The sequence below is a fragment of the Apus apus genome, chromosome 1 (assembly GCF_020740795.1).
Source record: "Apus apus isolate bApuApu2 chromosome 1, bApuApu2.pri.cur, whole genome shotgun sequence".
In the NCBI taxonomy this organism is placed as follows: Eukaryota; Metazoa; Chordata; class Aves; order Apodiformes; family Apodidae; genus Apus; species Apus apus.
This window is the reverse complement of record NC_067282.1, coordinates 28408830-28480918: the sequence shown is the minus strand read 5'-3', so window position 1 is coordinate 28480918 and position 72089 is coordinate 28408830. Positions and strand designations below refer to the sequence as shown.

Here is a 72089-nt window from a genome sequence, read left to right as displayed (position 1 = left end):
TTCAATATTTCACTAACAAGTTTAAAGTAAAACCATTCTGAATTAACTAGAAGTTAATATATTAAGAAAAAGACTTATAATCCAACACCTAAAGCATACTAGTAGTAAAAAAAAATAATTGTACTCAAGCCCTATCAAACTGTCCAGTAAATATCCACAAACCAAAAGACATTAATCTCTGAACAATTAGCATTTGTCTTTTTTTTTAATAAAAAGGCTAGTTGACAGTACATTCTTTCAACAAATATCAGTATTGCAAGAAGTCTCCCTCCATCATAACCCAATCCTATATGAATCAGAATTATCACTAAGTTGTGCATTATCTTTTATAGCAGGTCTAAAGCATAGCATTTTGAAAATGAGATCTTCCTTCAGTTATATCCTCCTTCAAAACAGACGGCTTCTGTACTCAAAGTTAGTATATATACTTTTTTTTTAGTCCTACTTACTTAAAAGCTGAAATTAGAGATTCAGATATGTGGCATTAGGTTAAAAAATATAAAAAAACCCCTTACCTTTCAACTGTGGAGATCTACGATTACTGAGATTCAGTGCCAGCAAAACAGAAGTTTTATGTTTTCAAAAGGAAGCAGATTCTGCTGTTTTTATTCTGCATTAAGCTATAATGTGACTGATTCTTATTTTACACATTAGATTTAGCATTTAAGAACATAATTTGTTTTTTTTTCTTTTTAAAAATGTAATACAATCAAAAAATGTCTTATTATAGGAAAAGCCTAGTGTAATATCTGAAAGGCCTACTTGAATCATCCTACACTTTCTGAAGTAAATGATTGCTCCTCATCTCTCTAGAAGCACTGGTGTGAGCATACCGATTTTCCTTGTGGTGAGTAGCAGCCCACAAGTTAAGGAACTGATGCAAACTGGCAGATTTCCCCTTCTAATTCTGAGTCATATGCGTCATCTTTTTGTCAAAAGCTGGGAAGAAAAAGAGTCTCTCTTCCAGCCTGCCACATGAAACCACCTGCTTAAAGATAGAACAGACCAATATTGCAATATTGGTCCGCACATTGCTGGTACTTACACATTGGTTCTTGCTTTGTTCAAATAAACAAAATCCTGAAGACAGCCTGATTGTTAACAAGAGAACTTATCCCTTTGATTTAGGTCCAAAAATCAAACTGGTAAAAGAAAAAAAAAAAAAAAATCAAACAAAAAAAAGGAGACGAGAGTCATGTTGGCATTAAAATGCTTATTCTTAAAGTAGTAGTGTCTTACCTGCAAGAATAAAGATTCAGTTCCTTAAGAGCTTACAAGTATGCTTGGTTTAAGCACCTGAGTATTAAGATAGATTTGGTATAAATATTCACATTCTCACAATCAGGAGCTCATGTGTGTGATTAAGACCTCTTTATCACTGTATATTATTATCATCGAGTTCCTCAACACCCACACCCCCTCCCAACAAAATCTAAAACCTCCCCCTAAAACCCAGAGAAACTTAACTTCAGTGGGTTAAATGCCACATGTTCAATTTTTTTTTCCTCTTGTGCATTTTTCAAATTAAGAAGCAAGAAAAGTATTTTCTTCTTTCACAGATTCATCAAGGTCAGTCATTGCTGGACATCACTGTGTGATGACACAATCTCTCTTCAAAAGGCTCCAGCACTGATTAAGGTTGGGCACATCATTGCCAGCAGATTACATATTTTCAAATTGCATTGGAGTTGCTGATAAGACCTGCAGAAAACAGGTGTAAATGTTTACTGTAATAATGCATTGCAGCATTTCTGTTGATTTGTGGCACTGCCAGAGTGACTGTAAGTATTCTTTATAAAAATAAACTTGTGAGCAGTTAAAACAAGAATAATTTTAGACATTTATATTAAGTTGTTGAAAAGAATGCAAGGATATTACTTGAAAAACTGGTACAGAGTGCTGGAATGATCATGCCATTTTAATCTTAGGGTTTTTTATATCTAAGTAGAAGTAAAAGAAAATACAGGGTTTATATAAAGTATATAAAGTAAGATAGAAAGATAGGTATAAACACACACACTTATGAAATGCCCTTCTATTAAAATTTTTACTGTGGCACAAGTTTACATGGCTGGGTGCATACATTTCAAAATAATGAGAGAATCTGCATTGCTAAAGTAAAAATTCTTGAGTGCTTCTCAAGATTCATGACATCACCATTTTGCATTACAGGTTATCATTTATAAGCATTCAGGACATTCTGTAAATCTATATTGAACATTGCTACTGTGAAAACTAATTTATTATGTAATGCACTGTTACATAAATTGTTTAAATTGTGCTGAATAGACAGAGATGATCTCTCATCCTCAGTTAAATATTATAGTTAAATATTAAATACAGCACCTGATTGCTTATCTTACTTCAACTTTTTTTTTTTTTTTTAGATATTATATTTTCTTTATAAAATTATGGACATAAAGTCCCTGCCTGATGCCTTGGCCTGTTTGGTGGTGTGGTTTGTTGGGTTGGATTTTTTTTAGGAAATTAATTATTTATACTGTCTTATCAATTCACATAACTTTGCAGTACTTTGTAAGAAATTTTTAAGAATATATTTTACAGATCATATATCCCATTTTCCTTGGTACTTAACAAAAAGCATTTAAGTTTCAGTTTACCTTACCTCCCAAACCCCAGTATCTTTCAGAGGGCTCAATGTAGTACATGAGAGCAAATTAAAAAACAAACAAAAACCACCAGTAAATTATGCTTTTTTGACAGTGGCAAGACACTGCGCAAGATGTTTCTTAACTTCTAACTCAGCAAAGCATAAGAACTAGCTTAACTCCCTCTTTATTCAGTGCAGCACTGAGTGATATAAAAAGTGAGTTAAATAAATTATTTAGGAGGGTAATCACAAAGATCAGCTTTTTGCCTGCGGGAAAACCTGGGAAAGGCTCCATAGGCTCCCTCTTTTTCCACACTGGGCCACAAGCACCCATAACTGTTTTAGGGTAAGCTGCTGCTTTGAATTGCCCTCTAGTGTTAGTCTTCATGAATTCCTACCTCAATGACAAATTATGTTCAGGTTTTTATATAATGGAAAGTGGGTCAGCAACATAAGTTATATTAATCTAAAAATAAAACAAACAAAAAAATGTAAACAGCATTTCCAACGATCATTTTCATGTCAGAAGACTGCAAGGTTAAAAAAGTAAGTATTACACACAAAAATGCAGGAAGAAATCCATATATATAAACAGCCAAATAAAGAAATCAAGAACAATAAATCTGAGAGATAACTTGTGAATATTCTTGTATTTTACATTTATGTTAGTTTCTTATGCAGTTTCACAAAAATACCAATTCTGAAACAAACAGTATTCACAGTCAAATTCACTGTAAATACAGTGACATAGCTAGGAAAATTAATGAAAAAAACCCAACAACCTTAATGAAAATTGAAGACTTGCTGGTATAAAAACAGAACACAGTCTAGCAGCACTAATACCCTGGAAGGAATTATTCTCTCACTGCTAATTCAAAAGTCTCCTAGTTACACTCTAAACCTGGATGAAAAGCAGGCACCATACAAATGAAGATCCAGATTTTGAACCTGGCAATTCCAGAAAGAAAAGTGCAACCATTTTCCTGTGAGTTCATTTCAAACCATGTTATCAGCTCTCAAATTGATTAGAAAGGCCATGAATTTATGACTTAAAGAAGCATGGAGAACATATTAGTAACATTTGCATATTGTACAGGCTACAGATTTCCATGTAAATAGAGTTAAAGATGAGAATATGATCTTTTGTTTAAAAAAAGAAATACTCTGGTCATACAGAACTACAATCCCCAACTAATACTCACACTGCCTGAGAACTGAAACATATTGTTAGAGCTAGGTGATATAACAGATGAAGAAAAATATACATCTTAGTGCTGCCTGTATAACTTCTGCGCTTGGCATAAAAAGCATCATTCTTCCTTCTCCTGAAAACTTGGGACAAAATCTTCTGGTTTTGAGAAGCATGGGGATGGGTTAACCAGTACTTTTTGATGAGTTAACCATTTTTTTGATAAGAAGGATTTTTTGCCTGCACAAGATACTGACAGAAGTGTGATAGCATCAACAGAAAACTCTGCTCTGCAATAGACTTTTGAATATCTATTTTGATGTAGAGATAGACGTTCTCATATGAGCCAGTACAACGTTTCATAACAGATGGAGCACCCTCTTTTTCTAATTCTTGATCTTGACTAAAATATGGACTGGCTTGTAACAGGAGGAAGCAAAGTGTTTTCAGAATGACTGAAGTGATAACGCACTTAAGACCACAGTATCTACCCGTTCCACAAGGATAAAATTTTGCTCCAAATAAAATACAGACATTCTAAAGCAAACATTCTGATTTATCAAATCCACTGGATCAAATGGAAGTACTGTTCAAATCTGAAAGTTACTTACATTCTGCTACATCCATTTTGAAGTAGGAAATTATAAAGTTGGGATGATCATAATAATGTTCATAAATACAATACTTTCAAAATATTTATCTCAACTTCCATATTAACAGTTAAATCCATTTCCTTCTGTGGGGAGAGGAGACATTTAAATTATTTTTTTAATATCACTCTTCATATCAACTAAGAAGTGGATGGATAAAACAATTAAAATCTTTGGCCTGGAGGCTTAAAAAAACCCCAATAAAAGCTACAAACTGAAAAAAATCCCACTCACAGGAAATAAAAAGCAAGCTCCTAAAATTTAGTGGGCTAACGAAAAGGTGTATATAATTATGAGATATTTGCACACCACTAAGATTTTTAAGTACTGTGCAAATTAAAAAATATATTGCTTATTTCTGGCTTTGAATAGATTGTTTTAGTAGTATACTTTGCTAAAAAGCACTAATTTTCTCTAAAATATTGCTGTAAAAAAATTAGAGTAATGTGCAGAAAAAAATTGTTCTCTAAAATAAAGAAAATTGCCCCCCAAAAACTTAAAAATATTTACTGTGAATTTCCATATATTAATTATTAATCCAAAATTTAAAAAGCTAGAAACAGTGGTTTATTCAAGCACACTACTCAATTAGAAATTGCATCTTCATACATGCCCTTTTCATGTTAGTGTGTGAACAGCAGCCTAACCCAAGGTGGATTAATGAGCCATCAATACAGTAGATGAACATTTAAGAACCCCAATTACACTTCACATTCTCCCACCCACAGCTTAAACATACGGGTTTACATACGTTTCTAGTTAGGTTTCTGTTGAAAGAATTATATAAAAGTAAAAATAATAAAAATGTGCAACACCTTACTTTCAGGCATTTGTGTTTGAGTCAGAGGAATAAACCCTGAGAAGAACATCCTGCTTAGCATGTTTTAACTATTTTTTCTTCAGAATTTGTGTGTTCTTTTTCTTTTCCTATTGCCTTGCAAGACTGTTTTACCAACAGAAAAGGAAAAATGAGGTGTAAGCATACCAGTCATAAATCCTTCCTGTATACACGTTTCATTAAAGGCCTAATCTAATAATAAGTTAATGTCTATTTAAATCTAATGGTATACAAAACTCCATTTAAAAATAATGTTAGGGTTGGATCTAGTTTAACAAAATCCAGAAAATTCAGTTGCTTCAGATTTCAAAACTTAACAACAGCCATGCCTGAGATATCATAAGGTTTCAAACAATGGCTGATTTTACATGTGTTGTAATAACTAGGCATGGGTTGTATTATTAGCTACACATCTCCTTCAGGAAAAATACTTAACTTGCCTCTGAAAAAGCAAGAGAAGCCTGTAAAGAAAGCAGAGATGAGCTGACAAAGTAATCTGCAACAGCTCTTTAGATGAGCAGTAAGCATGCATTGTCAGCTTTCAAATTATGATTCAGTCAATAAGGTCTGTAGAGCCTCAAGTGTACACCTATAGTATGAACAGAAAAAGTGGCCATGAAAAGTTACACGAGAAGCACTTCAGCAAAGCAGCCTGTACATTTTTATCTTTTCAGCCTCATTACAATTAGATATTGCAAAACAGTTACGAAGTGTACAGTTTGCAATAGCCACACCAACTATTTTTAAGGGGCCAGCTCTGCAGCCCTGATTTCTGGCTCAACTTCCAACAAAATAAAAGGTAATTTTGCTAACTAAGAACTGCAATAGCAGAGGAACAAAGTAAGAAAATAAAACAAACACCCCCCACATCTGTCTTGAAAGTTTCAGCTCCTCTTTGGGTCATGAAACAGACATACTGACTATCAAATACATAAGTTACAGAAAAAAAAATTAATATGGGCCAAATTTCAGCATAAAAGTGTTCTACAGTATATCAACACTTAGAAAGTGGATCCTAATGATAAGTGACAACTGCAGCAGTCTTGAAAGATATTTGGGCTTGTAAACAAGTAAGACTCAATTACTGCATTACTGCGAAGCTCTTCTCTTTGGACTTGATAAAAATTATTTAGACTTGCCTGAAAGTTTAAAATTATTTAGTATCTTTTATTCCTTAAAGGAAATAAAGTTTGCATTAAATGAGAACATGATTCTGCAAATCCTTATTCATGGTAGAGAGTCATTAGGACTACTTGTGTATTTAAAAGTTTGCAGGCTTAGGCCCTAAATTTTAAAACCCTTTGATTTACAGTTTGGAAACAGAACCATATTTTTTTGCTGAATAAGAATCTATAAGAAATACTCTGAACTTGTGTCAGACCCAAGGAACACTCCATCAAACTTTCACCTTTTAAATATGTCACAAGGGAGCCTTAGATACCTTTGCCTTGCAATATAATCCTGATTTTCATTAACAAGAATGTAATTGCTTTTGTACAGAAAAAAAAAAGAAAATAAAAAGAATGAACAAATTCAAAGAAGTGTTCTATGAAATCCTTGTATTCCTAAGAGAACCAGAAGAAAAAAAAAAGGGGGGGGGGGGGGGGAACTAGAAATGCAGTACATTCAGAGCAGTTTCTGCATAGTCTGTGAAATATTTATTTATTTGGGAGCATGTTAGGCACGTTACCCAAACACTGTTATAGCATTTATAAAAAGACTTTTACTGTGACTTTTAATCACAGAAAGAAAGAAGAGATTGAAAAATAAATAATTACCTACTCACTAATCATAAATTGCAAGCTTACACGAAGTTATGTTTCACTTCCTACACCTTCTGTATTCAAAGACTTGTTTCTCAACTGATAATTTTCCATAGAAGTCTTAACCACCCAAAAATCATGGTATTATATGAAAAATATAGTCAGAACATGTCTGCCTCAAATACTTCTGTAAGAGGAGGTACAGTACTGGTAGTCAGCAATTCTTCAGTTACACTAGCCAGCAGTTACAACAATGAGGAAATATGAAATTTACACCTCACTGGATTTACTTGGTATAAATGAGCAGTTACTGGGATAATGTAAAATTTTGGTTTTTAAAACTTTTCTTATATTATGGCACAATTATTTCCTACCAAAAAAAAGTGCTCTTGAAGACAGACAGATTTGATTAAGGATAAAAACTGGATTCCAGCTGAAAGCTGGAATTGCTAAAGTCACACTATGTTCATAAAATTGGTTGTACTGTAATATATTTTGCTGAAGATAAAGTCTTACAGCTTTTACTACTCCTTTTAGTATTTAAACAAATTTACTCAATCCAAGAGCAGTTACTATTTTAATTTCAATTGTTTATGTAAATGGTTAGTTAAGATTATTCATATACAAGTAGATAGGTTATGATGACTCTGAATTGATTTCTCAGTTTCAGCCAAATTAGTACTTTTAGTGCAAAGCAGAACTTGCAATATGAGTGTAGCACAGTCCATATTAATTATTCTTAAATGTTCACTTGTTTACTATGTAACATCTATTTATCAACAAATTGATAAAATAAGTAACATTTCTGACTGTTATGGTACAGGTGGAAAGCTCTGAAAACCGTTTTTTCCTTTTTTCTGCTTCTTAGGTAGCTAGCTTATTAATGCCTTTAAAAACAAATTTTGAACAGTACATCAAAATGAACTCAACTAGCTCTCTATTCTATTATTTAACATACATTCCAAACAAAGAAATTAAATTACTTAAAAACAAACACTATATTATCCATACACTGGTTTTGGATTAGCGACACTTCAGTTGTAATTCCCAAGACAAGAATAAGACCAATAATATATGGAAATCTATGTAACTCCAATGACCAAGGCTGTTGCAAACTCAGCTTTTTATACATCTTTGGCCACTTCATTTTTTTCTGAGCACAGCTTGTACAAATACTTTTTATTTAGCCTTGCAGAATAGGTGTAAAGAAGAATTATGTTAACAAAAAAAATCCTGAACAAAGCCAGCAGAACTGGCCTATTTTGAAAAATCTGGGTAAGTTATATTACTGTACACATTTTTAAAACAAAGAACATATGTAATAAGAGAAATTCTAATATAATATATACCATGCTCATGCTCCATCAGCCTTCAGAGAGTTTTTCAATCACAGGAGTAAGCCATTCTCCAAAATCAGCTCTCTATTGAAAGGTCGAAACCTGCAATAAAAATGTCATGTATTATAACATATTTCCAACACCCACAGTTTCATGGTTGATCCCCAAACATAGATGTAGGTCATCGGCTTGACCCTCACATTGTCTATGTTACAGGAAATCCTAATTTTAATTTTTTTATTTTTTTTTTAGCCAAACTCTCTTGATTAAGAACACCTGTGATATGCCTCTTTATTATCAGAAGCCTCCTGAAACAAATCAGATTAGCATGTTTCTTGCTTTCATTCTTCCCGCAGCATTTTAAGATGAAAGAGGAAGAAAAAAAAAAGGGGGGGGGAGGGGCTGCTCTCCCTACCATCACTCCCAATCTCTCCCTCCACCCTCAAACAAGTAAAGAGGTAGTAAGTATAAACTACTTAATGGATGTGTGACTACTAATGTAATATTTCCTAAAATATACTATTGACTGCTAAGGATTTAGCTTCTAGTGGTTTTCTTTAAAAAAAACTGAACTTTTTTTTCTCTTCAAGATTGTTATTGTTATATTGTTATATTTTTTTTTATATAAGATTGTATTGTTATAGTTTTTATTAAAATGTACCCTACAAATATAACCTACTTTAAAACATATACTGGAAATGTAATACACACTGAGATATTAAACAAAACTTTAAAAAAGAAAAAAAAGTCATGAGAATAACTAGCCATGATCAAATAAGAACAAAAATATAACTTGATAGAGGTAGTAAATATAGTCAAATACCTATTGGAGGAAACACTGTGTTCACACAGCCAAATTCTTAAGTTTATTTTGATTTCTTCACTGTAGATACCATGACAAGACACATCCTATGCCTAGTGAATGAGTAGCAGATACCTAGATCAGGTCACCTGTTTACAAATATTTCCATAAATTTGTTCTTTATTCTTTAAGTGTATTCCAGAAAATACTAAAAAAACCCTTCACAGCTATGGGACTGTAATAAACATCCTGCTTTAACAAGAAAAAGAAATTTGTCTTTATTTTCATGTATCCCACACATCTTCTATTTCACATTTTAATAAAGCTGCTGTTCTTAAACCAGGAACACCAAAGTTTTTTCTGAAAATCTCTCCCTTACCAGGCTTAAATTGAGATTTAACATACTGAAAGATTATATTGAAATTGGACTTACATAAAACCATTAAAAATGAAAATACAAGCTTAAGCCCTATTTGAAGTGTAATTATTTTTTTCTCAGATCAAATCTTCAAGAGAATTTTAGCTCATGCTAAATAAAATAATTAGTTGCAACTAGATTAAATTTTGAAAAGTTTATTAATCATCTATTTACTGTGGATACACTCATTGTAGGTTCTGAAAACAAACTAAATAGTCACGGGGTGGGGGGGGTCCTATTTCTATCAGTGGTTTCCTTTAGACATTAATAACGATCACTGAAAGTCACTGCTATTTTTTAGTTTTGAACAATACAGGAATGTTATCTTCAGTTTTAGAAGACATATTGAGAATCTTTAAACAAAATAAAAGCTAAATGTACATAACTTACACCTTCTACTGTTCTGTATATGTGGCAATAGATGTGTGTGTGAGGTCATCCTTACACACCAGCAACTATTACCAAGATATGGAAAAGTTTTTTGAATTATATTAAGTTATAAAACTTAGTAATCTCTGTTAAGAGAGCCTATTCTAAGGATACACTAAAATATTATTAGATGCAAATATTACAGTAAGAAATTGCCAAACTTTAAGCGGTAGCTGCACTAGAGCTGAAGTTCTGCCACCCTGCTCTAATATTCATGCAAGCCTGCTGGAGTTCACACACAACATACGAAGCTAAAATAAAAACTATTCCTCAGTTGTGGCACTGTCAACTGTCTAGTGAATAAAAATAGCCCAGAATTTCTTTATTAGAACTGGAGTGTTTTAAAAACTTACAATAAAGGGTTAAAAAAAAAATAATCAGTACAGACATTGCTTTATACCCTATTAAACATGGACAAAAATTTTATACCTAGTTTATTCTAACCATTTCTGAAATTGTCCAGTATTCAAAATCAAACTATTTTTCAATAGAGAGGCTTCTTTTGAAGCCTAACTTATCTAGCTTGTTATGTATTAACACATCAGTTATCTAAAAATTCTATGTAACTCCTGCCAATAATGCACCAAAAAAAAAAAAATATTGCAAACCAACATTTTCACCAAGTAAAAAGTTCCCAAAAATCTGTGGCTACATATCCCCACTCTGTCTGATGTCCCCTTCGTATCTGTGGGCCATGTAAATTTTTTTCCTATCTTTAAAATACATTACTAGTTTGATTAAAGAAAAAAATGGCTGTGAGAAAGTCACAGAGGACTATGTACAAGAGTAATTTGGGCAGTCTGTTCAAAATTTTCCAAGTTTTAGTGATAATAGATAATTTTTGAGATCAGCTTCCAGTGTTAAGAAGTTAAGTGAACTTGAAATAATGTGTTAAAAAATTAGTAATAAAAAAATCTGTGGAGAACACTTAGTGGTGCATGGAAGGTTTTTAAAACTACAAATAACTTAATCATTAAAATACCTTTTGTTTGTACACAAAAGCCTACAATTCTGTTCCCTAACTCTTTCACAGACAGTCAAAACTAGTCCAAGATGTGCTCTACCTTTGACAGTTTGTAATGAATGTAAATTACTAGAATGACTTGCAATGGGCCTTTGGGTGTGGGTGGATGACTATCTACAAAGCAGAATACCTGCAGCATATCTGTAGAATATAGTTATAAGCCTCTCAGCTCTCCCTTATGTATTCAGCAGTTAACTGCTTTCCAATGCAAATAACAAAAAACAATAAGGTCCTATAAAAAATGCTGTTACGTGGCTACTTTTTATGTAAAGAAAGGTCGTGTGCTTGTACATATGTAGAAGTGTTACAGAAAGGCGTTGATACACCTGTTAGGATGACTTTTGACATTCAAGATGGATGAGAGGTGCACCTTCCCAAGTGTTCACAGGCAGGGTGTACACAGACAGGTGGTGTGTATGTAGTTCCCGTTGTACTTCACTACGGAATCTGACTTATTAGTCATAAGTTTAATTATGGAAATAAAGACTACAATTTAGCAGCAAAATTCCTTCCATGACATTAGCTTTTGGGTAGAATAGCAACTAGTTCAGAATTCTAGAAGCTAAGCAAAAAAACCCAACAAAACAACAAACAGAAGAACCACCCCAGGATACCTTGTTATCGTGTATATATAGTCTGCCTTTAAAATGTTACTACAGAAAGCTTCCTATGTAATACTAACCTAACGTATGAAAGAATCACAAAGATATATAGTCACACTTTCAAATTGTTGTTATTTTTGAAAATTAAAAAAAAAATCTCAGAATTACTCCAGCCTTTGATAGATTTATATCTATAAAATTAAAGGATACCTCTTGGAAACTTTCAGTACAACTTAGTGGGCTTAAAAAAAACACCCAAAAATAATAAAAAACACACCAAAAAACCCCATCAAAAAAAGAGACAACCAAAGTTTATTTGAATGTTTTCCTAAGAAACAAGAAAAAGGATTAGACTGAAAAAAAAAAAACAAAACACAAAAAAATTTACACACACTATGCCACATGGTATACCTAAGCAATATTCTATTATGCATAGAACTTGAATTTGCACTTATTGATATAATACATACATTCAGACCTTTAAGTTAATTTGATATTTCCTCCGAATGTAACTTTTCCAGGGCCAAGTAATCACAGTTAATGTTTGACATTTTAACTAAGGTGAAAAATGCAAGCACTTCTACAAGGGTCTATTTAAGCTACATGATTTTTTTTTTACTCCCAAATATCTCAAAATAAGGAGTACATAAAATATATGAAAGGAAAACCTACTTAATATACACTATATATTGGTATTAGATTGCTTGCTGCTTTCATTTTAGCCACACCCACCTTTATGTAACTGTAAAATATGGGAATGGTGCAGCTGAGAAATAAAAAAGCTGAAAAGAACAGTAGTTCTATGTAGTCAAGTATGTGCTAAGCACAGACTGTCAATAAAATGAAAAATAGGTATAAATGTCATGTTATTGAACCTGACTGCTGAATAGTGTGAAAAAATGCAAACGCACCTGCACAATACTGAATTATACTTCTTTTTTGTAAATTAGCTTTGAGCCAGGACAGTTATTTCTTTGAAAGTGAAAGTCAGTGTCTGTGAGTGCACTTCCACTGTTGAATAGTGTAAATCTCTTAAAGAAATCCTGGTATTTTGAAGCATACACATCTACAATGAAACAGCTTTGTGCACATTCCCATACTAACTGTTCAAACGTTTCTGAAAACACTCTGAAAGTAATGATGCAAATCTAAAGAAACAACTGCTAAATTTCAGTAGGCTCTTACTACCATCAGAATTTCAGAGCTTAAACTGAATTTCCTAGCTCTTGGGGCATAAAGGTATAAATTGCAGAGACAAACGAAGCAGCTATTCCCAGGAAAAAAGGACTGAAGAAGTGTTATTTGTGTACTGGATTGAAAGAATCCAAGGAAACTAAGGATTCGAAGCAGAAAAACCTCCTTCAACTATTGTATTTCTGCACTACACAGAAAATACCTTGAATCTCAATCCAGTTGCCATGCTGGAAATGCTAAGTTTTGCATTTCACTTTAAGACTACACGCTCTCAGCCATGTACACAGAAATCTTTTGTACAGCACTTCTGCACCCCAACTCTTCTCTATGTCCCTCCTACGTTCTTCGGTTAACTCGTTATTTTCGGTGGTGAGGGTGCTAAGCGCAAGGCGGCCGGTTCTGAAGGCTTTGAACGCGGCGGAGGGATGCGCGGGGGGGGTGGGTGGGGTGGAGAAGAAGGGGGGGTGGGGGCTGGGGGGAGAGGAGCGGGGTAAGGCTGTGACCCGGTCCAACCTCCCAGCCCCAGCACCGCGTCCCCACAGACAACCAGGGGGGGCAGCAGCCGGTCCAATCTCTGCGGAACGGGCGCCTTCACGGGGGCCCGATGCCGCACTTCGCTGCGCATCCTGCGCGCCCGCCAGCTCGACGGCAGCCCCGAGCGCCCGCCGATCACACGGCATCGGGGAAAACATCCATACGCCTTCCTGCCTCCGGGAAAAAATAATAATAAAAACCAAAAAGACCAACCCTCCCCCCACATAAAAAAAAACACCCTACCAAAGCAAAAAACAGCCGGGCGGCCGAAAGTGAAGAGGGAAGTAGGAAGAGGAATAAAAAGTAACGCTAGAAATTGTAGCTGGGAAGGAGCCCGCTGGCCTGCCAGCGCCTGAGCTTACCGCGCTGCTCTGGAGCTCCCTACCCCGCTGCAGGGTGTTATCCCTGCCCGCGCTCTCACCCAGGAGCTGCCGCAACAAAAAGATGTCTTGTGCGTTTGTGCGTGCGCCACTCCGGAACGCGAGCGCCCACGCCAAGCCCAGCCCCGAGAGGGTTAAACGGCGTCGTGGAGGAAAAGGCACCGTGTCACATATTATTCCGTGTGCGCGGCCGGGGAACCGCTCGGCGGATCGACTGCGAGAGAGCGATTTCGGCGCCTATCACAATAAGCACGATCGCGCTCCTACAGCTACGAGAGACCGAGAGCTGCCGGCCACCGAGAAATGACATAGAAACAGCCACCAAAAAATAGCTAAGCCAATGACAAATAGCGACCCGGGTGACAGAGACAGAGAATTTTGTAGGCGGAGAAGAGGAGGTGAATGGCCAGCTCTGATCACAGTATTAGGCTGGGCTGTCTATGGGGAGGGTATTTACTCGGTTTTGGGGTGGGTGGGAGGAGAGGAAAAACACCTACAAATAGCTGGCACGATTCAAATGGCCTCGGATTATGTTCTCTCCACTCCCCCCCCCCCCCCAGTTCAGGAAGGAAACTAGCGTTTTAACGCTGAGAGGGGGAAAAAATAGCCCCGTGCAATGCACGATGAACAGCACTTGGGTCCTTCGTTAATACCCAAAGGGACAGAGATGATAGATGTGATAGCATGTGGCAGCATAACCGTCGCCCAGGTTTCTGCTACAGGCGGCTCCGATATCGTGACATGGGAAATTAAGCGCTTAAGTGGGAGGTGGAGAAAGCGCTTAAACGGAGAAGTTAATCTGCTAACATGGAAAGGAAACAAGCGGAGAAAAAAAGAGAAGGTTGTCTTCTTATTTTTTTTTGGGGAGGGGAGAGGAGGGCGGGGAGGGGGGGGGAGAAAGCGCGAGGGGGCATTAATCCGGGTTACGAAAACACGGGGAGAGAGGAAGGAGGAGGCGGGGGGGCGGCGGGGGGGGAGGGCAGGGCGAGAAAGGGAGATGTGCATGTAAGTGGGGAAGTCATCCTGGCTGCAGCTGCAGGGCCGGGAAGCAGGAGCAGCCGTGTCCCGAGCGTTGCCCCGAAATTTCCACGGCGGAGAGGCGGGGGAGAAGGCGGGAGGGAGGGATCCGCGGGGGGGGTGGGGGTGGTGAGGAACAGGGGGGAGATCAGAGGAAAGCCTGTCATGTCACGGGGGAGCGGAGCGCACACCGGGGCCGCGGCGCGCCCCTCCGCTCCGGCTGTCCCGCGCCTCCCGCCCGCCCCTCGCCGCGCTCCCCCGGGGCGGGCCGCCGCGGGTGGGAAGGGGGGCTCCCGGAACCCCCGCCGGGGCGAGATGCTGCCCGTCGCCTCCCCGGAGAAGCGGGGTTACCCGTCGGGAGAAGGCAGCCGCTCCCGCCCGCTCCCACCCTCCGAGGCTGAGGAAAGCGAGTGACAGATCCGCCCGGGAGCCAGCGGCGAGACCTGCCGTCGCCTCCGGGAGCCTCCTGCCCGCTGCCCGCCGGGCTTCTGAGGCGACTTGCTCGTGTAGCGACTTGCTCCTGAGGCGACTTTTCCCGGCAGCGAGCGGCGACGAGGTACAGGTTGCCCCCGTTTTCCGAACACGGGCTTCCCCCGCCCGCCCGCCCGCTCAGTTTTCTCTGCCCCAGCCGCGCCCGGTCCCTCCGGCTCTTACCGCCTCTATGCCGGTGGCGGCCCCCGCTCCGAAGCACGGCGGTGGTGGCGGCGGCGACGAGGGGGAGGCGGTGGGAAGCAGAAGGGGAAGGAGGCGAGTTTTGGCGGCGGGGCGGCCGGCGGCCCCGCGAGCGGCGGCTCCCCCGCAGCAGCGATGCGATCGGGCATCACTCGAAAATGGCGCCGAAAGAGCAGGGCTCTTCATTCAAATTCGTTAGAGCCAGCCCCGCTGCCCTGGGGCATGCCGGGAAGGGAAGGGGGGGCGCGCGGGGGGGCGCGCGGCTCGCGCCGAGGCAGCGCTGCGGACACGGCGCTCGCTGTCAGTGCCGCCCCTCCCCCCCCGCCCCCCCCGCCCGCGCGCGCTCCACGCCCTCCCCGCCAGCGCGCGCTCCCGCGCTCCCGACCCAACCGCCACTAATGGGGAGGGGGGAGGAGGAGGAGGAGGAGGAAGGGGGGGGGGGGGGGGAAGCAGAGAAATGTCACCCGGGGTGCCGGCCCGGGGGGAGCGGAGGCGCGTTAGGGATGTGTGTGTGGGAGAGGGGCAGCCAGACCTCCGCCGGCCCCGCCGACTTGTCAAGGTAAAGACGCTCGGGGGGGTGCAGGGCGTTTTGGGAAGGCAGGGAAGGAAGCCAGCGGGGGGAGGGGGATGCGCGCAGAGGACCTGAGGAGAAGCTGGAGAGCGCCTTCCCCCCCCCCCGCGCCTCGCAGGACCCCCGCGGCTCCCGCAGCGCTCAGGTTGCAGCCCCCCCAGCCGCACACCCCGCCGAGGCTGGAGGGTTTGAAGGGCTCGGCGCTTGCCCACATCGCGCCCAGGCAGCCCCCCCCACGCCGGGCCCGATCCCGCCCTGGCAGCCGCCGCTCCCCATCCCCCTCCCGCGCTCAGCCGCACCGGCTCCGCGGCGGCGGCCCCGGGACCCCCGGCCCGCCGCCTGCCCCCGCCCGGGCTCCGCCGGCGGAGCGGAGCCGTGCGGGCGCATCGCGGGGCCAGATCGGGCCCGGAGTGCCGTACGCTGGTCATTTGAAAAAAAATAGCTCCCCGAGGAACTTGACGGAGCGAGGCTGAGCTCGGAGAGCGCTCCCGCCTCGGCTGCTCAGCGCTCCGGGGGGAAGGGTGGGGGGGGGGAACGTGAACTTTCATTTTCACGCCGCACCCCCCCCCCTCCGCACCGCCCCGAGTTGTGACTGATCATAAGGTACCTGAGAGCTGCGCTAGGGCCCCTCTCCCCATTTCGCAGATGGGGAGAGCGAGCTGGAGGGTGCGGGCAGCGGCGGCGGGCGGGAAGGCGGGCGGGAAGGCAGGCGGGCTGCGTGCCGCCCGGGCCGCCCGCCTGCACTTGACTTCTGGCCGCCGAGGGGCTTGCGGCGAGCGCTGCGGAGACCCCTCGCATCCCGCCAGCGCCGGGCTCCTCGGGGTGCTTTACTGCGGGGGCTCGTGTTTCGGGGTGGTTTTTTCATTCCTGTTTTCTTTCCTTTTTTTTTTTTTTTTTTTTTAATCTGATATTCTTTGAAAAAGGGAAAGGAAAGCAGTCAAAAAGCAGAGGCCTCGGACCTGCAAAGCTGTTTGCTGTTCCCGTGAGTTTGGGGAAGATTTTTTTTCGAAAGCACAGAAGGAGAGTTAGGGAGCCCTGTTCCCACCGACTTTCAGTATCTTCCCGTCTGTGAGCTAGTCCTCATAAACTCAGTTGGACTACTTGCAGACGGACGTTAGCAGGCTCAGGGCCTAATGCTCTCATCATCCCCCTGCTCCCTTCTAGAGCTGCGCTGACCAAAATATAATCCGAGCGAGTTTTGAAGGGGGAAGAGGTAATGCTCTCTTTTTTCTTAACTCTTTTTTTTTTTTTTTCCCCCCCTCCCTTTTTTTTTTTTTTTAAGCCAACTGACACAGTTGCAAACAGCAAGCTTTTGGGCTCAAAAAGCACAGACCATCATGGCTACGAAAACTGCTGCTGCTCAGGAAGTATGTCATTCTGGAGCTCCTCAGTGAAAAAGTAGTGCAAGGCAAACATGTAAGTAACAACGTAGGTAATATTATGCATTCATATATATATATATATATATATATATTTTTTTTTTTTTCCCCCTTGAATTTGAAGTTTGGTGTTGCTAAAGAAACTGCTTCCATTTTTTTTTTTTTTACCAAGTTCTCAGTAAAAAATTAGCCGGATGAAAAAACTTCAGTTGGTAAAACCTTTCTGTTAAAAAGGAGGAAATAAAAATTATTTGCGGTGTATTCGCATTTTTGCTTTTTTTTTTTTTTTTAATTAGAATTACCATGAGTGAGTTTTTCAGAAAATGTGCCTTTCAACTGAAGAGTGATAGTAAATGTCTCATAATATTTTTAATTTTTTTTCTGAAGGTTATGTGACTGTGAAAAGAGGACATTGCAGTAGAAATAGCAATAAAAATAGTAAATAAAAATATAAAATTATTATGGTGCTGATACCACTTCTCCATATTTAGATTTGCCTTAAAATAATTCCAGTTATTATTTTTCATGTATTTTTCCAACTGTGATGTAAAGAATAAGATATAGAAGGTAGTATGGCATTCTGTTTAACTGGACATGGTATTCTCTTATATGAATCACCCTGTTGCTTTTTCAGATGTCATTCCTAAGGTTTCATTAAAATTTTTAATGAAAGAAAAATTTGTACAGCCTTTAATATCTCACACGTGCTCTCAGATTCCATACTTGATGCACATAGGCCCTGATCCTGTACAGACTGAAATGGTTATCATTATGTGTAAGCACACTGAGTAGTTATCTTTGTTATTATACTCTTGTATTTCAGACTTAAGAAGCTAAACAGTGATATTACACAATCATTATTCTCAGTATTACTTAGGACTGCATGAAACATAAAGCTAACGTGCTAGTCTTGATTTACAGCTTCCATTCATGTCTCTTAAGTTAAATAATGCACAATTGCAATAATTTAAGGATCAGAATGGGTAAATATTTAAATGAGTATCAGAAAAAGTGAGAAAAGCAATTGCTATGGTCTAAAAATCCATGTTATACGAAGTGGGTATGGCATTCTCTAGCTGCAGCATCTGGGAGAGGATCATCAGTTTGTTTCCTCAGTGACTAGTGAAGCCAAAAAGTCACAGCAGGAATACAGCTGAGGAGGGAAGGGAGAGAAAGGGATTTTAAGCCTCACCGAAAGCGATGTCAGTTCTTTAGATCAGATTTTGGGGGTCATCAGAATCATCAGATTGGAGTCATCAGAATGGTGGAAGACTTGGCTGCTGTGCTTGCAAAGATGAGGTTAAGCTGCAGTTTCTGTAATAGGACTCTTTTCCTCATACAGTTTTCATTACACCACTACCTGAACACCTTTTAGTAGTGCCTGTCCTCCGTTGCAAATTCTTTTCAGTGTCATTATATTGTCAGAGAACCTCCCTAACTCTGTAATAAGTGACATGACCAGCATTTGTCATGTTATCTGCTCTCTTGTTGCCAGGGGAATGAGCATGTGCAGTTGAATGTTTTCAGTTTGTTTTATCTGTCTTGCCTTTCATATACATGTTATGTATTTATGTTAGTGTGGCAAGGTCAAAGTAATGTGTTTTGTTCTTCAAGCAAAATTCAGTTAGGTTTCTGATGGCCCTTTGCTTGTAGGCACATGCATTCCATAGACTTGTACTAGCCCCAGGAAAGTTTTGTCTCTAGAAATTAGGGCTTTTCCCCCCTTGGTCTGCAGGTTCCCTTATGTCAGAAGAGGGGCTGACAACTGGATCTGGTCTGGTGGCCTCGTGGGCATTTCTTTAGGATTCCTGCAGTTAGGCCCTAGAGGATCTTGGGACTCTGAATTTGTAATTTGAAATTCTAGAGAAATTGGCATAGGCTGGAAGAGAGTGACTTATAATAACCCACATTCTGAGAAGACATCTGCTCAGCTTCCTGAACTTTTAGAGTTTCTATATGCAGCAGGCTTTGTGCTTGGATATACTGAATTGCCTGGGTCCAGTTGAGAGGTGGCAAAACTAAAGCAAGGTACTTATCTGCCAAAATGGCACAGAAGCTCATCAGGGATGATAAGAAAGCTTGAGGCTGTCTCCTGACTCAGGCACATAGTACTTTACAAATTACCTTGCTGTGTGTTTCTAAGATTTATTTTACAACTATGAGGATTAGAGGAATTTGTTTTAATGAAAACCTGGCATTGTGTCATTACCATGTAACTACTTAGTTAGATTCTTTGGCTTGCCCAGGTTGCTTGCATGCTGTTCCATTATGTTCATCTGGTCCCCTTCCTAGGTGAGTTAGACCAGTTAGAGGGCACCAAGATGTACTACCCACATGTAGTAATTATAGTAATATTTTCAATAATTGCACATCTACATATTATTTTGGTATTCTGTGTTTGCATGACATATGGACATATAGTCAGTGGGAATTACATTTTTTTTCTTTATTTTTTAATATGAACCCCGCCCCTGATGCTTCTCCAGCCTTCTAGATCCCTGTTATTCATGTAAGCCTCCCTTCAGGCCTCCTATGTAAATTTGGGAAGAAGTTTAAAGTTTCAGTTTAATCTTTCATGTGTGAGTTTTCTACTTCCTTCTGTAGCCATTCACTCTCTGATTTGCCCTGACACATTTAGGATTTGGAATTCATTACTTTTGCAATTTCATTCTGCTAGCAGTGATAGGATTGTTTCTAGAAAGGACTGAAATGGACAGCATTTACTATTGTACAGTGAAATCAGAGCTCTGAATTTGCCAGCAAAGACCTGATCTAGGGATGCTTTTGTAGTCAGTAAGGATGGCAAGAAGCGTATGCTGGCTTAGGACTTCAATCTACTTTATTAGATTTCCTATAAACTTCCAGATGAAAAAAAAAAAAAGGCAAACCCAAAACCTAGTGGATTTTTTTTTTACTGTGGACTACCTCCTGCTTTTTCAGTAGCCAACTTTCAATATTTATTTTTGAACCTCTAAAATGCTCAGCTTAGCATTAAGACTAATGGTGTAGCTGAAAGGCTGGATTTACTGTATTTTATTCAGATCTTAGAATATTGACTCTAACATAGCTAGAGGGCTGACTTGTAATAATGAACATATCCCTGAAGATTTAAGAAAGATTTGTTATTAAACTTAGGTTTTATGATAAAGTTTTGCTAAAACGGCCTAGCTGTAACTTCTAAATGTTTTAATATATTTAATGATTTTGAAAAATGTTGGCTTGGTATCTGTGAAAAATGAAGCCTATTCTTTATTCATGGATTAATTACAGCAGAGCAGTTACCAAGTGATCTTCACAGCACCCGTGAACTTCAGCCATGAACTGTAGAGGACTCATCAAATGGTGAGAAAATGGTGTGGTTGTTGTGAATATTAAGTTATTCAGGGAATGCTCTATTATTATTTTTTTCTTCCTAGCATTGATTTGATTATTCAATAGGTATTGAAGTCAGGTTTTTGTAGGGTAATTGCTGGGACCATTACCTAATTTCTCCCCTCCTCCTGGTAATTCAACTGTTAATTTCTAAAGATTTGCTATCTTCTTAGCTGTCCTTGACTTTTCAAACATAATTGTTAGTGATACACTGACTTCTGTAGCTAATTTCTTTCTTACTTTCTTTAGCCTTGGTTCTGTGCATGTGCCTAACTCTGTTCACATGAGTAGTTTTGTGGTTTTATCAATAGCACTGTTTAGAGGAGTGAAGTTCAGATATCTGGAACTGTTTGAAAGACTGAAGCTTAAACTGCAGATATTTATGCCTGCATTTAAATGACATGCTACTGAAATGAATGCAGGAGTGAGGAATCTGGAAATGCTTTAGGTAGTGCTAACTTGTTTGGTTTTATGCTGTTCAATTTATTTCTTTTAAGACAGCTTGATGTAAGTTGTTAATTTCCTTCTCTAGTTTCCCCATTTCTGGGAAATTCTGAAATCTGATCTTCAAAACATTTATAAAATTTTAGTAATGCTCATAATTGTCCTGAGAAGCACTAAACATTATTCTATTTAACCATTTTATTAAAAAGTGACTGAATCTATAGAACAACTAATTCTCTATCTCTAACTTACTGCCTTAATCAGGTCTTTAATCTTACTCTAGTGCTTTTCCTTCATTAAGTAATGATTCTTATCTGTATGGATTTATTAAGAATACATCTTAAAAACAGGGAGTTTCCTGGTTTACAGCTATAAATAAAGGATGGAATATTGGTAGCAGAGGGTTGTGTGTGTAAGAATTTAGTTGTTGAGCATTGCTATTGTCTTCATGGTCATATAGATAGGTGACAGCTTAAAATAATGGTGCAGAGAATGATACATAGTTCAGTGAGACAGATCACAATGATCAGAAATTCATAGGATGCCAAGATGTCCCAGGCATTTTTTGGTATCTCAAGAAGTGGCTCACTTTCTGTTTTCTTTTAGTAACTGCATTGTAGAGTAAGGAGTAAAAGGGACAGAACCCTACTAGCAGCTTATGATTTCCACATTTCCTCCTATCTCTGTAGTAGTTACCATAGAGGTTGGAATATGGGATATTAACCCTCTCCCGGGTATTTACTAAATTGGTTTTGGAAGTGCAAATGTATTTAAATAGGTGAAAGAGATGATGAGCCCATTATACTGATAGCTGAACTATACCCTGTGTTAGGAATTACTTTATGACTGTTACCAACCTCTGAACTAATTTAACCTTTGCCAGGGTTATTTGCCATTTTGTGTATTCAAAATAAGATTTAATACTTAAGCCAGAAAGATGTAGTTTACAAGCAGAGTGACTTGAGATATAACCCAGAGGTCATTTATTTTTAATGCGAATTCAACAATCTGTGTCTTTTTTCTTTCTCAGCCACTTTTTCTTTAGTTTTCTTTTAGACCTGAGTCTTGAATTAGCTTTAAGCACTTAATTATTTACCTTGTGCTTCATCAAGCAATCTTGTACTTAAGTCACAATACTTGCAATGAGTATGGCTTTTGAGAGGAGTTTGAATCCACGTTAGTCCCTTGCATCTTGTACTTTGCATGTCTGATAAGCCAACAGGCTGGATCCAGACCAGCACCAAAGTGGGAGTTTGCATGTTAGCAGGGTAAGGAGTTGGGGCTCAGATTTGAATGTGTGCTCAATACTGCAGACAATACTGAATGACTACAAGATTATTTAAATTTATTTTCAAGTTTAAGCACCTTTTTAGTTGTTTAGCTGAGCACAGCTTAGATAACTCCGTATGCTTAAATGGTTCAAGTTAAGTGGTTTAGAAGGTTTCCTAAAGCTTTTTTGGAATTCTTGTAATTCTTTTACTTCAACTGAAGAAGAGATAAGCCAATGTCAAACAGTTTTGAAAAACTCATTCTCACTGCTCTGCTAAGAAGATAATTTTGTTTCTTTTATTCCATCCCCTTTTTGGTTAAATCACTTTCACTTCCCTGACTCTTCTTATACTCATTGTTTCTTGTTAACCTTTTCTCTTATGTCCAGTTTTCTGTTAACTTTTCCATGCTGACTATTCTTTGTCTCTTTTTTTTTTTTTACTAAAGATTTGGAGAGGTCACTGTACTTTCTCAGTTTCTTTCCTTCTTTCATCAGCTTCTGAAATCCAGCTACAAATAAACCCTTTGGATTTCAACTATGCCTTTTTGGGGGGAAACACACAAGTAAATATTTAGTGCTAGATCAATAGAAAGGGTAAGCAGAGCTCTGTGGGTGTCATTTGTAGAAAAAGGAGCTGGGACTTGAATATTATTTAAAAATATTCCCTAGATTTGGATATCATCATCTTGATCCAGGGAGTAGGATTAGTATTTTAAAGTGATTCTTTAAAAATCACTATGCTTATTTAAACAAACAAACAAACCCTCAACCAAAAATCCCACAAAAGAAATCTCCATGTATACTGAATAGATTAATTAGACTTGATGTCAGTGTTCTTTTATTGAGCTATGTATCCCTGAACTTCTCCTAAGCTTTAGGAGAGACATCATGGAATTGGAAGAGAAGCGGGGATCTCCATGAAGGGCAGTCAACTACAGTCTTGGTAAGTTCAAAAAATATATATAAAATTGTATTTCTGTTAAATTTTCACCATTATGAAGCAACCTATATTTAGGGCTCTGTTCACAGTGGCAAAACAAAGCCAGTTTTACTGAAACATTCTCTACATTCTCCCAATACATTTATGCTATCACCACATAAAAATCTGTGTTTTGTTATTGCTGAGTTTGTGGTGTAACTCCTGAATGGAAACACTAAGTGACATAAAATTCATTAGTTATTTTCACAGTGATTATGCTACACTGTTTTCTTGCCCAGTTTCTGAACAAAACAAGATATATAAGATTTTGTTGTCTCCTAATAACTTTTAAATCCAGTGCTTAATTTCAGCTGCATTTGTTATAGTGATACAAGTCACAAAGCCAAGGTTATACAATTTGAGTGAAACTCAGCAGCTGGGAGTAGAGAAAGTGGCTCTGGGGTAGAAGAATCTGCATCATGGACTCAGAACATTTTCTGTTTTATTTAACCTGTTGACTTGCCTAGTCACTATGCTTGGCTGGTCTGTCAGTCAAGGCGTATGTAGCTCAGACCTAGACACAATGTGAGCTGTCTCATGTTCTAGAATTCAGAAGCTGGTGCTTTCTGCAGAAATTTAGGGAAATCTGTTTAGAAGAGAATGGGAAGCCAGCCAGGGTAGTGTCAGCCTGGGATTACTGCACAAGTGTGTTAGTGGCACGTACAAGCATGCTGATAGGTAACTAGACTAGTCATGAAAAACCTTGGTTTTGCCAGAGCCTTCTAGTCTACCAAACCACTTGTGAATCATTAAATTTTGTGGTAGTTTCTATACATGGATGAGATGCATGTTTTTCCTGTCCGTGTCCGAGAAGGGAACTGTTGAGACAGCTTCAGTATTTAATTTCTTTGACTTTCTGGATGTCAGCTCAGAGCTTTTCCTTAAACTGTCAAAACTGTACACAAGTGTTTTCAGTTCTCCCCAGAAACTGACTGTAATTTAGAGTGCAGCTATGTGTCCCTGACCCGTCCTACAACCTGAACATTTGGAGCAGCACAGGAAACATGCATTGTATTCCAATTAACTTCCTTTGTGAAGAAAGATATGTAGCTAGGCCCAGGGACAGAAAACAATATTAGGATCTGGCTACATCAAGTTACACCATTGCATTGCAGCTTGAGAAATGATAAATCTCTAGCTATGTGATTGTGGGCAGCATGATTGTCCTGAAAGGTATGGTCTGTCCATTCTTAGTGAGAAATGGGCAGATGATACTTGCCAGAGGTACTGGCTCACTCACTTCCCAGGCTCAGGTAGGCAGCACTAATGTGGCAGATGTCTGATATTTTTAAACTTTATGCATAATGTTAGAGAGGGGTCAAGATATAGCATTTTTTAAACAATCTTAGTACTGTAGCACTGTTCTTTAGAAACATTTTAATTTCTCAGAATAGAAGAAGCCTAAGAATAATGCATACGAAACATAAAATTTAAAAGCAATTATTTGAGAAGAAACACTCCCAATTCATTATTGTAAGGCAACTGCCTTGAATTTTGTCATAAAGTCTGATATGTGTATGTTAATTGTTTTTGTTTGTTCTCCTGCCCAATTGAAAACCATCACCCTGGCAGCAAGGAACAAAAAACTGAAACTGTGATACTCTTCTCCATCTCCTGCCTATTTTCCTGTCGTTTCTTGAAATCAAAGCTATTAAGAGAACAACGGTCATTCAAAACAAGCAAACAAATAAAACAACAAAAGAATGCAAGACTGCACTCCATTTATATGGAACTTTCGGTTCTTCTGTTAGATTATCAAATCCTTTCACTTGGTCCCAGTTTTTTATTAGAAAAACATCATTGTTTCCCTAATGCTGTCTGTATTACAGGAATGAAGAAATGTCTTCTGCATGTTTCTAGGATCTGGTGGTTCTTAGAACCTTTGTCACCAGTACACTTGCATAGTGTCACCTGTTAAATTTTGTTTCATAGAACCAATGGCTAACCTGTTTTTAAATGGTTTATGATATATAAAAACATTGTAACTTATGTTTTCCTTTTAAATACCAAAATAGGTGTGTTTTTAGTAAGAACAGTAAGGTCAAATAATGAACTTAAAAGTTTTTTGTGCACAGCAAAGGGGTGCTATATTCTTGTTTAACATTATGTTGTGTGCTTCCTGTATTTTAAATGGTGTTCACTAAGAGTTTAAACTTAGCAAATAGTTAATTGTAGTTTATTTTCACAAGGATTTGTTGTTTAAAGAAAATTACCCTTTTTAGTCTAAAAATGACTAGTACTAAACTACTTTTTATCCTGTATTTTCAAAGACCTTGGTCTTGGATGCTGTTACATGTGGTCAGGCACTTTCATCATCATGAAGACCTCAGTAAATTCACAGGCTTATGCTGTGTACCCAAAATGGGTGCTGTGGGACAGATTTTTAAAAGACTTAAGCATTAAAAAATAACTTGTATCATAGACCAAGGATAATTAATTTTTAGAAAATAATAATTAAAAAATTATATTTCAAATACATTTCAGTAAAAGCTCCCATGATGTGCTGTCACTACATGTAAAATTCAGGAGCAATTTTAAGCCAACATTCTTTAAAGAAGGAGCTAAAAATTCCTATAAATAATATGCAACTTAAAGATGTCTGGAACTCCTTTATTATGTGCTAAATGCTGTAATAAAATAGGCTAGCAGTAGGTTTTGCTGCACATTGCTAATTTATTTTTTTTTATCCTGATATTTTTGCAGGTGTGTGGAGGAACAGGTCCTGTTCTCGCTGTTGTTACTCCCACATAGGCGGACTCTGTAATTGATTATGTGTGGGTAGGGTCCTATTGAAATTCAGGAGATTCTGCAATAGTGCAGGGTTCTTTTTGTGAAAGTTGAGTTGCAAGATCAGGACCCTACTGTGACTCCTTACTGTGAATTCTGTCAGTGTATCATTGATTGTGCTGGAACCTGCCTTTTGGGATAATGTAAGTCTTGCTTTTCCCCCAAATGTACTTTAGACATGAAATAATCATAAAACATTTCTAATTAGAAAATTAATATAATTTACATGCATTCTTTTAATTATGTTTTTTTGGCAGTACCATATAATATATTCCTCAAAACTTCTTAATGGCACTGAGGCTTTGTGGATAGTTGGTCACATGATGAGAAAATTCAGCTGTAAGTACACTGAAATGATTGAATTTTTCAATAGTTAGTCTTGATGTTGACAAACTAATAATGTTAAAATGGTGAATCAAGAGGTTTAATTCAATTCAATTGACTTCAGTTCTTTTTAGAAAATACATACAATATATCCTTTAAGGATTTAATGATTCATGAGTAATTCACCATGTGAACCTGGAGTCCTGTACTGCTATTAGGTAGGGAGTTTTAGTTTGTTTTACTTATTTTCAGAATAGTGTGCTTCTGACTTGCTCTTTATTTTCACCCAGAAACATTTTGAAATTTATAGATTATAAAAAATGTTTATACCACAAATATTTGTGTAGATACTGCAAACAGATTTACTAACATAATTGTCTTGCTGAGTTGAACATCAAAATGTTAATAAATATACACTCGTGTCAATGTAACTTGGTTAAATTAAACTAAACTGAGCTGGCATAAGGAGTGAATTTGATCATGCTTACTGATTAACTATAGTCTTGGGCAGGAACTACATATTTTACTGTACCTAAGTACTTTGTGCTTAATCAATAATAATTGCCCATATCATATAGCAGTGGATTCACCCAAAATAACTATAAATATCTATGCTTGGATTAAGGAGGAAGTTCTTTTCCAGTAGCTATGGGTACAGTCATTGCTATGACTTCTACTTTTATATCCAAATGAGCAAAAACTACATGTAGGTGTTTTCCCTGTAGAACAAAAGAGGTATTAAAAACTCCATGGCCTTTTTTATTATGCTGTATTTCCTTTCTGGTATTCAAATATAATAATGTATTTAATGGGGTCTTAGTATCTGAAAATGGAAGAACTGGAAATATTATTGAGTTTGTGAATATTAAGGGACTGCAAAGGTCTAGAGGAGTTGCATGAAAGTGCAATTAGAGAACCTTTCCCATGGAACAAGAACACAGACCATAACTGGTGAGTAAAAGACTGAGAACAGGATTTTATTTTTTTTGCTTGGCACAAGAGCAATATGAAATAAAAGTAATTTGAAGAAGAGCAAGACCAAAGAAGAAATCATAAACTCAGATTAAAAGCAGACTACAGAGTCCAACTTAAAAGAAAACAAACAAACAAAAAACAAACAGAAGATGGATGGCAAAAATATGCTGAGAGGAGAACTAAATACATAGCTAGTGGTAATTCTCATTGCACTGAATATATGTTATATGTTGAAAACTTTCAGAAAATTATTTTCTCTATTTATTCTGTTGGAGGGGAATATATAACCTATGAAGAAGACTCAATGACTAGTTGTGAATTATCTATATAATTTGGGGATTTGAGATGACAGTTACAACTAGGAGGACAGTGGATTATATATGCTAAACTATGATTAGTGCTAAGCAGAAGCCTTAATTGCTTGTTCAAACACTGAATTTAAATGATTTTGTAATGTAGAATCTTCAACAGAGCTCAAAAACCCAATTTCATTATGTTCTTTACAGGATGGGGATTTTCAAAGTTCTAGTTAAAAAACTTAACTGTGATTCTTTTGAGATTTTGCAGTATAAAATTAACTTGAGATTTTTCAATATGAGATTAAATAGAGGTTTGAGAACACTGGGTGTTTCATTTTGCATAAAAATCTTGAGTAGCATATTTTGTTTTAAAAATGTTTAGACCTAGTGGTTTACTGTTTTCACCTTTTAATCCTATTGCCATATTTATTCTTATTTGCACTAAAATGGGTAAAAAAAGGAGAGGGAGATGAGTTGATTGGAAGAAACAAGCCCAAACATGGTTCTGTAGCTGTGACAACTCTACCCCAAACCAGATCAAAAGGAGTGTCTCTGAATAGGTCTAGTTTCTATTCTACAGAACAGGGAGGAAAGTAACATGGTAGTGAGTGAGGTATGAGGAATCCCTGGGATGTTTCATATGTATCCAGTTTTTTCACTCATCACCACTGAGAGACAGATCACTTAGGTATGACTGCTGCTCTTTCCTGTGATGGAAACTTCCCAGTGCTTTGAGGGAGATAATGTTGCAGCACAGCTCTGTTCTGCCTGTGGTAGTACTGCTACAAATGTTATTTTGGAAGAAAAGGAACTGGAGTTTTCTCCTGGTGTAGCCATCTCTCCATTGGTCACTGCTGCTCCCCATTTTGGAGCATGTGATCTGATTATTTCTTTAGTTTAACCCATAGCATAATGCCATAAATGACTGAAAGCAGGCAAACAGCATGAGAGCAGGTAGCAAGAGAAAACGTTGATATTGTGGCATCTGGGGAGCAGGTGTTTGCTACATGGCTACACATTGTGTGGGCTTAGTAATACTTCAAGAGCTGGAAATGCCAAACTGCAGCAACAGAGTGTTTCCTTTAGTGGCAAACTAAGGTGATAGCCCTGGTTCTGAACGTAAAGAGGGAAGAACAAAGGAATGTGCCTGAGCATTCAGCATGTTAGTTGTTATAAGTTTAAGTTCTGAGATCTTTTTTCTGCTGCTGTTTGTTCTTGGCTAGTATTGTGACCTGTCTTCAAGCTGCATGTAACATGTTTTTATGTCAAACGAGGCACCCATCATATGGTAATGTCATGAACACTGTTTTTGTTCAATTCTTCAAAGTCAAAATGTGGTAGCATAGATAGCTGTAATAAATTAGTAATAAATGTGACGTGAATTTTATCACTTCACAGTATTTGTAGGAAAAACAATGTTTGATCTGTTTCATACACTCCCTCTTGTCCTCTTTTCTGCTCCTAAGTATATCTAATGCATGAACATTCGGTTCTGCTGTCAGTTCTTTATTTCCAGCTACAACTATTGATCTTTTGTTAGTAGTTTTTTCATATTTAGGTTGAGGCCCTTACAAGACCTTTCTGCATCCTCTGTGAATGACACCATCATGCTGTTGTTTGTTTTAAGTTACCAACTCTAGGTTAAATCTAAGTTTTGGAAATCTTTCTTTGGGCCTTTAAGGATGGTCTATCTTCTTTGTCAGACGGTTCTATTTTTTATCCAGATTTTCCATGGATCATGTCTTTATTAGAAGATACTTTTCTTTTGCCTTGACAAATACAGTCTTGCCATGTTTGTTATCTAGTCAAAGTGTGACTCTATTGTAAGTAGCGGTTTCTAAACTTACTCGTTTGATATTTTCGATTTCCTCTTTCAGTTTAAAGCAATAACCCCACTTGGGACATATTCCCATGTAATCTGCTCTAGGGGATCCTGCTCTAGCAGGGGGGCTGGACTAAGTGATCTCCAGAGGTCCCTTCCAACCCCAACATTCTCTGATTCTGTAATAAAGAGAACTTATCTGTCTCTATTTTCAAGGCCTCTCAAGACTACTTCTACCTGATACCTCTCCTTCAGTATCAAGAAGCTGACTCTGGTTTTGATCAGTATATGATGCCAGCTTCCATCATTGGTTGTTATTTTCAGACCACACTGTATTTGTTGACTTCTTCATAAACAGAACTGTTCAATATTTTCCTTTAAATTTCTTCTTCAAAGTTTTAAATACTGTAAAGCTTAAAAAATCCACCTAGACAACAGTTACATTGCAGGTATATTAATGCCAATACTTATAATAGAAGTACTTTGTCATTGTATTTGTACTCTCCCATAATTTATCCTTATGTAGAATTCAAGCACATCTACTTTTTGTTGTGTTTGCTTGATGGCCTAGCATAATGAGAAGTGGTCCAGGGTGAGGCCTCCCAAGGTTTATGGTAATGCAAATAAATAATAATCAATACCCCCTGGATGCTGCAGTGTAGCTGTTGGATTCTGCTGTGCCTAGTGTTGCATCCTATTTGATGCGGAAAGAAGGTATTCCAACAAGAGGCCTCACAAAAGAGAAAGAAGAAGTGAGTTGCAGCCAACAGATAAAATGCAAGCCCCAGAGGCCTTCTGAGCTATCAAACCCAAGTCAATAGCTACTGGCATTGAGTCCTGAAAGCATCCCTCTCTTCTCCACAGCAGTAAGAGCAGACTTTCCCTTCTCATACAAGGAAGTAAATGCAAATACTACAAAGTTCTGCATTGTGTGCCAAAGGTTAAAGGACTTTTTGTACTTCCAAAGCATCCTTCTGCTCTGTAATGCACTCCCTTTGTGACCCAGCATCTCTTGATATAAAAATCTTGAACAACCACAAGCAGTTGTTCCAGCCATACTGTTGGTCAGTCCTTTTTCAGTTGCCGTGTGATCTCTGTTGAGAAGGAACTGTCTTGTAGTGCTCTGTTTCCATTGTGCCTTGAAGGTAATGATTCTTCAGAAGAATGGTAAGCATGAATTCCATCAGGAATTCCCCAGGTATGTCACCCTCTTTCTGGAAGTGGGTCTGCATGTATCCCTTTTTTTTTCTTTGAGAGGGACCCTGAAATGTCAGCGTATAGATTTTACAGAGATGAGAGAATGTTCAGTGCCTAGCTGAGGCAGAGATGGTAGATTGGGCTGTGCAGACAAATGGCACTATATGTACCAAAAAAAATATAGTCAAATAATTTTATCAGAATAAGCCACAAAGCGTAATTACAAATGGTTCTATATAGTAGAAGCTCTGGACTGGTTAATGGGATGGAGAACAGTGACTGTGAAATGCTGCTGGAGACTGGAGAGGCTATACAACCTGGAAACTTGATCATAACAAGGGTTCTCAGTTATCTATGTGTAGACTGGATAATCTTCATATTAGGGCATCATGCACAGGCTGTATTTTTAGGTATCATCAAGAACTACTTTTTGAGCAAATCAGCTAAAGAATCCAGAAGAGGGGGGACAGCCTTTGATTTAGTTTGGATTAGCACACAAGAAGTGACAAGAAGAGCCATTCAGTAGTGATACATTGAATTTCTTGTATTTGTAGAAGAGAAAAAGATTTTTAAAAAAGCCTAAAACTAGCATTATTTAAGGAAGAATTGTATATAAGTAAAGATACAGTTTAAATAAATATTAAAAGAGACATGGGGACTTTGCTTTCTGATTCTAAACCAGCTGAATAAGAATTGTCCAACACAACTGAACAGAAAAGGAGGTTACTAGAAATAAGTAAAAGTTTTTCAAAAAGTGAAAACCATCCAAGCAAGGGAAGCAGAACATAACACAGTTCTGGCATCTCTGCTTGTCCACCTGTTCCTAAATGGTCTGAAAAAGTGTGGTGATAAATATTGCAGACGGTAAAAGGAAAAGATACAGTTGGAGTGAGACCTGATGTTGACCCTGAAGAGTTGCAGAAAGATTTCACAGTAGGATCTGTGGTGATCCAGGAGCTGTGGCTGTCAGAGAGGCCAGATATTGTTGACCCCGCTGTTCAGCCGTATCTATCAGCAGAGAGAGGCAGTGGCTGTTGGATTATAGCAGCCAGCACCCCGCAAACTGTCAGCTCAGCAGGCTGTGACTAGTCCTGCTGCTCAGGACTTTCCAACCACAGCAGGGGCTGCAAGTTGAAGAGAAAATTCTTCTTCCCTGATTCTCAGGGTTTTACAGCCCAGATGAACTCAAGCGTACAGGTTTTGATCCTAGAGTTCCTGCCTGTTACAGGGGTAGGATATCACCGTTAAGCTGATACGTAGTATGTTTCTGCAATGAGAAGCCACAGCTCTCAAACCATCTTACTGGTGTTTGCACAGATTTTTAGCAGCTCCTGCTATATTCTGGATGGACTTGAGGCTAGGAAAAAGTGGCAAAGTGGTATTGAAACAGAGAAGTTGCACTGGCATGCTGGTCAATTTTGGGCATTGATGAGAACTGTATGATATAGAAAAGGAAGACTAAGAGGTTTGGCATAGCGCTTTTGCAGGGAGAGTAAGTAGATCAGGATTCCTCAGTTCAGAAGAATGTTGATTGAGGAGTAGGTAATGTGAGAAGAGTCTCTAAAACCATAAATGCATGGAAGTGTTTAGTAGGGGACTAAAGCTCGCTGTTCCTCATAATAGAAGAGCAAGGGGCCTTTGTGCACTGTTTTGTTTAATAGACACGACCTTTAAGATGGCAAAAGGCTGCTTAGTACCAGTTTTATCTGCCATAGTTTTGTGGATGCATCTGTTCAAATGCACAAAACTCAAATGCTTTACTGGTCTTGAAAACCCCACTTTTCTGAACCAGCTGTGGGCAAAATCTAACCTGTGCAGAATTATAACTTTTCTCTAAGTAAAAGTTTGTAGCCCCTTATTAATTGATGATAAATTTTCAAACATTAATCAAATGTAAATTGGTCCCGTTTTCCTAAATCTGCAGATGTCTTTTTATTCCTTTGCCTGGCAATAGCAACATTATGGATGGGCAGATCAATTTTATTTCTGTTTACAAACCTGTGGGCAATGGAGAATGCCAGTTTGCTGCTACTTCAGAGAGCTAAAAGCAGTAGCAGGCCCTAAAATTAATCCCAGGGGCAATGAGATAAAGAAGCAGAAATGTTTCACACAGCAACCAGAAGGTCTAGAGGGAGGGATGGAATAGAAGACAGCATTATACCTTTGAAACAGCTGGAATTGTTTCCAAACTGTGGTCCACAAGCCCCTGGTGGACTACAAGGCTATGGTAAGTTGAACAGCTGTTTGGCTAAACCACAGTTAACAGTGTTTTAAATAGTGTTTCCAATTAAAAGTTTGATCAGATGGGTGTGTGGTGGTTTTAAAAAATGTTAAGGGCTGATAATGATCTGTTGTTCAAAAATATGGGAACCACTGTTCTGAAGTGTATGAAAAGGTAGAGAGCACTCCCCACTTTTTCAGCTTTAGAAAGGTCTTGTGCCTCTCCACCAGAAGCAAAGGGAAAGGTTCCCAGAAAAGAGCCACAGTGCCCTCCCCAGTAACTGAATTTTGGGGTTCTTAATCATTGTGTTGCCCATGAGTATCACTAGAAGTCTTTGATACCCCTGCTTTTTGTATATAGTCATTACTAGTAGATTTAGGTTTCTGAGGAGTATAATTTTTCAAGTCTTAGGTCCTTATCAGACAAAGATTAAACTTGTCAGCTCCACTAGATTAAAATAGGTATCCATCTTCGAGTTAATACCTGGTTTCTTTTTGCCAGAAAAACAAATTTTCAGATTTTCTATTCTGTCTTTATTAACAGTATTTCCTTACAAGTATTAGCATGTCTTATTACAATATCTGTTTATTACTTTCAACAAAATCCCAATTCTCTTTGACCAATTTCCTTTATGTCAGCTCCTTGAATGGTAGTTTTGCATTGTAAAAATCTTTGTACTCATATCAAGTCTCTTGCTATTTTATTTTTCCTATTGAAAATTTTCCACAATCATAAAATCTATTTGTATTATTAGAGCTTTAAGTTGCCCTTGACATAGGTTACTTCCCATTGTCCTGTGTACCATAAAAGCACATGCAGAAATAATTTGTAGAGATGATGTCTTTTCTGACAGACACCTCATCTTTGTGTTAGGAATTACCATGGTGTCGAATTTCTGAAATGCCAAATTCTAACCCTTATTCAAACAGTATAAATATGTTTATCCTGAAGAAACCAGTTGTCTAATCTAAAGTTACCATAGTGTATTTTATGAAGTTTAAACAAAATACTGAAAACCAGTATTATTGACAATAGTGTTGTAAAACGAGCTAAAGAAAGTTGGCAGGCAAGTATGTGCTGTGTAATCTTTTTTTGTTCTACACTTGTGTGTTTGGATATATATATGGAAAATAAGGGGCTTTGTGCATGTTTTTATATTAACTTGCTAAATACCTGACACCAATTTAGATTATTATAATGTTGTCTTTGCTGAGGCTTTAGCTACTAGCTGAATATGAGATCAAGGTTCATCTTTGTCTTGTATCAGGAACATGTAAGGGAGGAGGGAGTGACTTCTGCTGTAGTGTGGAAAAAGGTTGTTTCGTGTTGTCATCTGTGAGTGACAGGAGAGAGGGACTAATGAGTCTAGGCAAGGCATATGGGTACAGAAGCAATGATGGGGTGTATGGGGAGGACTGGAGATGAGTGTATGTGAACAAAGAATTTGGAATAGGGATCAGAACAGGGTTTCTTTAAAAGCTGGAGAGATCACAGTTGGATAAGTATTTTGGGGTCAAATTGAAGTCACTTTACCACAGAGCATGACTACAGCTCTCTATCTGAACCCAGCTCACTACCCATTTGCCTTAGCTATGCCCTCCTCTGTGTCTTCTGGAACGCCAGCTTCTTCTGCAGTTTCTGCACATGACTCTTTTAAGCAGAAAACTTACTTTCCTGCTTACTCCAGAAACAGTTACATGCAAAGGTACAAATTGTCCCACAAATTCCTCCCATCTAAAGCTTCTGTCCCACTATACTTCCTCTGCCTCTTCCTGCCTATGGGGTTCTGCACTGCAGATGCAGACAGACAATTGAGTCATACGATAGCATCATGGAATCATTGAGGTTGGAACAGACCATTAGGATCATCGAGTACAACTGTAAACCTGGCACTGCCAAGTCCACCACTAAACTGTCTCAAACTGCCATGTCTGCACTTCTTCTAAATACCGTGGGCAGCCGGTTCCAGAGCGTGACAACCATTTTGGTAAAGTTTTTCCTAATACCCAATCCAAACCTCCTCTAGCACAACTTGAAACTGTTGCCTCTCGTCCTATCACTTGTTACTTGGGAGAAGAGACTGAGCCAGAGAAGATAAGGGGTCTCCCCTCAGCCTCCTTTTCTCAAGGCTAAACCCAGTTCCTTCAGCCGTTTCTCACAGGACTTATTCTCCAGACCCTTCACCAGCTTTGTTGCCCTTCTCAGGACATGGTCCAGCACCTTGATGTCCTTTGTGTAGTGGGGGGCCCTAAACTGAACACAGTATTCCAGATGCAGCCTCATCAATGCTGAATAAAAAGGGACTGTAAGATGCTGTGGAAGTGCTGCGTGTAAAAGAATAATGCCTCTCCTTCCAACATACAGTTTCCATAATTTCCAAGTGGGACATATTCCATTATTTGAAATCTGCTGATCACAGATGAGTAATATTGTTCTTTTTCTCCTCTATTTACTACTCATTAGAATGTGATGATCATTTCCTCATTATTAATTACAATTTTTTAGATGTTTGTCTTACTAAACAGCAGAAAAACTCTCAGGTTTCTAAAGCCTGGCCCCTTTGATTTGCATTTTTCTGTGTACTGTGACCTTCCTAAAAATAAATAAATTCATTAATCCATGGTTTATTGCATCTACTGATGATAAGTTGAAGCTTACTGACAGGTTGGTTGCTTTTCTTCACTATTCTTTTGCAGATTCCTTAAGAGTTTATTTAACAGTTATCCTTCTTAATATATGATGGCATACTTATGCCTGTGACTAAACTTAGCTAGCCAGAAGCATGATTTCTGTAGAAGTTTCAAATTCAGTAATTAATTAGTAAGCCTTTCAGCACCTGACAGTGCAAATAGGTTAGGTAGCAAGATCACTGTAACATTAATAAAATAAAGCATACTTGTTTTGTTAGCGGGTACATTTGATATGGAAAACTATTTTGGTGTTTCTTTCTTGGGCAAATTTTTGTAGTGGATGTAGAGATGACTCTTCTGGCTGGTGTTGGTCCCTAAAAATTGGCTATACTCTTGTTGCTTGTCATACCTCATTTTATCTAAAGACTGCAGGAGTTCATGATTACTGAGAGGTAACACCTTGAAGTTTTGGCACTATGCTCTACAAAGTAACATACTGAGCTGACTTTCTATTATCATGTCAGTGAAACATCAAATGTTGATTCTATGTGTGAAAAACATTTGACATAATGGCTAATAAGTTACTAAAAAAAAATCTGGTAAAGATGGATTTTGTGTTTAGAGAAGGTGGCATCTAAAATATATGTCATGGATACAGGTAATAAATGTTTATTAAATGCTACAGGAGAAAAAAATTTATGTACAATATGCTAGTCTTAACTCAAGCTATTTTTATCTCCTTCTAAATATCTTCTCATAAGCTCATTATAAAGTATTTAAAGACATGAATACTTTCATTTTTTGAAGCATTCAGTGCATCATTTAAAATGGCTACTAAAGGAGAGACGTGGATGTACTCTTCTGTTAACAGCTAAGCATAAAATCAAGGTATCAGAGATAATAATATAGTTCCAAACCAGTAAAAATCATTGTTATGTTTTGCTATATGAGCAGAGCTCTTCACAGAATGGTGACCTCCTTCTAAGATTACAGTTATCTAAGTAGATTTTCATTGCTAAACTTTCATCTGGTAATTTTATATCTTTGTTGGAAATGAGAGAATGCAAACATTTAAGTCATTGATCTTTGGCCATGCTAAAAGCTTTCAGGACTTGCTGTTTCACCCCAGGATTGGACCCATAGCACTTCTAAATTTTGAAATTTCAAAAATTGTGATGGTGAGTAGGAGAAAGGAAATGTTAAAATAAACTGAAATGGAAAGCAGAAAATAATTTTCCTTTACAGAAGGAAGGGAAAGATGAAAAACAATGTTAACAAGCATAGGAGAAATAATAGGGTGAAAAGGGGGGTGTCAGGTAAGTATTTACACTAATATTTTGTATTTAGTGCTCAGATATGTTACACTTTGCACCTGCATGGAAAACAGATTGAGACTTCAACTTTCTGGCTAACTGCTTTCCTGAGATGTACTTCACTCTCTGTGTATTTTTGCTTTAGCACAGTTGCTTCTAAGAAGGTCTTAAATTGACTTTCAGAGCCAACATGAATCACAAAATGCATTATTATACTAGAAAACAACAACTGCCCCAATCAATGTTCTGTCTTCCTAAGTTAGCTCATAACCCTATTAGACATAAAAAAATCAAAGCCAGTTTTTATATATATTTCTGCTGTTAATTCTAATCACTAGCATTTGGAGCAGAGCGCAGGCAGGCAGCAACACTTAAGACTGGCAGACTTTGTGTACAAAGCCTAGTTGTAATAATGCTGAAATTGAAAATCAAAACTGCTAATTAATAATTATTCAACAGGACTAGGCAAAGTAAATTAATTTGTAACCAAATGTAGCTGTAGAACAATGAATTACTTACATTTGGTTTCGTTACAGGTTAGACACCAGTGTGTGGATTTCATCCAGAAGCTGTAATGAAATAAAATAAATGAGCAAGTTGAAAAAAAATTAATTCTGTAATTTGTTAATTTATGTTCTCAGTTACTGCATGATTCCCTTGAGTATATATGGTATTATAGAACTGTAAATGTTAAGGGAAATTATGTCCTTTTTAAACTGAGCTATATACAAATATTTATATAGTGACTATAACTTGTCTTCATTACCATGCTAAAAACTTGTTTATTTTTAACTAGAGAGATGGGGATCTCCTGCTTTCTTATATTCACTTGGTGATAATCATAAAACACCTTACTTGTCTACCTCAGTGTAACTGAACCCTGAGCTGATGTATAGCAGAGTAGCATCCCCTCTAAAATTGCCCCATTGCTGATGGGACAGAAAGAGTGGAAAGGATGGAGCGGGGAGAGGCCTTATGGTGCCAAATCACAACTAGTTCTGGAGTGGTTATATCTACTTTTTGGAAGGTAGTAAATTAATTTCTGCTGATAGAGGTAGACCTGCATAAGAATTATGCTATAAATTACTCTGTGTGGCAGGGTTCCCCTTCCTGTGCAGTGTCTGTGTCACTGGGCAGCAGTTTTTAAGGGCACCCAGTGAAGATACAAGTACTGAAAAACTGATACAGCTGTACTCTTCATTTTTAAAGGAAAATGAAATAAAATGCAGATACAACTGCATTTATAAGAGACTTCATTCTGTATTTTAGAATTAGTTCTTACTGTTATGTTATTTTGCTTTAGTGTTACATTATTTCATGTTACATGACTGTAGAATTGTTTAGATAATACAGAATCTTCATTGCAAAATCACATTTGAAATGAACCAATATTTAGATGTTAAAGATGTCTTTTGATTGCATTGTAACTGACAACTCTGTGTTGTCCTCATGTCATTGACAGTACCACGATGGTTATATTCTGAAATAGTCACTAATGGAAGACCATTGTATGCATAGGTCTCCAATGAGGTATATGAATTGCACAGTCCCAGGATTAAGATTATGTCTCTCAGATTTTCTGTAGCAACAAGAAAGTGCAGACTGTGAACTGTCCCTTTGGTTTATGTTCCAGCCCTCAGATCAGTGCCCAGAGGGAAAGCTTCCTTTCCCATCCTCTTCTTTGGTAATTTGTGACTTCATACTGCAGTTCTGTAAGAGCAGTCTTGTTTTTGTGTCTGGGCTGGCAAGCTGGTGAAGGTGGTATGAAGAGGTTGTCCTGACAGACCTGCTCCACACTTAAGCTTCTTGCACTGAGACTGGGCTATATACCAGCTTTAAAACCAGGCCCTCTCCCATGACTCATGTATTTTATTATAGTTAATTTAAAATAAGTGTTATAATGTAAGAATCCATGACCATGACATAGAATTTCAGCATGTTTTCACAACAGTATTTACTGTATTTAGTAACAAATTACTGAAATATCAGTAGTGCCATTTTAAGTATCAGTAAAATGTGGTATTTCCTGAATCAGGTCTTAGTGTTGGTGTCTCAAACCAGGACATTTGGGAAGATAGAATCCCAGTGATGTCAAGCTTTGATTTTAGTACCTAATTAGTCCTAATAGAAGAGCAAACCTGTTACATCTTGTGTGCAGATGAAAGTAGTTAGTGAATTTTCTTTGTTCAGAGGAAAAGAAGTTGAAAATATACTATTTCTGTCATTATTTTAATACAGATCTTGTTATCCATAAGTATTCAGCTTAAGGGTATCCTGCTAGGTTCATAGGTAGTTAGTGAACTTCACAAAATGAATGAAATTTCAAATATGTGATTCAGAGTCTAAGATTCAGCCCTTAGAATGGGATGAATCGCCCTCTGGAGGTGCCCATTTCAGTCTTCTGACTTCACAGGAATCCTGCTTTGAACTCGGTAGCTCGAACTAAAAGCTAAGTGGCCTGTTACTTTAAGAGAGCAATAACTTTAACACCATACTAGATTTTTCTGTATAACTCCTTCTTTCTAAAAATGGCTGCCTTATTCCTCACCTTTTCTGCCAATGTTGTTCTGGTATTGTTTCCTTAATGAATAAATACAATTGTTACTGTTGCTATTTCCTGTGTATTTTGTTTTTTCTTGTCCTTTTAGATCTTGTTATCTTATCTTCCCCTGTTTTTCATTTTGTTTGTTTGTTTTTTCTTTTTTCTGGCTCTTTTTAGCTACCATCTCTTCTGAAGCTTTTCACTTGCTACCTCTCTGACCATCCTGCCTTCCATGTTGAGAGTACTGTCCTAACTTCTGATGGGGAAGATTGCTGAACCTTTTCTTTGAAGCTGATACCAGTATGTTCTGTGAGAGGTAGTACTGTAGTGAAAACAGAAAAAGAAGAATATGGCATTTGTGATTTATTGTTTTTTATGGTTTTGAATAGTCAAGAAATATTGTTCTTCTGCCTTCATATAAAATGTGCTGGTTTCCTGATGTAATTTAAAGATGCTTGCAGAAATGTAAAATCAAATGTGAAGAATATAAAATCCATATTAAAGACATTTAAATGTGTCAAAATAAAGCATTAGTCTTTATTTTAAAAACTGAGTCCTACATGGCTCACTTGCAAAAAATGGAATAAATTTAAAAAGCCGTGTACTGGTGAAATCTGACTTACTAAAAGGTGAAATTACTTTCTTCCTCCCTGTGGTAATACTTTCTTGATTTACACCTATTGAAGATCTCTCCTTCTGTCTTCCCCCATTGCTTTGTTCCTTTTGTTAACCTAAGTTTCCTGTTTCTTTTTGCACTGGACCCTCCTAACTCTTTTGGTTCAATACCGATCCATTTTTCTATCATGTATGAATCCATTTGCCTAAAATATTGCCTTAAGCACGATCATATATATTAAAGAATATATTTACTTCTAAACAGTGGATGGATCTGCTATTTTAGAGCCTTCAGTAAACCAGATAAGAAACTTAAGAATTCAGTGACAGCATTTTAAGTTTTTTTTATTGCACATGTGCCTTCACAGGATAAAAGTATCTTGCCTCCTACATCAATGGAATAATAATTTTGGTCAGAGATAAACATCCCTGTAAAAATACAGGCTTATGGTACTTGTTTAATATAGGAATGCTAACGTAAAAAGAGCAGCTGAATGAAAGCAAACATGCTGCATTCATAAATAATATGGTAGAAGTTTTCAGATTTTATTTGTAGATAAAGAGAAATGCGAATGGAAGAGTGCTTTCCATTGATAGTAATATAAGCAGTTAAAGTTAAAAAAAATAACTAGAAGATGTATGCCCATAAAATCTGGTGAACTTTTTGAAATAATCCTTTGTTATAAGCAGAAATATTAAATAAAGGTTAATGTTTTCTGAGGGGGAGATACCTACATGTGTTGTTATCTATACTAAATGTTTGTTAGATAACCTGAATTATTTGGTTTGCAATTAAACTTATGGCAAGTACATGATAAAACATAAATGGTGAAGTTTAGAACTTTAGATGTTTAAAATATGATTCTAAAGCTTCTTCTGATACAGTAATTTGCTATAACAGTAATAATAGCAACTTACTTGCTAATGGGTGGAGGTGTGGCTGAGAATGTAATTTATGGTGCCTAAAAGTTTTTAAGTAGAATATATGAAGGACTTTGCATAATTTTGAGCCCATTAAAAAAGCACCTTATTTGCCAGATTGATTTAATGAGCATGAGGATGACATTACAGACAAGGATTAGAAAGCAAAGGAAATTTGGAACCTCCAAAACAGTTACACTGATGGTGAGTTTTTCTGTTCTACAGCAGTAGCAGTAAGTTTTTTGTTAGAATTAATCAACTGCAACTCATTTTGTAAAAGTATACCATACGAAAATTATCCACAGAAAAAGAAAGAAAGAATACTAAGTAAGAACTATGTAAAGTCTGTTAAGATTTTCTGAGGTGTATCCTCAAATGGTATACATTTGCATGCATAAAATCAAGTCACCACTGCTTACTGAAGATTTGTCCTTTCTATTAGCTCTGTAATACGGTACAGATACTGAAATAGTCCCTTACTTAATACTTGAATTCACTTTACAGTAGAGTAGTTATGGAATAAGGTCTTACTCATCATGAGAAGTAATACAATTCTAACAGTGGCATATTATTGTTAGAAGAAAGTACATCAAATGGACTTCAATTAGTGTAGTTTTAGAAAATTACTTTGATTTTGAGAGTGCTGTATTGACACTGCTTGTGATGTTACAAAACTATTACTGCTAGTCTAAAGTTCAGGGTTGTAGCTTGAAGAGAGAATTGTTTTTACATCCAAGTTTATGTATTTTTGATTTTGCAATTTTTGGGTGATAATGTCTCAGTTAAAAGAACCAGTTAAAAATGTATATATTTTTTTAATATATAAAGAACAGTGAGGAAAGTGTAGCTGGAAGTACAAACAAAACAGAAAAAAAAAATCAGCAAATGAGTAGTATCACCAAAGGAAAAGACTTGCAAGAGGAGAATAAAGTTGAGTGAATATTGCTACACTGAGACATGAGAACATCCTTCATCTATAAAGTGCTTCAAGAAATATTCATGAATCATAGAATGGTTTGGGTTAAAAAGGACCTTAAAGAGAATCTAGTTTCAACCCCCTGCATGGTCTTTCTAGGTTCAAAACATAGGTCTTTCAGTTCATAAACACAGCTTAGGTACATGTGGTCTTGAGAGGTGCAGTGCAACTACGAACTCCGTGAAATGTTTTTTGATTGTATTACAAACAAGTCTAGCTAAGACATAAATAGAATATAACTAAGGTGAGGGAAGCATAATATATAAAACAAGTACCCTGCTTGCAGATCCTGCAGTTCACATGGCTGGCAGACAGAAATAATTTCACAAATGAAAATGGAAGTTGCAGAATCCATTAAGAATATATTGAAGGTTTGTTTCATTTGACTTTTTCTAGGATTATAAGGATCTCGATAGTTGATATATACACATCTATGTGTATTTTACACATACATGTAGTGCTATGTATATGTAAATAAATGTGTAAAAAGCTGTAAAAGAGGAATTTGAGTTACATGCAAGAAATGTTTCAAAACAGGCTGCAGAAGAATGTTTTTGTATAGCACTTAAAAATATGGAAGAAGTAATGAGAATTAATTTAGTTCTGGATCTGATAGTGATCAGGAAAAAAACAATGAAGACACTACATCCACAATGAAGACCTTATGAATGTACTATACTTCTGGTTTAATGTAAAGTCCAGAAAAATGGTAACTGTATTGTCAAAATCACTGGCAGAACTGGAAAGAGTTGGAAGAGTAATGGCTGAAAGCTGGTTCAGCAATAATATTGTAGTAGTAAAAGAGCAAGATTCCATTATGCATACACGTTTAGTGAAGTATAAAGTGGGAGAATAGAAAACAGAACTGGAAGTGGGAACTTTAAGCTTGCCATCATAGAGAAAACTGAAAGAAAGCTCATACCATGTGATGCTGTGGGAGAAAGCCTAATTATCTACATAGTATAGATTTGCTAATATAATCTGAAAAGATGTGAAACTTTAAAAGAAACACTTGAAAGCAGATTGTTTTCAAATTTCTTCAACTTTTTTTCCCCTTTGTTTCCAATAGAGTAATACTAAATAAATGGACATATTAGACCACTGTCCACTATTCAGATAAATTATTTGAAAAGATAGTTGAAGAGACAGCCCATGCTAATCCCTAAGTTTTGACTGAGTGCTTGTTGGCCTGGGCCAAAAACACACCAAAGAGCATGCTGACAGTCAAATGGCATAGATTATCACATGGTAGAGCTCAAGCAGGTGTCTGAGCCCTGTTTAGTTCAGTAACACAGATGTTAACCTTACAAACTACATCCAGCTGCCAGTAATTACAACTGTACTGGCCTGTTCTAGACGAAAGTCACAATGGCATGAAAACCAATAATCTATAGGTATCTTTCAGACTACTGGCTCTTGAACAGAAATGTTGATGAATGTATACGTTTGTATGTAATTTGTGACTTATGCAGGTAAAAGGAAAGAAAGCGTAGAAAATATGAAAAATTGGTAAATTAAGGAAATCAGAAGAGACCAATGAAGTCAAAACAGTACTGATCTTACATGGAAGTATTTGTAAATGGAAACTGGAAAGCCAGTTAAATGAGTGAATATTCTTTTCAAGATAAGCAAGGTTACAATAAATAAGTCAGTATATGACCATTTGGCTAAATACACTTAATTCATTATTAAAATGCAGTTTGGGTCCCACCCATGTAGACTTCCTTGTAGAATAAAAGCCTGAAATATAAGTTATTTACTTATGGTGTTTTATTCTGAGACTTTTGAGAAGGGTCTGGTTCTGAGGTGGACACACTTAAATATAAAATAGTGACCTCATGGTGCACATGATGGGATAAGAGCTTTATGGAATATTTATACAGATTTCAAAAAGGAATACGCAATAATATCTTGGGATTAACAAAATCTCTGTATAGTTTTCCAGTGTGTGATCTAATTGCTATTAGGTTCCAGGTCATATTTTGACCTAGTGAGGTCACCAGTTATTTTCATGATAATTTCTAATATGACAGGTTTTAGAAAACGTAAGTGAAGGATGCACAAAAAAGGGAAATAAAATTACATTCATAGACTACTATATGATCTGGGATTACCTGCTTAAGTCTGAAGACAGAAAACAGAAAAGGAAGGGAAAATGTGGCAAGTCAGACAATGTTGGAACATAAAGCATTAGCATTCAGTTGGATATTGGTTTTTAAGCTACTCAGAGGTAAAGAGAGGAAATAAACTGCTCTAATGAAAACCATATGCAGATTCTGAAAGGGTTCAGGTCCTCTGGTGAGTGCTGAGGACATAAAGTACAAAAGTGAAATAAATAAATTGAGAAAATATTAGGGTGCTATAGATCAAAAGCTAGAAGTTGAGAAGGAAGGTTGGGAGTAGGTGTTTGGAAACAATTCTTAATAGGAAATTATTCTTAATGGAACAGTGGGAAGCAAATAGACCATCATAACAATTATTCAGCAATAAATTTGCCTATAGATTAAGTATTTGGAGAAGCAGTCTTGCAGAAAGGCAGGCAGCTTTTCTGGAGGACCTAACTGACTATTCTGGCTTTACTGTATTGCCATCCAACCATATATGCAACACAGTGTGGAAATATGTTGGGAAAAATTAATTTTGTAGTATGAATGCATGATTCTGTACCTTTGGTTTGCTTTAACTTCATTAAACTTATGTTCTTGCAAAGAATAGAAATATATTATTGTAAATAATAGAAACTACATTAAAAAAGCAAGAGAATATAAGCTAAAATGTGAGAAAGTAGAATTATATAAACATAGGTGGAGAAAAACATAAAGCAGATCTGTCACATATATTAGATACCATGCTGAAAGTGTTCTTTCTTATAGTGACTTTGTAATTTTGAAATGCAAATGCATTATATAAAATTACAATACTGTGTTGCCCTTGAGCGTCATTTTAGAAGATGACATGAAACAACAAAACAAAATATTTGAAGTTGTCTGCTTCTCTGTGAATACATTACATATTATAAACCTACTGCCTGAACTGCCAAAACAGGTAGTTCCTGTTTTGAGGAAAAAAGTAATTTTAAGACTTCTATGAAAAGAGATTCTGAAAAATGTTATAGCAGATAATGCAGGTACAACTGTCTGCTAGAGAAGTGTGCATAAACTGCTTTGCTCTTCATTGGGAGTATGTCCTGTGCCCACCACTCCTGCTTAAATAATCACTTGTTGGGGGTTTGCATCTCTCTGTTTCCCAAGGAAGTGGGTGGACATAGTTTTTAGGACCTACTCTAAGCTAAGTTGGAGTAAGGTAAGGTGGTCATGTCTACATCAGAATTTTGGCTGAAGGGTAAGGGGAATTTTAAAAAGCTTTAGCTGAAGATTGGGAATGGGTGGCTCTGAGCAGGAGTAGAATGCTGCTGGGAGCCCTTCAGCCTCTTTACTCATTTAGTATATTGAGAGCACACCTAGGTATCATGGGATTTTGGTGTTTTGCAGATGGATCGATTAGCTATATTACAAAGGACAGCTACTAAATTTCAGGAATTCATTGTGAAAGTACCCTATGAATAAACTGTATGAATATTAAAAAGCAAAACCAAACCATAGAAACAACTACTTAGAAGAACTTTTGTGGTATACTTGTATAGTCTTGCAAATGAAGTAGAGCAGACAAGCAGAAAATCTGGCCTAGATGTCAGAAACAACTGCCCAGTTTTTAAGTTTCCTCCCCACTGAAATAGTTTGGAGATTCCTGGGATAAACTATCTCTAGTTAAAAGAAGTAAGGAGACTGGGTTGTCTAAAGACAGGCATCTGGAAATAAATGTGAAGAGAGCCAGCCACTGCAGCATTTAGAGCACTTCCTTGACCTGTTATTATCTTACATACTTTGGTTTACGTTTCTTGGTCCAGAATATTTCTGCTTAATTCAGACATAACTCATTGAAAACAATACAGAACCTGACATACTGCTGCCACAAACTAATATTTGTGTAATACTCAGGAAGAGACTCCATAGTATACTTCAACTAGCAAGCTCCTTCTACCTCGATTTCAGCAGATATTATCTATTTTAAGACAATAGAGATACAGGCTTGAAGTAAAATATTCCTTCTATTGTGCATGATTCTCAAAGAAAACTAGATTTATGCCTGCCTGTCCATCCATCTGTCTGCTTATTTATTAAAAATATTGTTAAAATTCTTGTTTTAGTAGTTAAATATAAAAGTTACAGTATTACCAAGTAGAAGGTATACAAAACTCCTGGTTTATCCAGTTCTTTGAAAAAAGAGAAAAAATAAGATCAAGCAAGTTACTCTGCATTCAAAGAAAATTAAGTGTCATTACTGATTTCTAAAGAAGTTACTGAAGAGATGGACAGATGTATTTATTTTATTTCAAGGGTCTGTGAGGCCTACTGCTCTAGAGCACCACAAAATTCCACATAACATTGATGCTACCTAGTTTTACAGATGAAGCAAAATGGCTAGAAGAAAAGTCAGTGAATAAAACTGTTGTATCTCTGTACTTAAAGTCTGGAAAAGGAAAATTCTTTTGATTTCCAGGTGAAGGTGATTCCACAGGAATCACATGAGTGAAAAGCAGTATTTATATGGCAGGTTTCAAAATAATTGTATTTATTTAGTCTAGAGAAAAGTTGATTGGGCAAAATAATCTGGCATCTAAAGATTATTGGGAAGAAGATAGTCATCAGCTATCTTTTGTACCCAGTTGTGGAAGGATGAGAAAAAAATAATAATCTTAATTTACAGTGAAGAAGAACAGGCTACATATTTGGAAAATTCTTCTAAGTACAAAGGACAGTTAAAGACTGGAATGAGGCTGTCTGACAATGCTGGAGCATCTTCCTCACTGGCTATTTAGAACAGATTAGACAGAAAGTTTCTGTCATCACAGTGTTCTTACATCTGTCTTCTTTCATAATTGTTGGCTCCACTGGTAAGTAATTTGGAGTATCAAGAAGTAATTTGAAAAATAAATTCAGAATGTGGAGATTAAATTGGATAGTCTGAACAGATGATACATTATCATAAATGCAGGTATCATTTTGTTGTCACTAGACATGTTATAGTAACTTGTATGCCTTTCTATAATTTTAATGTATTTAGATTTTAAGGTTCATATACATATAATTTCTAGGAATAGTGTGGCCAGCAGGAGTAGGGAAGTGATCATGCCCTTGTACTCAGCACTGGTGAGACCACAGCTTGAGTACTGCGTGCAGTTGTGGGGACCACAGTATAAGACATTGAGGTCCTGAAGCACATCCAGAGAAGAGCAGCGAGGCTGGTGAGGGTTCTGGAGGGCATGTCATATGAGGAGCAGCTGAGGGAACTGGGGTTGTTCAGTCTGAAGAAGAGAAGGCTCAGGGAGATCTTATTGCTCTCTACAACTACCTGAAGGGAGGTTGTAGAGAAGTTGCTGTTGGTCTCTGCTCCCAAGTAACTAGTGATAGCACAAGAGGAAATGGGTTTAAGTTGTGCCAGGGGAGGTTTAGGTTTGATATTGGGAAAAATGTATTTACTGAAGGAGTGGTGAGGCATTGGAACGGGCTGCTCAGGGAAGTGGTGGAGTTGCCATCCCTGGAGGTGTTCAAGAAGCATTTAGATATGATGCTTCAGGATATAGTTTAGTGGTTGTGGTAGTGGGGTTATGGTTGGACTCGATGATCTTGAAGGTCTCTTCCAACTTTAATGATTCTATGATTCTACTCTGTTTACACTCCTTGATCCTCTGTGCAGGAAGCTGATTACAGCCTTGTCTCAATACCCTTTTTCCTTGGCTTCTAATTCTTCTTAGCACAAGCTCTTCAGGTACATGTAGCTTTGTAGATACTGTGGGGGAATATTGTGCATTCAAAACACATACAGTTTTTTTTAAGTCACATGTGGATAACTAGGGTTTATTTTTTGACAGGCTATCTGAAAAAAGTGATTCCTGAACAAAACCTGAACTTTGATGATGAATTTTACTTTCTGTGGTTAACAGCCTTTTTTTACTCTGTTAAGTTAAGCCTGTTAGTAATAAAAATGAAACCTAGTGTCTGTGCTGTGATTAAGGAACCCTAAGGTGAAATTAGTTAGCGATATTAGCAAGTATCACTTGTATTTCTGCTCCAAACATCAATATATTTTATTTTCCTGTACACAGAAACAACATTAAAAGATATATATGGTTCATGTTACCAATATTCAAGGGTTTTATTTTAATGTGAATCATTTGTGTATATGCTTTTGCTAGAGCATAAATATGTAACATAAGAGAGCAAGGATATTGAAGGAATCAACATCATTTTCTTATTTAGAATACTGGGTAGTATGTCTGTTCTTTCTAAGAAATTAAATTTGAAGGATGATGAGAAAACCATTTATATTTATTACTGTGATAATCTGTTAGCTGCTTAAGAACTTACATGTTCGTATCAAACAATAATTAAAGTCTTCAAATCAAAGTGTCTATCTTCCAGTGTTTTTTTTCTTGTCTGCAACAGGAAAGGTTGTGAACATTTACAAATGGGCATTTGATTGCACTTTTTTCCCTCAATTTTTGTTAGAAAAGGTTCCATTATTAGAAGCAGCTGTATTAAAAATGTGAATAGTATACAGAGAATCAAGTGGCTTTCACTCAGTTAACCTCCCAGAGAGGAAGATCTAAGTAAGAGAAGTAGAACTCCATTTTTTTAGGTCTCCCTCTCTTGTTATCTTAATGTAGAATCAAGAGGTTCCAGTACAACTCTTCCGTTAACTGTGCACTTGAATAATTTAGATTTCACTGTCTTTGGTTTTATTGGTATTTTTTTTAAGTAGGAGACATCTGCTTGTGCTGTTTGAGTATTAACTTAGAAAGAGAACACCGAAGAGTTAAAACCTTTAAAATACAAGCCGATCTGGAGAAAGATTGCTGTCAACTTGTATAGAATTATTCAAGAGTATGAATAACATACCACTGTACCTTCATATTAATACAGTTTATGTAGAAGAAAACCAGTATAGGTCAGAGAAACTTTTGGCAGTAAAATGGTCTAGCGAATAACTTGAGAATGTTTAACTCACTTTTTTAGAAGGATAGCAAAATATAATTCCTGGATAGAAGTGAAATACTGCTTTAAAAAGGCCACTGAAAGTTGAGTGACTTGACTTCTCAGGAAAGCCAAAGAACTAGCTTATGCTCCAAGCTGTGTTGTGAGGAGAGAATAATGGTTTTAAATTTTGAGAGGCCTTAATGAATTCAACAAATTGAGAAAAATGAAAAATCTACTAAGCCTCCTTTCACATACAATTTAAATGTCAGGTTGTCTTTTTTTACCTGTCAGAATTTGCATTTATATTAATTTGCTATATTAATACATAAAATATATCAATACATCAATAAAATTTATATAGCTTAGTAATTTTTGTAATTGAACATTCACATTTATATTTATAGTTTAAAGTTATAAAATGCAAACTGTATTTTCAGCTTTCTTAGTTAATATATTATTGAAGAGTTTAAAAATACTTTTTGCTGACTAGAGAAAATATTTACTTAACCAGAGGGTATTTATTATTATGACAAATTTAGTTTTTCTTGCATATCTTCAGAAGCTACTACAGAAATCAACCTCTAGCAAGATGCTTGTGTCTATTTTGTAGAGTATGATACTGAGAAAAATACAGAGCTACTAATACAGAATGATCTAACCCCCATTTTCAGAGGTGCAAATGACTTTATTATTTAATAATTTTGCAAATATTACTTATAGATCAAATAAGGACATTCAGAAACAGAATTGGGAAAACTTGATGTGCAGTTATTTTGAGTTATTCTGTGTTAACAGATATAATCATGTTTTGAAGTGGTGATAATCCCTTACTTAACCACAATTGGGCTAGACCAAGTAGCAGAAACTCTACTTCAGTAAGACAACCCTATGGTTGGATATAGGTTGGAGAGTGTAAGTATTAACGTTTAAGAGTATGGGGGTTTTTTGGATGATTTTGAGAAATAGATAGGAAAATGTCAGAATTAAGAAAGTGTTTCCTCTGTTGTACTAGGAAGTGTATCTGTATGTAGCTTTGGGCTCTTTAGACTAGTATTGTGATGTACAGTAGCAGTATAAAGAGATGGCTGCTTTCTTAAGGCAGTTTCTGTGTGTACTAATTTGTACAGTCCAGTTTTCCATGTAAGTTGGCCAAAGCACAGAGAGTTATTTTAATTGCCCAATTTTTATAAAGAGCATGAATAACTCAGAGGAGAGGCTTTTGGCTACTTCTTAGAGTGGCTGTGTAGATGGATTTCATTGCTGCTGTGTATGTGCCCCATGAGTGGAAGGACAGATTATTTGGACAAGCAGAGTCCATTAGATGGTTATCAGCAGACTGCTACTTGAAGCAACCTCATGTCCACTGTCCTCAGGGCACTGCACAGCTACGTGAGTACAGACATTTATTATTTCATTGTTTCCATCATACCACAAAGATGGAAATAATGCAGTATATGTACTGTGTAATTAATTTTGCTTTATATATAATAGTATAATTAAAGTCTTGCAGTAAATTAAGTCTCCTTATGACCACTAGCAAAGTACAGTTAACATATTAGATATATCTCTTTACATACGAATAAAGGAGTCATAAGTCACTGGCCTTTAAGATATTCCCTAGTGTGATTCTTCAGAGAGCAACGTGTCCTACAATAGCATTTCTTCCTTTCCAAGGAAAAACATACAGCAGAAGAGGGAGAAGATTTCTTTCTAAATTTCACAAGTAAAGCTCTAGTTATGATTTAAGATGGTCTCTCAGTGCCCTGAAGGCTGTGATTCTGAGTTTCTGGGGCATAGCCATCACCAGGGTCCACTTGGACTGCCAGGGAAGTCTGATGGAGGCAAGAAGAGTGTGATCCCGGCACACGTCGCTGCCTATAGCATGTACATATGCATGTAGCAAGGGATAAAAGATTCATCAGCAACATGGCTTGTCTTTGATTAATGTATCTCAAAGTTTGGGGTCTGAAAAGACCTGTTTCACTATTTGTATGCTCCCTGCAGGGATATTGATAGTGACTGGCTTTGTGTTGAGTGCCTTACATCTTTGTAGCCCTGATAAAAATGGTTGTATTTTCAGTACTGTGTTGTACATAGTGCTGAGTGACTTGTTGGTCACGTGGCTTTTCTCTCTTATTCTCCATCACGCTCTCCAGCTTATTAGAAACAATAAACACCAGAAATAGATTCCCTTCTATGACTGATTCCAGAAGCAAATGTACCATTACAAATTAGTGACAGAGCCTTCTGTATCTGCAGCTTCACAGAGAGGTTAAGGGGGCTAGCAGCTCAGTGTCAACTAGCAGTGCCTCAGCACTTTCATTTGCTATTTCAAATTCAGACTGGAGTAGTATCCATAATCTCCTAACCAATCACTAATCCTCAGGGATTTTGAACTGCCAGCCTGCAAGATGTCTATTTTTACATAGGGGTTCATGCAGCAGAGAAAAGATGTTAGATTCCTCAGGAACACTGGACTACATGACAGAGATCTACCCTTCAGTCTTTCATGTGAACCAAGGAATTTTCTGTTGGTTTTGTGTTCCCCCTGCCTTCTCCCAGAAAAAAGTAGCTGTCATCACAGCCGGCCTCGGAAGATAAAGGACTGAAGTGTAGTACCACAACAGATGATTGATTCAGTTCACACAGGTCTGAAATTATATCATCAATAGTTCTCAGCCTTACAAAACCAACATCATTGATTTGGAGCACTTGGTTATGGTTTTGCTGTTAAACATTATCTTGGCAAGAGCTATTTACTTCCCCAAGGAGAGATCCTAGACCGTAACAGGTGAATTAAATAAGCTTCTAGGTCATCTTTTAAGATCAGGGAAAACATCTGATGATTTATAGTCTCTGACAAAACATTCTGTATCTACATTGTGCAAAAAGTTGACTGAAGCCACAGCCTTGCAACTAGCTGGTACATGCTACATCAGATGTCTGTGGTACACAAAGAGGTCCTCTCCTTGTTAAACTTTGAACACATGATCCTTAGTACAGTGTCATCTTCATACCTTAATGTACCAAGGGTCTGGGTGAAAGACCTAGAGATGGGGATTTGCTCACATTCAAAATCTCTGCGATGCTCAGGGGATGCTTTGTCTCCATATAAATACCTCAGAGTGAGGACCTTCTGCCTTGAACAAAAAGTACATCTGGTTTTATTTTTCAGGGACTTACCAAACAAGTGCTGATAGTCAACGTGATAAATAATTATATCTTCTTTCAACAAACCAAGATCCTCTGTCTTCCGGAACTTCTATGTGACATACATCTCTGACATAAGCCAGTCAGAACCAGGCACATTTGGGGTTAGAATTAGTAACGTTAGAGGCTCTGAGCCTTTCTAGCCTTCAGCATATTGTAGCAGGGGTCAACAGCAAGGACCTGTCTTCCAGAGTTACCTTTTTCAAACAAGGACTCCTAAAGGTGTGCTTGTTCATAACAGACACAAATAGGTGTCCTGTTCTAACTAGAGAGATGCTGAGAGCTCCTGAAAAAAATGTTTTATTTACCTATTTAATAACATAGGGTTTGCATGCCTTTTATTTTTTAACCTTTCTTTGAGTCTTATGAAGCTTTCAGTATACCTGCTTAGCCAAACATACTCTTTTGAAATCATAATCAGATCTTGCATCCAAACCCAGTATTGTTATAGCTGATAGACTGGGTGTTGCCTAGGTGAAATCTGCTAGCAGGAGCTATTTTGCAACAATTTAGATAATTTTGTGTCCAACAAAGTAATTTTAAGTAGTTACTCACAAACCTAGCTGAAAAGACTCTCTGTTAGAGTATCCTAGGATCATCAATCTCCCTCAACTTCTTCCGTTTCAGTAGTACAGGACCGTTTAATAGCTTTGACACTAACTAGAGTTTGAGTAGTTTCCTAAAAGTGTATTTTCCTGCAATAACTGCTTATCTTCTGCACAGGGATACAATATACCTTAGCTTGTAGGAAGATTTCTAAAAAGCCTCTCTTTATATATTTACCTGAAAATGGAGACCTGTCTTACCTATCTGTGTAATTTTTTACTCATGGAAAATGAGCTCCCCTGTCTGCTTGTGAAATATTCTGTGCCTTGTAAAACACATAGCAGGAAAAACAGAAGTATAATGCATGGGTTATGAATCTCCTACTGAAACAGTAGGAAACTGACAAACCTCTGTGGTTTTAATTATGATGTTAACTGTGCCCACTTAAGGTCTACTGCCAAACTCTAGAAACAATGTCCTCCTCTTTTAGAGGAAGATGCAACTACTTTGTCTTCAGTTTTCTACTTCAGTTTTTAGAGGAAGTATATATTGATTCCTTGAGCTTTAGTTCCTAGCAAGTAATTTTCTTAGTATGGGGCTGATTTCTGTGGATTGACAAATCTTCTCTTCTTTTCCACTCCCTACTATTCTTTTAGATTCTGCTTGCAGAACAACCAGCAGGGTTTTAAGAGCACAATATGCATGACTGCATCTTTTCCTCTAATGCATCTTCCCTAACAGTGGGGAGGAATGGCTCTCTCAGAATGTGCTCATCTAAGCTTCCAGTTCCCCAGGATCTTGGAAGGACTTATGTGCAATAGCAGCTTCAGCATCTGCCACAGATAGCAGGCGAACTGGTGGTTGACTGGCAGAGCTAAGAAGAAATAGATTTCCAGCACGGGGCCAATGGACTCTTCTTCAGAGACTTTATTTACAGCACCCTTCTAACTCTTCTTCAAAACAGCAAGAAATATTTTAAAATTACACAAGCAAAGGATGGACAGGGATCAACTTTTCACCTTCTCTATCAATAAGCAATGAGGATGCATCAGATGAAGCTGGTAGAGGCAGATTCAAATAATACAATAGATTTTATTTATATGCCTGTGGGTAATATACTCATGACAGTCTTTGCCTAAAGACAGATGGATGAAAGAAATTCACAGGGATCTAAGGAGAGACTGCACAAGACCTTGGAAGAAAGATCTAGTAAAGGTCACTGACTAGACAAACCACATCAGGCTCAGGAAACCTCCTGAGCTAAAACAAAGTTGGATGCTGCAATCCATGGGCATTATCAAATGTGCTTGTCCTGGTCCTGCTGTTCTCTGAGAGAGTACTTGGGTAAGAACTGGCTTATGTCTGCTGTTGGAGATAGGGAAATGGGCCAAGTGTATGCCAACTGTAGTCAGTCTTGTTTCTTATACTGCACTGTCAGCTTTGCTAACTGCGGTATTTCAAAGATTTTATGACAAATGTTAAAAAAATGCCTCTGCCTCACCTCACTTAATCATCCCCTTACCCAAGCCAAACAAACCTTATTAATCTTTATCTCTCTAGGAACCTGTTGCTACCATTGTAATTTTGAGTAGTGGCTTTTCTTCTTCTGTATGCTCGCCTTCAGGTTCTCTCTACTACAGAGAGGAAATCTTTGAGCCCACCACAGAAAAGAGCAAGGAAATTAACAGAAAATCCATGGAATAGTGTTGTTTCCATCACAGTAATTTGGGAGGAAGAATTTCATTCTGGTCCCTGTTAAGTGAATAAATCAAATCCACCCATCTGTAGTGCCAAATCTATAAGTCATGTTCTAAAATTCAGCAAGCCAGGACCACAACCTTTGGAAATTCCCATAAATTACTTTCCTTCTCTTCCTTTCAACTTGAGGACTTATTCTGATAATAGATTTATCCTCCTAAGTCACTTAGCAAGAACAAGGAAATTAAATGGGAAGTGTGTCTATTTAGCAGGGATTAAGGTTCAGTTCCCGGGTTAGCTTCAAGTCCTTCCAATTTTCAGTAGATAGGCATAGGTGAATGTAGCTAGAGCTCAAGGAGGAGGGGACGGAAGGGATGGAGGAACAGGGGAAGATCTAGAGCCCTTCATAGTATCCTTTCACCCTCTGCCTTCTGCTGCTGGCAAATCTTCACCTGAACAGCCAGTGCTTAAAAAAAAAAAAGCCTCTCCTGTTTGGCTATTTACTCTTAACACCTCAGGTGTTGAGCAAATGAAGGCAAACCTCTGTGCCAGGGCTCTGTCTCTTTAACTTTGTATGTACACCAGCAGGCACAGTAGGAACCCATTCTGTTTTGGACATGCTATAGCACAAATGGCTGATAAATCAGAAAGGAAGGAATCCACATTTTCTATTACTTGTGGGGCCTCCTGGAGTGATTAATATATGTTTAATGAGTTCTGTATGTACACTTTATTTAAATTAAATATTTCTTTTTTAACAAGACCACTTAAAATTAAGTATGGAAGTAGGGCAGCTGGTAATAAGTTTAAATTTACTATAGTATTTTAAAATAACACAATAAAAATCCTATGCAACACATTTTTTGATGCCAAAGTTTCAGAGAAAGTCAAACTACTGAATGGGTGGCAGAGCAGTTGAAATTATAACCTACAGAATGCTGAACCTGCCTCTGATAGATACGGGGTTTTTTTCTCTTTTAATGTACTTTTCTATTACTGACTAGTATGTTCAAAAATGAAAAACCACTGGGAGATTAAAAAGCAAGTAATTTCATTTTTTCTCATTAGGTCCACGAATGAAAACTGTAAGAGGATGAGATGTACTAGTTCTAAAGTCTTGAAGGTCATGCTGACCAGAAACAATCACTGAAGTTCACCAACTAGCAGTGATTAGTCCTTGTTGAATAACTCAGTTTTCAGTGCAGTATGTTCTGATAATTTTTTTCTTACATGTTATGTACATCTATAGTTATTTAATTTAACTGATAAAAAATGAAGAGCTCTATTGCTACATTTAATTTAATTCCATTTTCCATCTACACACAGTTTGCAAATTATAACTGGAAGACTGAATCATGTGGTAAAGAAAAGCCATTAAATTTTCTACCATAAAATGTAAGAATTAAAAATTAGAAGTGAGTTATATAGGTGATTAAATAAAAATTGTACAGGCATGAAATAACAATCAGGATAGCAAAAATAATTGTAATTTGTAAAGAGGGTATATTTAGTTAAATAAAGGCTTTTAACGTTAAAAAAATAAGATGTTAATATGTAAACCTGGACCAAGATAGACTACATAAGACAAGACATTCTTTCTCGCTTCTGTTTTAAAGGGTAGCTAGAACTGATAATTTAACCCAAGAGACACAAACCAATCCACCCAGTCTGCTGATAACATGCACTTGTAGTTCTGGGTCCTAAACAAACACAATATGGGCTTCTCAAGTGCCCTGGTTAATAATCAGTTGCCCAGGAGTCCCCTCTGACCTGTGTGGGCCCTCCTTGTCATGGAACAAAACCCCAGCAGCTGTTGCTGGGGTGAGCTGTGGGGGTGCAGGAACTGCACCCTTGGCTGCTGCCTCTGCCCCCCTTGGCTTCCTGCCTGCCTGTGTGAGAGAAACCTGCATCTGCAACCTTCCTTCAGAGCAAATTAAAGAAAGCTGGGCAGCCACGTTACTGAGACCTGCCTCAGAATAAGGTAGAAGGAGATGACCTAGGGTTAGATGACCCTGACTATCGAGTGTGTTGCCTTGACAAATAGTAATTGCTTGACAATTGCTCTAGGCTTGGAAAACATATGTTATCATGTTCATGCTGTATCCACTGATAGAGATTGTTTTCATTACACGTACTGGTTATTTCTAACTCCACTGAACCTACTGATGTGTGAAAACACAGATAAATTCAAACTAGAGGTCTCAAACTTGAAAGCCTGAAGCTTGAAAGTCTCTCCTTTGTTTGACTTAATTCCTTTTAGCTAGCGGATGTCTGTCTTTAGCTCAAGAATCTGTCTATGTCCAGCATTTACAGTGATCTTTGAAATGCCTTTTTTTTTTTTTTTTTTTTTTTTTTGAATGGTGTCTTTGTTGGAGCTGGAGAAGTTTCTGTGAAAAAATATCTCAGTTTTGTGCTTGGTGAAGGCTATTGTATTAATTATCTCCTTGTATAGGTTTCAGCATTAAGGTTGTTGGACACATTAAAGAACAGTCCACACTCACAGCTTGGTATTTCAAGCACATGCAGAAGTTCAGCATTGGTTACGTATTTTATATACTCTGAGAGCTTACACGTTTGGGTCTGTACTGTAACAGAACTTCCTTTTGAATGACTGTCTGCAGTTACTGTTTCCTCTCCTTTTGGCAAAAGTTTTAATGATAATATTAACATGAGCCTCCATCAATTGAGAAAAAATTATTTATTTTTTAAATAACATATTTCTTTTTCTGAAAAGCTACTGAGTCTCTCCCTGAGATAATCTTATATTTTAGCATTTTTCCTTATACCTTTACATGTGTCTGGTTAAGTATTAAGAAACTTCTCAGCTCGAGAAAGTCTGCAGAGACAGAAAAGATTATAGGAAATTTTTTTGGGAGGCATAATTGCTAAAATAAACCAAAAAGAATGAAGGGGAGGCAGCATACAATGTATAGCACTCATTTGTGCTCAAGTTGGTAGAGGTGTATGTTTGCTGTATTAACGAAAAGGTGGCAGGAGTCTATCAGGGGTCAATACATAGTCAATCATGACCTCACAGACATAAGGAGGTGGAATTCTTGTGGCATTTGCAAGAGTATGTGTGGGCTTTGATTCATTCATTCACACAGCGTCAGCAAGTAAATAGGATATTGCTTTCTTATTTGATGAAGACTTCAGTCACCCAATTCAGCATCTTCCATTAAACTTATTTTCCCTCCATTTTCATGTGCCTCTTGCATATTTCCAGCAGGCTTTCCATCTAGAAGGATGAATCTTAACATATGAGAAAAAGACAGTTTTGGTACTACTTGTAAATTTGTTGTCATATGACACAACCTGTCAGTATTTTAATTCTTGCTTTTAAATCAAATGTCTGCAAGTATGTATGTTGAAATTTTGTATTAACAAGTGCAACAGTAATACCTACATCTAATATACATCTTTTTATCTATAGATCTCTGTTTTTCTTAAGCTTAGAATGAGATTTTGTTCCTTTAAAAACTCACATAGCTCAGGTAGAAGAAGCTCAGGCAAGATTTAACAACATTTATGCCTTCTCACTGTTGGGCTGCTTGACAGATGATACTACGACACAGCTCTTCTAGCCTCCAAGTGCCACTGACTCACAGCCCAGCATCTTTGCAGTGCTTTGTGCAGACTCTCCCACTGCACCCAAAGCTTCCCCTCTTTCAACAGGAGGAGGCTTATGGCTTCTTTCCACAATTCCTACAGAAGGAACCTTCCTTGGGTGAGATACGGGGCTTTTAGTGCCCTTTCCCAGTCAGGTCTTCATATCTAATGTGAAGTGTGGAAGAATGGTGAGGATTTCAGTCACTGTAATTTTGTGTTCTTTTGTGTGGAGATATGATACAGCACGAGAACTCCTCTAAGGGAGATGATTCTAGCTGGATTAGCCTTTTGACACTCAGTAAATGCTGCTAACTACGCACCTTGCCTCTGTAACCATGAGTTTTGTATTTTGAAAAGACAAATACACAGGTAAACAAGAAGTTGCTGAACACTTATTTCAGATCTTAGGTTGGTTTAGACTTTTTTATAACCTTAGTTTAAGTAGCCTTGGGATGTCCTATAACCATTATTTTGTCTCTTAGATTCAGTGAGAGCCAGAACAGTTACAGTTGTTCCTATCTTAGAATCTAAAAGCTATTGGTGAAATTCCAAGCTGGGGACAGCATTATGGCCCTCATTTGAACTCCCACTCCAAACCTTGGCCAAAACACCATCCATCTTCCACTTTGATATAGATTTAACATCAGCTGTATGATTTAACTTGAAATGTCTGTAGGAACAGTAACTAGCAATCTGCACTTAGATGGTGGGGTGGAAGAGAGAGCAAATGTATTCTTTAGTGTGTTAATCAATCCCACTTGTTTAAGCATGTTCAGGATATTATGCCAAGTCACTGAATTTCTTTTTTTCATTTCTTTGCAGATCTACTTTACCTGTAGTGCTGAGCTATTGTGATAGTTTGTTTTTTATGACTTGCATCAAGCGTGAAGCTTTCAAAACCACGTGTCAAAGGTAAGTTAGTTCAATAATATTCTTATTTGCATACGCCTCTAAAAATAGAATACATTTACAGGGGAACTTTTTATCACTTAATTGAAGGCTCAGCTCTGTTGATAAGTCACAGTCCTGAGTAAAGGATGTTGTGAAGCAGCATGCACTCCTGCAGGGAACTCTGAGAGAGATTTTCTCCTGGTGCTCTCCAATATATTGAGGAAGTGAGTGTACCAGCTTTTAAAATAGTGCAACCTGATCCTTTCTTTACAGCTCAAAGTGTGGGGGTGGGGAGTGGAAGTGAAAGAATAGTAGCCCAGATCCTCCTTCCCATTTTGGGTCTGGTTTTCTCTGTTGAGTTAAGAGAGCATTAACTGTGCATGACCATTATGAGAAAGGACCCTTTGCTCTCACCCTTCACAGTTCTTGTGTCGTAGGCCAGGTTTAATCTAGTCAGTGTTAGAAGAAACTAGTACACTTACAGGGTTATAATGAGCTTCCCCCTCATTTTCATTTTCCCTTGCTGGTATGTAAATCATTGCTTGTAAGGGATAAAAATCTGTAGGAGTTAAAAAACTGAAGTGATTGCACCAATGTGCAGCTCCTCCTAGTTCATCTGCAGTGTTTATCACACTGTTTAGTATTGTAAAACTAAAATTAAATAAACTCCAAATCAAAAGAGACTGTCTAATATTTTTCTAACCAACTAATAAAAGTAAACTTGATGACCTAAAGTAAATCACTGAAAAAAGCTTTACGAACAAGGACAGACAATGTGCAAGTCAGGAGGAATCAGTTTGTTCCAAGTTTCACTTGTGGGTAGCGATTTAAAACTTATCCAGATTTATAGATTTAACTTGGAAAGGCTACCAAAATTAATATTTAGTCAGTAGTTGTGACAGCCAATCAGTACACTGTCATACAGTGGAATCTTTGTGAAATTTATTATTTTATAAGAAAGGATGATCGTGCACATACCACAATCGGCCAGAAACGAGGATACTAAGAGTACTGAAAAAGGAGAGAGGTTTCAATAGTCTGTTTTTAGCTAGCTATTTATTTTTTACTTCTTCATGCAGTCTAAAGGGCATGTTTCTCACCTGATTAAATACTACTGATTTCCTAATTTTCATTCATATTTTACAAAAGATGTATTTGTAGCTGTAATCCATTCTGAGAGCTCTTTTTTAGTCTGTGGCAGGTATATCTTGTGTACAAATTATGTACACATTTTGAAGTAATGCCCTGATTAGCTAATATAACAAATACATATGTAATATTCTGAATGTTAACTATATATGTAGATCATGTTCATGAAGACTGCTACAGTACTTTAACATATTCTGAAAAGTATATTACTTTTTTACAAAGCATCAATGCTAAACTGGAAAGTGGTTCTATTAGACATACATACAGCTAGAGGACAAGACCCAGAATCCAGTATCTAGATTCAAGAGAAGGAACCGGGGAAAACAATACTTCTCCTTTCCAGATATTAGAAATGAAACTTGCATAAAGATTTCTGCAAGAATGCTATCAGTCTTCAGTTAGAAGGGTCATGGCGTCACGGGCTAGCTGCTGGAAGGAAGAGAGTTTTCTTTTCTTTCCCACTTTCCATAAAACACCAGTTACTATAAAAGGATAGCTGGAGCTGTGCTGCTTTCTTTCTGCACCTCAGGCTCAATTTAAAAAAACTCTTCTTCTCCCCTTGTATCTTACCCTTTGTGAATAAGTACTGGACTTTCCTGCTGTTAATAGTTTTGTTCTATGGCCACAACAATGTAAAATGGACATTTTGGATAACTTAAGAGCTGGGTACGGGCTTCTAAAAAGCAGTAACTGGACTTGCAGTCTTGTTAGTTATGCATGGCTGCTGCTTGTTAAAGTGCTGCTGTGCAAAAGCTGAAACACTGGAACTGCCTGCTTGCAGAACCAGGAAGACTGTGCTGTGTGTATCAGTCAAATTTCCAACTGTAAGTTAGTAACACTCTTTAAAACTGAAAAGATAAGAACGTGTTCAGTTTTAAATGAAAGCTGTAGAAATTAATAGCATAGGCCTTTATGGTCACCAGAGAAAACTGCTTGTTATCTTTAGGAATTATGAGGCTGCATTCTTCAAAAAGAACTGGGGGGTGAAGTACATTACATTACATTACATTACATTAAAAAAAATATTGAAAGTGTCAGACACCAAATGGTACAGTCAGAATTGTCACAGATACACTACTACAGCAGAAGTTGACTGATAATCTTTTTCAAGTGTGAAAAGGGAAAGGAATGGTGATTCAGATAATCATATGATGAGTTACTCATTTTTGTACTTCAGGTAATCAAAAGAAAAACAGACTTTAAAATAAATTAATAATAAACAAGTATTGTGTTTATAAAACAGAAAAAAACTATTTTGATTTTGCAGACCTGAAAAGCCTTTGAACTGTGACTAAAAATTAAGTTAAAACTACATACAGTAGTAGGATATTAAAATATGGGTTTCAGCCTCTCAGTGTGTTATTACATTTTCACTTTCCTGTGTACTCTAGTAACCCAACTCTAGTCTCCAATGCTTTCTGATAGTTAAACCAGAAAGGACCATTAAGGTGAGGAGATATGCATGTGTGTGTATATATATGTACCTCCTTCCTTAATGGATTGGTTTAAGACATATACATAATACAGAGAAAATATACTCTTGTTTTGTTTCCTGAACACTAATACCTTTAAACGTGGAATATTTAATTGACATGTGTTTATGATCTCTGGCTGTGTGACAGACCTGCAAAACAACCAATACCAATCTCAATGCCAGAATTTGAGAGCAAAGTGGGTTTGAGGCACACAGAAACTTCAGCTCACAGTGATGGGTGTTGCCTCCAGTTTCTGTGCCTCAGTCTATAAGCCACGTCCTTACCCAAGCTGCTTTTCCAGTCCACCTCATACATCTACCCACCTTTTGTTTTCAGATAACAGACAGTGTTGGGGTTTGCTTTATACTGTTGTCCCTTTGATTTCTTTCTGTGACAAGCTCCAGAGCACAGAGGCAGCCTGGCAGCTGCACTGGAGCTGCAAGCGCAGCAGAACGAGGGAGCCCTCCAGGAGCCACTTACAGCTCTCCATCACTGGCCAACCCTTTGCTTGTAGAAGTTAGCATGCTTAAGTTGACATTGATCCCTCAAGGGACTAGCTACCAGCTAAACAAAACTGGAGCACAGGGCTAGCCAAGCATAGATTCTCTGTGACCCTGTGTCAGGACCTGTGATCCTGTTGTAAAAGCCAGCTATGTTACCTCCTTGCCCTCTGAGACTCCCAGGGAATCCCCAAGTCAATGAGAGGGGGAGTTACTTGCAGCTCCTTAGTGTTTCCATCCCAATCTTTCTTTTGTTTTGGGTTTGTTGGTTTGGTGGGGTTTTTTTGGGTTTTTTTTGGTAAAAACAAGAGATGATGGAATACTTTAAGAAGGCATATTTCTTCCCTTTTGAAGGCTTACTACAACAAAGCAAGAATAATCTGCCCCATTAATTATAGATAATGGAAAATGTGTAAGTATCTACATGGTTAAAGAAGTGAACAAGCTGTCATTGACAGCATCACTACTGTTGTATACAGCTTGGGAAAGCAGATGCATTTGAATTTTACTGGTAGGTTAGAATATTTAGAAGCCAGGAGACCCATAAAGGCTAACGATTAAGTGGGGGTAGAAATGCTCGTTTGCTTGTGCAGAGGAAATAGAGCAAAGATACACCACAGCAGAGAAAGCTAGCAGGACAAAGGAGATACTATTGACTCATTCCAGACTGCCGACTTAGCAGCTCAACTTTGTTTCCTTTTAACTTTTGTAACAGTAGGAGCTCAAAGCTTCTCAGTCTATTTTCTGCACAAATAGAAACACCCAGACTTCAAAAAGTAATACACTTTGAAGAAACCCAAACCATTAACACATTAAAAGCTGTCTGTACTACTGAACTTCATGGTTACTTGAATTTTGCAGTGAGTAAATGCTGATGGTGTAGCAAGAGTTCTGCTGCATTCTGGCAAACAATTCTCGACAAGTACCAGTTTGTAAAACACTTTTTGTTGGTTTTAGTGCGCTATGGGTTTATTGACTTTGCAGTGGGTAAGTACTACTTAAATATTTTCACAGCCTGAGTAACAACCCCCCACTTTTCCCCTCCACGGTAGCATATTGCAACAAGTTTCTAACCCTGCAGCGTGCAGCTCGTAACACTGGGGAAAGCAGACGGTGTGTGAAGTTTAGATTTTGTCCTCAGCGTTTAGATCTATTTCCCATTAAAAAAAAAAGAAAAGAAGAAATAAAAAGAAAATAACAAGGAAAAAAAAAAACAAAAAACCCAAACAATCAGCTTTTTATTGTCCACTCTGAATAATGAAGTATTCAAGGCCACCTCTATGACACCTTCTACGCTCGCCTCCTGCCCTGTCCGGAGCGTTTTCCCGGGCAGGGGACCGTCATAAAACGTCATAAACGCCAATTAATCGGCATCATCTGAACCACCCTGGTACTGGAGCCTACGAGTTTGGTTTAACTTTTGGACTATTCCCTCTTGGGCTCTGCAGCCCAACCCACCTGCCCCCCCCCCGGCGCCGAACCGCTCCCGGACGGGGCGGGGGGTGCGGGGAGGCGAGCGGGGCGCCCGCGGCGTCGGGGGACGCGTCCCCCCCCTCGTTGGCGCGACGGGCTGTCACTCAGGCGACGTCACAATACGCCCGTGTCAGGGCTGTAAACACTCGGGCGGGCGTGTGTGTGTGTGTGTGAGTGACGCGGGGGCGCGCCACCCCCCTCCCCCCCCCCCCCCCCCCCCCCCCCCCCAAACCCCGGCTCGGGCTCGGTTTGGGGGGGGGGGAAGGGGGGAGGCGCGCCCCCGCTTGTTCCCTGCGCGCATGGTAGCGGCACGAAAAGGTAGCATCACTGGAGCGGGGGATGATGTAATTCTCCCTCCGGCCAGTAACTGCCTGCGCTTGCACCGATCCGACTGGCAAAGGGGAAGGGGAGGGAAGGAAGGGGGGGGGGGGGGCTGTTGTTTAGCGCGTGATCGTATCAGCATCTCCTGACCCTGCACCCCCCTCCACCCCTTTAAATCCCGCTCCGCTCATGTCCCCCCCTTCACCCTCTATCCCACCCCCCCGCACACTCCTGGAGCTGGGAGGCGGGAAGGGGGGGAGTAGAGGGGGGGAGCCCCGCGTTGTGTGTGCGGGGTAAACACGCCGGTGAGCGCCGTGCCGAGCGGTAAACAAGTCTAAGGTGCCTTCCGCCGCACGGCAACTTGCTGCGGGCGAGGTGTCCTCCCCCACCCCGCCGTGCACAGACACACACACGCTTCCCCCTAACAAAAGCCCGTTTCATGTCAGCTTTTGTTCGGCGGGCAGCGGCAACTGTCCACTCTCCCGATCAACCCGATCACCTTTATTTCACCGCTCTCCCCCACCCCTCTCCCCAAATCCGGGGGTCCCCCCACGCCCCGTCCCCCGTGCGCGCATCCCCGCTTGCTCCGTGCCGCTTCACAAACCCCCCTCCCCTCGCCTCCTTCACTGAGCGCCTCCAAATTCCCTCGTTCCCGGAGCGCCTGGTCCCTCCAGCCGGCTCTCCGGGGCAGCAGGCAGGTAGGCGAGCAGGCAGCACCCCCACCCCCCCGGGCAGAAAAGGCAGGAGCTTAAATGGCACTTACTGTCAGAAGAGGAGGGACTGGGGAAGTCTCGGTGCAAAAGCAAAATAGCCACTCGCAGGACGGTGCCAGCACAGGAGACAGCGAGGAAAAAAAAAAAAACAAACAAAAATCTTCCAGTAGCGTGGGGTGGGGGTAGGATTCGCCTCTTAACGGGAGAAAAATAAAATCAAAAAATAACCACCACCACCAACCCCCCCGGTTGCCTTTTTTGTGCAGTTTCAGCAAAGCTGCGAGGAAGTTGGTCCTTTTGTTCCACTATTTATAGATTGCGTCAACATTGCGAAAAGGAGAAGGCGGAGCGGTGGCACTTACTCCTCGCCGAGGTTGGGGGGAAGGAAAGATATCGGGGTGGAGAGGCGGGGTGGGACACACACACACGGGCACGCACACACACACACACCAAGCCCGGCGCGCACAAGCGACCTCGGCGCTCTCCCCACCCGCCGCCGGAGCCGCCCCGAGCAACGGGGGGGGAACCGGGCGGGGAGAACCGCGCAGCTTCCCCGCCCGGCTGCCGCCGCACAGCACCGCCCCGCGGGCAGCGAGGCGAGGAGCGCCGAACCGAGCGGCGGGGCCGTGGGCTGTTGGGCTCGGTTCGGAGCGCCTCGCCTCGCCCCGGCACTTCTCCCACCTCCATCCCCCGGTGGAACCTGTTGCGGACCCTTGGGTTGAAAGCTCCGAGGGGGCAGGTGCACGCAACCGCCAAGCCCCTGCTTGCTTTTTTCGAGGCGGTCGAAGGGTTAATTTGGGGAGCCGAGAGGGGAAAAACGTTTTAAGACCCGGGGAGGGAGGGAGGTCGTGAAAGTTAAAAGTCTCTTCTCCTCCGCCGTCCGAGGAGGAGGGGGGCGGGAGGGGGGTCGAGAACCGGCGCTTTTCTGGCCGAAGGCCAATGTTTCTAAACTGAATGTAAACAAAGAAAACTGCAAACACCAGAGGAGGGCCTGCCACCGCCGCCAGGGCTGGGGAACGTGCTCCCCAGCGGGTGCCGAGCTTTGCCCACCCCTCCCCCCCCGTTTTCCTCCCCGTCCGGAGCGCCCACGGTCACCCCGGCCGCCGCCCTCGGCTGTCGCGGGGCGGGGGGACCTTTCCGCCGGCCAGGACGGCGCAGGGCAGCGAGCCTCACAAAAATAAAGGAGAAGTCTTTTATTTTGTTTGCTTTTTGTTTTAACTTTCAAATAGGTTTTGGTTGGTTGGTTGTGTTTTGGGGATTGTTTTGTTTTGCTTTGTTGTTGTTGTTTTGTTTGTTTGTGTGGGGTTTTTGGGTTTTTTTTGTGGTTTTTTTTTTTTAATTTTTGGTGTGTGTTTGTGTTTGGGCTTTTTTATTTTTGCAGAGCGAGGGATCGCCCCTCCCGCCCCGGCAGGCAGAGCCGCCGTGCGGAGGCCGGGACCGGGCTTGCCCGAGCCTGCCGGGCGCTCCCGGCTCCGGCCTCGGGGCTCCGTGGAGCTGCCGGTGCTGCTGCTTGTAACGTGCTCGGGGAAACATTCGCAGGACTCCTGCTCCCTTGGCAAAACCTGTGTTTAGACGGGGAAATCCTCCCTTGCTAGCACCAAGGCCGGCAGGGTGTCACTGCGGGGTTAGAGTGAAGCTGGAGGGAAGGAGGGAGGCTGGAGGCGTGCGTGACCGTGACACCGGTTGTGCGATCACCCTGAAAACACCCGTGACGGCCCCGCGGGCGATGCGTGAGCCCAGCAGAAATAAAGCCCTCAGACCCAGCGAGGTTTGCATTTTCTCCCCCCCCCTCCGCTCCTTTGCTTTCGTGAAATCTATGGGCGGATGATTTCTCCTCCTAGTTATGCTTCGTGACAAACGGATGCCTTCCCGATGATGTTTTTTTCTGGGGGAGAGTGCGAGTCCCTCGGAAATCTCCCCGTCCCGCCCCAACCCACGCACAGCCCCTGCTCGCTGCGGCGGGGAGAATGGGGAGCAGGTAATGATTGGGGAAAGGTCTAGGTGAATAAAATAAAAATCTGCTAGTGTGGCTCCTTTCTTGAAGAGTCCCCCTGATCCCCGGCTTTTCCTCTCCTCTACAACTTTGCGCTTCTCAGCGAGGTCTCTGTCCCACTTCGCTGCTCTTGTGACATAACACGACGCTTGCTCATCCTCCGTGAGCTCTCCGTGGGGACTGCAGCTGCTATTTTCCTGCTCTGCTCTGGTTAAAAAAAATTAATATGAAAAGACAAGAATGAAGAAGAAAAAAATAATCATAATATAACGAAAAATACCTAGTTTGAAGACAAACGGTGTTCAGTGTCACTCGAAAGACAGATGATCTTTTGCGTACAAAACCCGAGGCAAAAGTGAACACTTTTAATAGCCCTTTAACTAACTGGTGGTTTGAAAATTGTCTGGTGGTGAAAAGCAGCAAATAGTGGTAATAAAGAATAGATCCAACTATGAACCGTGAATAAGCCTTCCTAGAAAGAAATTCACTGAACAGAGAGTAGGTAGGCAAGTCGCTTGCTTTCTTTGAACATTTAGAAGAAAAAGGGAGTGTGACGCGTTGGCACAACTTTCTTTTTTTTGTTGTTGTTTGTTTTTTTTTTTTCCCAAAACACGCCTCTGAGACAAAAGATTAGGAAAGAAAGAAAGAAAGAAAGAAAGAAAGAAAGAAAGAAAGAAAGAAAGAAAGAAAGAAAGAAAGAAAGAAAGAAAGAAAGAAAGAAAGAAAGAAAGAAAGAAAGAAAGAAAGAAAGAAAGAAAGAAAGAAAGAAAGAAAGAAAGAAGAAAGAAAGAAAGAAAGGAAGAAGTGTTGTGATGGAAATGGGAGAGGGAGGATAAAAGAGAGGTGTAACGTGTGAGTACCAAGGAGCTGGGCACGCCTGCCCCGAGTCGGGGCTGAGCTGCGGCGAAAGCCACAGCGTTCAGAAATGTTGCAACAGCACTTTGGAAGTCTCTGAAGAAAAGCTGAATTGTTCGAACTTAGGTAACTTAAGGAAACTCGTTATGACCTACATTGCTTGTCTGAGTCAGCAGCCGCAGCCCCGGCGGGTCCGGCCGCCGCCGCGCACCCCCCGGCGGGGCCGCCCCCGCCCCTCGCAGACCGGGCTCTCTGCTCCACGGGTTACAAATAAACTCGCCTGGGTCGAGACGGTTTCGCTTCTGCCGTCAGGAATGCCTCCGCGTTTTGGGTTTGGTGGGTTGTTTGTTTTTTGGTTGGTTTTTTTTTTTTTTTTTGCAGGTTTGCGGACAGAGCAGCGTGCCTGCACCGGTGGTGGTTCACCGGCTGGTTTGTGAGGGGGAAAGCTAATTTTAGCGGAGGAGAAGGGTTTGGTTTTTCTGTTGTTGTTGGGTTTTTTTCTTTTTTTTTTCCTTTTTTTTTTTCTTTTCCAAGTTTTTACAAGGTGTACTTTGTTTTCTGAAGTGATACCGATTGTTTCTTGCACAGATGCCTTATAGGGAAAAGTTGCTACGTCTTGCAGACTTTTTTTCTCTGAAGATAGACAAGGAAAGTCTGAAATTCCTGTCAAAAGCTGACCAAACAGCTTTCCATATTCTTTCTGTAACGTAATATAAAACCAGCAACGATTAGGCTCCGAATATCCACATTCTCAAGACTCATAGTTTAATCCAGTTTGCAGCGAGCTTGGACAGCTACACCGACCTTTATTAAATGCACGGTCGAGTATCAGGAGAAGAACCAAGAACGTTTTAACATCTTGATTAAAGTAATATGTGGCGAAGTTACCGGGAAAATCAGCCAGTCAGCTCTCTTTTATAATCGAAATGACGAAAAAAGTCGAGATGAAATTACCTCAAAAAACTCCGCCTTTTGGAAAGAAGCGCTTGCTGCCTCTCCCTTGCCCCCCGCCGCTCCCCCTCAGTTCTCACTTCTTGTTTATCCACACGCCGTTGACATCATCGGGCAAACTGAAACAACAAAACTCAGCTCCAAATGCCTGGATTTTCTTCTGGTCAGGCGTTTACTGGGTTTGCACACCGTTCCCAGCGCTGCTTTTGCTATTATTATCCTTATTACTACCCTTATTAATATTATTATTTGTCTTATTATTACGGATATATTTTGGCAAACTTTTAGGGATTATTGGCCAAGTACGGCAACTCACTGCGTTTCAAAATGGGATGGAGAAATAAAATCCAATTTCCTTCCTTTTTTTTTTTAAAGAAACTTTCTCAGCCGTCGTGGGGAGTTGATTTGTTACTCTTTACTAGCAACTTTTAGCAGCTGTGTGTTTCGTGCATTGGTGAAATTTCCGTCTCTCTCCTTAAGAAACCAGCGAAATTTGGAGATAAGATAACAATCGAAAGCAGCTCCCCGTGCCCTTTAGCAAGCAGGGAGGCAGGAGAACGCCAGCTCTGATTTGGGGGGTCGGGGAGGGGTTGTTTGCCGGTGGAGAAGTGGCACCTTTCCAAGACCCGTTTCCCCACCAGCCGGGTTTGCACGGTGTGCACGGGGGGACCTTCCCACTGTCTCACCGTGGGGATGAGCCACGGCCCCGCAACCACCTCCGGCTCCGCTGCGGGGCGGGGGCTGCCACCCATCGCCAAATAAAGTCAACGCCTTCGCTTGCCTGAGTTTTTTTCAAAGAACCCCCCAAAAATTCCCCTGTGGTGTCACGGAAAGAACGCGGTGGTAACCGCCGCTTCAGAGCCCTCCTTGCTCACAAGCCCCAAATGTCAGGGGCGAGGGAGAAGGCATTTGTGCCTAGGGACGGGGGGACGGGGAAGAAAACAAAACAAAACAAAAAGAAAAGGAAAAATCAGATATAGCTGGGGAGCGGCGGGGTGAGAAGGGTTTTGGCTCTACCGGGGCTGACACGGTGCGTCTCCTCTTCCAGCGAAGCGGGGGCAGCTGCGGCATCTCTTTTCCCCGGCGCTGTGCGGGACCGGGGCTCTCCGACAGCCCCGCGGCTCCCCCCGCGCCCTGCGAGGCAGCCCCGGGACCTGCCGGCCCCCCCTGCCCCTCGCTCAGGCACCTCGGAGGGCTCGGGCTGCGCCGCAGGGGGTCGAGGGCGGGCGGCGGAGCCCCCTCCGTTCCCCCAAATTGCGGTCAAGCCCACAGAATGGGCTCGAAAAGCGAGATTTTGGGAAACCTGTGGAGGGAATGGACTTGGTCTGCTCGTCAAAGCGAAGCTGAAGGATCAGCAGCCGCGGTTAACACCAGTCACTTCTACCTAGATTTTGGGACTTCTTTGTTTCGGTCTGGAAACTTTGTGTGTGTATCTAGAGCTGGATAATTTCGTAATTATTTTTTCAGACACCGTTGTTTATATTCAGCGCGTGCGACCAGGTTGTTAAAGATTGGATTCTTTTTGTTCATGCCAGCTGGATCTATGCAAGATTTAATTAACCCCATGCGCCTCATCACGTCTCTTTTACCGAACAAACTAGCTGTCTGAGCAGCCTGCGGTCAGCTCGGTGCTGCTCTGTAGTGCAGGATTAAAAAGGTACGATGGAGTCTATGCAAAATGATTGTAGTCCTGCAGGGTGTTATCGAGGTTAAGTGAAAGTCCCTGGACCCTAAGAGCGAAGAACTGGTAGCTGTCCAAGAACAAAATCGTTATCTTTAATTAAGCCGAGGATTACTATTTTTTTTTCTTTTTTAAAGTTTTTTTTTTTCCCCAACGTAGCTGGAAAGTGTCTTTATTATGTGTAAAATTAATGGAGGCTTTAAAAGGTGCTCATCACGAGTGGCTGGTGGGGGTATATATACAGCAAATAATGACAACCCCTAGCGAAAGAAATACAGTGACCTGGGTTTGGATAGCGCTGTCCCAGCGACCACTTTCTGTTTGGGGGTTTTTCTTTCCTGCTTTCTTTTTTTTTTTTTTCCTTCCTTTTTTCTTTTTTTTTTCCTTTCATTTTTTTCTTTTATTTATTTATTTAATTTTAATCTATTTCCCCCCTAAACTTTAGTTATTTCAAAGCTGTGGCCAGACGCAGGGAATGTCATTCCAGAAATGCCCCCCCGTGGCCCCCGAGCCGCGCCTGGGCGGAGAGAGGCTGCCGGGCACCGGTGCCGGGGGCACGGGGAGTTCTCTTGCCTGCAGCCGCAAATGTTACATTTCGCTCCCTTTTTCGTTCCCCAGTCCAAATATTTGGCTGATAATAACTAAATCTCTGTGTGACGGCTCGCTTCCCTGCCAGGCTCAAGAGCCAGCTCACCCCCTCTATGTCAGGTTTCTGCGCGTCCTGTTGTGGGACACCCTTTTCCTCGGAGATGTCCCCAAGCCCATATTTGTATGTGTGACCATGGCCCGCTCCCGCCCCAGTGGCACCGGGGCTACCGGTTTCGTCTCCTGTCAAACTGCGCCTAGTGTTGGGTGTAAAACCAGGTAGTTTGAGCTGTACAGACGCCTCTGTTATCTTCCTATTTGGCGTAATTAAATCAAGGGATTTATAGTCTCATCGTTAAAAATACCAAATGCAAATACTCGGCATCTTGGGTGTCTGCTGGTACTTTTAATTCTTTCGGCACGTAACATAAAGAAGTGAAGAATCACCTTCTTTTAGCAGAAGGTCATAAGATGCAATTAAGCAAAAAAATTCAGAGAGTCGGAGAAGGTTGGAATATCGCTGTAAAAAAGCAGCAACAACTGTTTGGGTTTTTTTTTGTTTTGTTTTTTTGTGTTTTTTTCAAGTGTAGCCACTTGGACTTGAGATAGCTGCTTCTTCTCGGTTATTTACTCGTACGGGGAAGACACCAAGCTCCGAGGGGCCCGATTCTGCTCCCAGGAGGTGACCAGTGGCGGGGCCGGGTGCCGGAGGGGGTCCTGGCACTGAAGCCATGTCGACTTTCAGCTCTTGGTCAGGCGAAGCGGGGCGGAGAGCCGCTGGCTGCCCTCCTCAGGTCTGCTTCCCAGGCTAGTTTTGGCTTCCGGGAAAAGAAGTAGTTGCCGTAGGATGTTCACATTGCTGCAGTGGAAACTTTCCGGTGTGTCGGAAATACGTCAAGACAGACACGATAATGTCCCTACTTCGAAAAGTAACTTCTGACTCCTTGAAAAGCAAGAAAAGTATTCAGGAGCTGGCAGTTAATTTACAGTCATTTCCATCCTGCTCCGCCGAAACTAAAACGTCTGTGTTTGGGGGATTTTCAGACTTTCCTTTCTGATCACCCTTGGGGAGCGGAGCGTTCCTCCTTTAAGCTCCTGTAACTCGTGGTCCATCGGTGCCCTCGAGGCGCCGGCTCCACCGCCCGCAGGTTTCCCCGCGGGGCAGCGGGCGAGCCTCGGCGCAGCGGGGTCTTCCCCTGCGGCCGGTATTCGTTTTGCCGCGCTCCTCCCGTGCCTTCTTGGCCACCTTGAGCGGGGCAGAGGGACGGGAGACCCCCGGACACTGCAGCCCCCCGGCCACCTGCT

At 39.5% G+C, this 72089-nt stretch overlaps 2 long non-coding RNA genes across 8 annotated transcripts; one reads left to right on the top strand and one right to left on the bottom strand.

Annotated features, from left to right (window-relative positions):
* The first annotated feature begins 15910 nt into the window (after positions 1 to 15910).
* On the top strand, positions 15911 to 59106 carry LOC127388737 (uncharacterized). 7 transcript variants are annotated; one of them, XR_007890704.1, is made up of 7 exons: positions 15911 to 16019; positions 17314 to 17447; positions 20681 to 20752; positions 23369 to 23439; positions 26179 to 26405; positions 26520 to 26601; positions 59020 to 59106. It is a non-coding gene; the product is annotated as an uncharacterized LOC127388737 (long non-coding RNA). The 7 variants fall into 7 exon arrangements; XR_007890664.1 differs by lacking the exon at positions 59020 to 59106 and adding an exon at positions 39763 to 40924 and having other exon boundaries at positions 23375 to 23439; XR_007890497.1 differs by lacking the exon at positions 59020 to 59106 and adding an exon at positions 39763 to 40924.
* On the bottom strand, positions 18085 to 65213 carry LOC127390361 (uncharacterized). Its single transcript, XR_007890889.1, has 3 exons — positions 64770 to 65213; positions 37563 to 37612; positions 18085 to 18563 (listed from the first exon to the last, which is right to left on the bottom strand). It is a non-coding gene; the product is annotated as an uncharacterized LOC127390361 (long non-coding RNA).
* Between the last annotated feature and the right edge of the window lie 6876 nt (positions 65214 to 72089).